The sequence below is a fragment of the Micromys minutus genome (genome assembly GCF_963924665.1).
Source record: "Micromys minutus genome assembly, chromosome: 8".
NCBI classification, from domain to species: Eukaryota; Metazoa; Chordata; class Mammalia; order Rodentia; family Muridae; genus Micromys; species Micromys minutus.
The window spans coordinates 24,584,169-24,656,257 of NC_137977.1; the positions used below are offsets into that span (position 1 = coordinate 24,584,169).

The following is a 72,089-nucleotide window of genomic DNA, read 5'->3' on the forward strand; positions in this document are numbered from 1 at the left end:
ATACAAACTCTACCAAATATTAAAATTTATTTTTTTATAAACTAGAGGGTCAAAAACTACTTACCAACTCATGAAGGCAGTAGTAGCCCCATTATGACAAAATTCAGACAAATAAAACACAAGAAAACTAAATACCAATTTTCTTAAGGAGTGTCTTCAAAACCTCTCATAGAAATGTTAGGATATCAGTCTATTGGCATTCATGGGGGTTGCATATCATGGTCAGGAATGATTACGCTATTACTAAAACATTTGCTCATATTCAAATTAAAACACTGCAGTATACCTTATTAGCAAAATAATGGATAAAACTGTACAGATATTTCAATAAATGGAGAAAAGCATTTTAGAAGATGCAACACTTTTTCATGATAACAAGCACACCAACCGCTCTCAGCCTCTCAGCTGCTGCGGCTCCTGCCATCACTGCCTCCAAGAACATAGCTGTACCTCCCATATATGCTGATCTTGGCAAGTCTGCCAGAGATGTCTTCACCTAGGGCTATGGCTTTGGCTTAATAAAACTTGATTTGAAAATGAAGTCCAAGAATAGACTGGAATCTACCAGCTCAAGTTCTGCCAATATGGAAACTGCCAAAGTAAACGGCAGTCTGGAAACCAAATCCAGATGAACTCAGTATGGATTATCACTTATAGAGAAGTAAAACACAGACAACACCCTATATGGGCACTGAGATGACTGTGGAAGACCAGCTTGCTCTTGGACTGAAGCTGACCTTTGATTGATCTGTTTCACCTAACACTGGGGGGGGGTGCTAAAATCAAGGCAGGGTACAAGAGGGAGCATATCATCCTGGACTGTGACGTGGAATTTTACATCACTGGTTCCTCAATCTAGGGCACTCTGGTAATTGGCTATGAGGGTTAGCTGACTGGCTACCAGAAGAATTTTGAGGCCTTGTAGTCCTGAGTGACCCAGAGCAACTTCGCAGTTGGGTACAAGATGGACAAATTCCAGATTCATATTAATGTGAATGATTGGACAGAGTTTGGTGGCTCCATTGACTAGAAGTGAACAAGAAGCTGGAGACTGCTGTCAATCTCGCCTGGGACTGCAGGAAACAGTAACACTCACTTTGGAATAGCAGCCAAGTATCAGGTCGACCCTGATATATTTTATGTAGCATATAACAGCATTTAATAAAACGATTAAAACACCCTTATACCTGTCTCCAGTTATTCTTAAGGCTCTTGCATACATAATACTAGAGAGGCGTTAAAGTGCCATTTAATGCCATCTCTCTTTGTATATTTACATTAAAAATATTTCAAATATCATCTCTTATTTAATCACTTGTGATATAATTGACCATAAAAATCTTTCAATGTAGCAATCAATATATCTTACCTGACTGAGAATTTTTAGGTGATTTCTCCTTATTGTCTTAGCTAGGGTTTCTAATGATGTGAGAAAATATTATGACCAAAAGCAAGTTGGGAAGGAAAAGTTTTATTCATCTCTGGATCACTGTTCATTATTGGAGGAAGTAAGAACAGGAACTCAAGCAAGGCAGGAACCTTTCAGCAGGTGGTGCTGCAGAGACCAGGGGAGGGGCTGCTTACTGCCTTGCTTCCTGGTTTGCTTGAACTGCTTTCTTATAGAGCAAAAGACCTCCAGCCCAGGGTGGATCACCCAAAATTGACTCCACCTCACCAATCACTAATTAAGCAAATATCTGACAGTCTTGTCTATAGGAAGATCTTATAGAGGCATTTTCTCAGTTGAGGATCCCTTCTCTTAGATGACTATAATTTGTATCAAGATGACAAAAAACGAACATCTGCCAACAGGAAGAACGGAGACCCAGAGACACAGACCTGGTGAGAAGGGGTTCCGACTAGCCAGTGGACAGAGAGATCTATGCAGAGCTCGAGGAAAGTGTGCCACTACCTGGCTTGATCCAGAGACCCAGGAACCCAACACTGGGCCCTCTGCTTCCAGCCGGTGGCTTTTGGGTGCACAACAGGCACTCGGACCATCCTCAACCAGGAACAGCAGATATCCAGGGACACAGGCCAGGTACAAAGGAAAGGCGAGAACCAATCACTGACAACAAGATGGTAAGAGGAAAGCAAAAGATTGTACCCCAGGGAAACCAAGACAACCTGGCAACACCAGAAACCTGCTCTCCCACCACAGCAAAGAGCAGAATGCCAAACACTCCAGAAAAAGAAGACTCAGACCCAAAATCCTACCTCAAGATGATGATAGAGATCATTAAACAAGAACGGGAAAAAAAGCATAAAGAATTAGAAGCTTTTAAAGAAGAAACAAGAAAAAACTCAAAGAACTAGAAGAAAACAGAACCAAAGAGATGAAGGAATGGAAGAAAGAATTTAAAACAGAAATGGACACAATAAAGAAAACACTAAAAAGACAATCCTATAGGTAGAAATCCTAAAAAAGAAATCAGAAGTCACAGATGCAAGCATTTCCAACAGACTACAAGAGATGGAAGAGAGAATCTCAGGGGCCGAAGACAACACTGAAAACATAGACAAAACAGTCAGAGAAGATGCAAAAACAAAAAGCTGCTAACCCAAAATGTACAGGAGATCCAGGACACAATGAGGAGACCAAACCTAAGGATAATAGGAATAGAAGAGAGTGAAGAATATCAACTAAGAGGCACAGTAAATATCTTCAACAAAATTGTAGAAGAAAACTTTCCCACCCTTAAGAATGAGATGACCATGAGCATAAAAGAAGCCTACAGAACTCCAAATAGGTTAAACCAGAAAAGAAATTCCTCCCTACACATAATACTCAAAACACCAAGTGCTCAAAGCAAAGAAAGAATACTAAAAGCAATAAGGGAAAAAAGTCATGTAACATATAAAGGCAGACCAATCAAAATTACACCTGATTTCTCAACAGAGACTATGAAAGCTAGAAGAGCCTGGACAGAGATCACTCAGACACTAAGAGAGCACAAGTGCCATCCCAAGCTGCTATACCCAGCAAAACTATCAATCACCATAGATGGAGAGACTAAGATATTCTAAGACAAAACTAAATTTACACAATATCTGACCCAAAACCCAGCATTACAACGAATTAAAGGTGGAAACCCAATACACTGAGGGGAACTACATCCTAATAAAAACATGAAAACTCTCAAGCAAGAAAACCAAAATAAGAAAGACATACAGGCACAATTCAACCACCAAAAGCAAAAATGGCATGAAACAGCAACCACTATTTCTTGATATCTGTTAACATAAATGGACTCAATTCCCCAATAAAAAGATATAGGCTATCAGACCGGATACATAAACAAAACCCAGCATTTTGCTGCATACAGGAAACTCATCTCAGAGACAAAGACAGACACTATCTTAGAGTAAAAGGTTGGGAAATAACCTTCCAGGCAAATAGCCCCAAAAAGCAAGCTGCAGTGGCAATTATAATATTTAATAAAGTAGATTTTCAAACAAAAGTTATCAAAAAGATAAGGAGGGGCACTTTTTACTCATTACAGGGGAAATTTGTCAGGAGGAATGCTCAATCCTTAACATATAGGCTCCAAATACAAAATCACCGATATCCATAAAAAAAACCCTACTAAAGTAAAAAACTACATTGCGTCCCACACAATAATAGTGGGAGACCTCAATACCCCACTCTCACCAATGGACAGATCATGGAAACAAAAACTGAAGAAGGACACTGTAAAACTAGCAGAGACTATGAACCAACTGAGATTAATAGATATCTACAGAACATATCATCCTAAAACAACAGAACACACCTTCTTCTCAGCACCTCACAGCACCTTCTTAAAAACTGACCACATAAATGGTCACAAAACCAGCCTCAATAGATATAAGAAGATTGAAATAATCCCATGAATCCTTTCAGATCACCACGGTCTAAGGCTGGTCTTTCATAACAACAAAGACAACAAAAAGTCCATATACACATGGAAACTAAACAATGCTCTATTACGATAGTTAGGTCAAAGAAGAAATAAAGAAAGAAATTAAGCATTTTATAGAATTCAATGAAAATGAAAACACAACATACCCAAATCTATGGGATGCAATGAAAGCAGTACTGAGAGAAAAACTCATAGTGTTGAGTGCTTCCAAAAAGAAACTGGAGAGAGCATACACCAGCAACTTAACAGCACAGCTGAAAGCTCTAGAACAAAAGGAAGCAGATACACTCAAGAGGAGTAGATGGCAAGAAATATTCAAACTTAGGGCAGAAATAGACCAAATAGAAACAAAAAGAACCATTCAAAGAATCAAAAAAAAAAAAAAAAAAAAACCAAGAGCTGATTCTTTGAGAAAATTAACAAGATTGATAAACCCTTAGCACACTAACTAGGGGGCAAAGAGAGAGTATCCAAATTAACAAAATCAGAAAAGAAAGTGGAGAAATAACTACTGAAACTGAGAAAATTCAAGAAATCATCTGGCAGTTCCTCAGAAAATTGAACATAGTACTACCTGAAGACCCAGTTTTTCCACTTCTGGGCATATATACCCCAGAGACCCACCAATATACAACAAAGACACATGCACCACAATGTTCATAGCAGCTCTATTTATAATAGCCAGAATCTGGAAAGAACATGGATGTCCTTCAGTAGATGAATGGATACAAAAATTGTGGTACATTTACACAATGGAGTACTACTCAGCTATCAGAAACAATGACTTAATGAAATTCTTAAGAAAATGGATGCATCTAGAGAATATCATCCTGAGTGAGATAACCCAGTCACAAAAGAACAGACATAATATGCCGTCACTGATAATGGGATACTAACCCCAGAAAGCTATGACCATCCCAGAAACAACTCACAGACTGTGTGAAGTTCATGGAAAAAAAGAAAAGAAAAGAAAAGTAAAGCATTATTCTCAATCCTTACACACCAAGAAAACTTTGACTAATTCCATGTTACATCCTCTTTTACATGTATTTTATGCTCATTGTAACCAGTAAGACCTTAATGCACACTATCAAACCTTTGAAAAAAAAAAGCCAAGCACTGACAAAAATGTATTCGTACATTTTAATGCAAAAATGCTTTAAATTTGTTCATTTATCTTTGTTTTTTAAAATAAAATTGTTCAAAATAAAAGATGACGAAAAACAGCTGCCACGAATCATATAGTAACTCTCAGAAATACATGTTTTTATGATAAATTTATAGAAATAATTCAGAGCATTAATATGTTAGAGTACCTTTCTTGATGCTGGATTTTAACTTAAAACATTTATTGGCTCTAATATCATTTAAAAATACCCACATATGAAGTTTTATATACCAAGACTGAGAATTATTAACTGTATGTGTCTTACCAACAAAATAACTGATTTCTAAGTTGATTGCTGTTCCTCCTGGCTGATGATTACTTCTGATGACAGATGTAGAATTTTAAAGGCTGTAGTAATAGTTGAAAATTTGAGTACAGATTGCAGGCCACCCATAATATGTATGTAAACAAGCACAGAAACCAAGCCTAAAATTTGGATTTACTGACAATTTTGTACAAATTATTTACTCTTCTAATTCTACTTGGGCAGGTAAGAGGTTGTGGAGCTACAATGCAACCATTCAAACTCTTCTTTTCTGTTTCACATGATGTGTGACACTGGAAAATCATTTTATTCAAATCTCATTTTTTTTATCTAATACATGGGCAATGTGAAGACAAATTTCACAGAGTTAATGGGAGAAGAAATGAATTAATATGTAAAATGTTAATAAATCTTCCCATATGGTGACATATATTGTTAATATTACTGAGATTTTATTTGCTTTTAATTGCAAAAGAAACTAGAAATAGGTGATCTCAAAAACTCTTAGTCAAAATGTAGAAACGGGAAAATACAATGGCGTAATTTTTATGTGAACCCTTTAAGCCTAACTAGAACCTGCCTACTATATTAGGAACCATTCTATTTGTTTTGCTCAGGAGACTTCCTTTCATTTTTGAAGCCACAGATCCTTTGTGCTTGTCCTCTTCAATATTTATTTTATATATTTACTTTATTTGAAGTCAGTAACCCCTCGGGTATAAATGGAATTACTTGAGTACATTTATTTGTTCATCAGATGCTGTTCAATGCTTCCAGTTCCAGAATGAGAGAGAGAAAGAGAGAGAGAGAGAGAGAGAGAGAGAGAGAGAGAGAGAGAGAGAGAGAGAGAGGAGAGAGAGAGAGAGAGAGAGAGAGAGAGAGAGAGAGAGAGAGAGAGAGAGAGAGGAGAGAGAGAGAGAGAGAGAGAGAGACAGACAGACAGACAGACAGACAGAGACAGAGAGAGAATGGTGTACTTTAGCAACAGTTTATTTAAAGTAAACAACAAACCAATACAATAACTTAATGAAATAAGGTCCAAAAGCACAGGAAACCCCTCATAAGAAAGACAAAAGATGTGTAAAAAATAGAAACATACTTAGAAAAATAATGTCTTTTTTAGGATAGTTTGGTTCAGATTACTTAAAACATTTTGCATCACTCAAAGGTTTTTACTTCAGAAAGAAACACATCTAACTATTATGAGGTGAATTCAAACTTAAGGATATAATTTACTTTATGAGATCATGCAGATACAAAAGTATTGTTGATTTCCACCAATTGGTGATGTGGGAAAATTCAATTAACTTCCTTGTTTGTCCAAAAAATTCTTCTGGCACATGCGCATCCATGAAATAACTTCCAATTATGCAACTTAAAGCAAGAACAACACTTGTAAACACAGTAAGTACAAGCATACCTAAATGTTTATTTGAAAAATTTCAAAAGGATTTAAATTTTAAAAATAATTCAGTCAAATTTTCAACATGAACGCAGGGTGGCGCTGCAGGCTAAGGTTTGTGAATAACCGCTTAAAGCTTCCTGGTCCTTTGTGTTGCAAGACAGAATCAAAAACCCACTGACCGGAGACATCTGAAGGAATACCGGGCTGTGGATAGGTTTGAGTCGGGGTATACTACATTTAAAAAAGATTCTCCTAGCCAAGAAAATAGAAATTAGCATTCAAGGCATTCAGCGGTTGCTGAGCTATTGGATGTAAGCAGTCGTGTTTCCACCACAGAGAAGCTGGAGATGACTCATCCAAACAGGCAAGTGCTTCCTTTCCTCTTTATTCTGCTTTGGGATCAGGTTCTCATGGTTCCTACTCGGTACTCTGTCTTGGAGGAAAGAGAAAGTGGCTCCTTTGTAGCCCATTTGGCCAAGGACCTGGGTCTGGGAGCTGGGGAGCTGGCTGCCAGGTCTGCACGGGTGGTGTCTGACTATGACAAGCAGCAATTGATACTGAATCCTGAGACTGGAGATTTGCTTCTGAGGGATAAACTAGACCGGGAAGAGCTGTGTGGCTCTGCGGATCCCTGTGTACTGCATTTTCAGGTGTTCCTAGAAAAACCAGTGCAGTTTTTTCAAGGAGAATTATTGGTTCAGGATATAAATGACAACTCACCAGAATTCCCAGATAAAGAATTACTCTTGAAAATACCGGAAAACAGCCAGCCAGACACACGGTTTTCATTGAATTTAGCCCAAGATTTGGATGTGGGCAGCAATGGGATTCAACAATACACAGTAAACCCCAATTCTTATTTTCATGTCCTCACTCGAAATAATAGTGAAGGCAAGAAATACCCAGAGTTGGTGCAGGACAGAGCCCTGGACAGAGAGGAGCAGGCAGAGCTGAGCTTAACCCTCATGGCTCTCGATGGTGGATCTCCACCTAGGTCAGGAACAGCCCTGGTTCGAATCCTGGTTATGGACATCAATGACAATGCTCCTGAGTTTGTGAACAGCCCCTATGAGGTGCAGGTCTTGGAGAGCAGTCCCTCAGACCACCCAGTCCTGACTGTCCTAGCACGGGATGCAGATGCTGGCAACTTTGGGAGAGTTTCCTATGGCTTCTTCCAAGCATCAGATGAAATCCAGAAAACTTTCTCAATAAATGAAGTCACAGGAGAAATACGACTGAAAAGGGAATTGGATTTTGAAAAAATTAAATCTTACCATGTGAAAATTGAGGCCACGGATGGAGGAGGGCTTTCTGGGAAGGGCTCTGTGGTGATAGAGGTGGTGGATGTGAACGACAATGCCCCAGAACTGACCATATCTTCACTGACCAGCTCAGTGCCAGAAAATGCTCCAGAAACTGTGGTTGCTATTATCAGAATACGAGATAGAGATTCTGGAGAGAATGGAAAAATGATTTGTTCTATTTCAGATCATGTGCCATTCATTTTAAAACCCTCTTACAAGAACTTTTACACTCTGGTGACAGAGAGCCCTCTGGACAGAGAGAGCAGAGCTGAATATAACATCACCATCACTGTCTCAGACCTGGGCACACCCAGGCTCACAACCCAGCACACCATAACAGTGCAGGTGTCTGACATCAACGACAACGCCCCCGCCTTCACCCAAACTTCCTACACCATATTTGTCCGAGAAAACAACAGCCCCGCCCTGCACATAGGCACCATCAGTGCCACAGACTCAGACTCGGGCTCCAATGCCCGCATCACCTACTCACTACTGCCACCCCAGGACCCACAGCTGGACCTCGACTCACTCATCTCCATCAATGCAGACAATGGGCAGCTGTTCCTGCTCAGGTCGCTGGACTATGAGGCCCTGAAGTCTTTTGAGTTCCGAGTGGCTGCCACAGATCAAGGCTCACCTGCGCTCAGCAGCCAGGCTCTGGTGCGTGTGCTTGTGATGGATGACAATGACAATTCGCCCTTTGTGCTCTACCCGCTGCAGAACGCCTCTGTACCCTGCACCGAATTACTGCCTAGAGCAGCAGAGCCCGGCTATCTGGTCACCAAGGTGGTGGCCGTGGATCACGACTCTGGCCAGAATGCCTGGCTGTCATTCCAGCTGCTCAAGGCCACGGAGCCCGGGCTGTTCAGTGTGTGGGCTCACAATGGTGAGGTGCGCACCACCAGGCTCCTGAGCGAGCGCGATGTGCCCAAGCACAGACTGCTGCTAGTTGTCAAGGACAATGGGGATCCTCCGCGCTCTGCCAGCATCACACTGCACGTGGTACTCGTGGATGGCTTCTCGCAGCCTTATATGCCACTGCCGGAGGTCGCTCGCGACCCTGCGCAGAATGATGATGACTTGATCACACTCTACCTGGTCATAGCCTTGGCTTCTGTGTCTTCTCTCTTTTTGTTGTTTCTGTTGCTGTTCGTGGGGGTGAGGCTGTGCAGAAGGGTCAGGGCACCTTCTATGGGTGGCTGCTCTGTGCCTGAGGGCCACTTTCCTGGCCACCTTGTGGATGTCAGCCATGCAGGGACCCTGTCCCAGAGCTACCAGTATGAAGTATGTCTATCAGGAGACTCTGGGACTGGTGAGTTCAAATTCCTCAAGCCCATGGTCCCCAACCTAATGGTTCAGGATACTGGGAGAGAAATGGAAAATCTTCATTGCAGGGATAGCTTTGTATTCAGCTAAGTATGTCTTTCTGCAAGTGATATACAATGTTTTCTTTTAAGAAATGATCTTGTTTCTTATGAAGTTTTCCACTAGTTTAACCTACTTATATCTTTAACAGTGTTAATAGTTTCTTTTTGAATTGGTATGAATGTGTTGGGATTTTAGTTGTACTAAATACATTTACTACTTTTCTCCACACATGAGTAACTCTTAGGGATTAACACTTCCACAAGCATATATAAAACAAATAATATTTTTAATATAAAATTATCTCAAAACCTTGATGATTGTGTATGTAATTGTGACATCTGCTCTTTCCACGCAATTTCATCTTTTCTGAAGTAGATTATTTAAAATTTATTATATTGCCTGGATTTTTCTCTGTGAATAGAAATTAGCTTTATGTCATGTTCATTTCCAGTTTAAACGCCCTGAATATCTGAGTCATAAAATTGAAAGTGTATATCAATTTACACAAAGGTTTTGACACTTTTTGTTTGTGAGCATAATGCATGCTAGCTCCATTTACTAGGTTGTTGTGTTCTAGAAATACTATTGTTATAGTTTTGAGTTTTTATTGGACAAAAATTAAAGAGAATGTGTAGTTTCTCATCCCATTTATTAAATAAAGCTGTTAAATTGCTGCTCTGACATAGTCTATTTTAATAATCCGAGAATCAGTAATATGTCCCATTCCTATGAATAGAAACATTTGGGGTTATTTGGGACATCACATTTATCCTTTTTTTTTCTTTCCCATACAAAGAAGTTCAATTACTGGACAATGTGTTTGTGCGTGTGTGTTTGTTTTGTGGGCTCATGTGTGTGTTTTCCAGACCGTTTTCCACCTTTCAAATGAGAAAATTTCTCTCAAAGTTTAGGTATTCTATTTGATTCTGTTTTGTTCATTGCATCACTATGGTGTAGTTGGGTAGAGTATATCAATCAGCAAAAATTATTTTGGTGTTGAATCATTTTGTTTTGTTCTTTAGTGTATCCTTCAATTACTTTGAATTGAACTAATGAATAACAATGAATATTATTTTGTTTGTTAATATGTTGAAGCAGCAGCATATTTATTGATTTGTAATTTTGGCATTCTGTTGGGTTAATAAGCCTGGTGAACTGGTTGATTTTTAACTCGTTATATGTATATAGGTAGGACTATATCAAAATTCCTTGAACTTTTGGCAGAAAATGAGCAATTGAAAAACATTCTTTATATTCTACTATTCATTATGAAATCTTATGGTCATCACACTGCCGATGAAGTAGTTGTACTTTACCCAAGTTACCACACTGTCACCAAAGCCAAATAACAGCTAAAAGGCAAATTACTGGCAGTTTAAGTTTTTCTTCAAATGTAGGTTTTAGTCATCAGCCAGTTTTTTTTTTGCAAAATAATACATAAACCCCAAACTCTCCTTAAACCACATACAGGGAACCTGAAAGTTAAAAGAGAACTGTTGGAACAGGGTCTTAGATCTCAGCACTAAGGAACAGAGGCAGGAAGATCACTTATTTGGCTACGCCAGCCTGATCTATGTAGTGACTGTGTCTCCATGGCCAGCTAGGGCTACATAGTGAGACCCTATCTCAAAAAGATTAGTCTTACCTTTCTTCTGAACTGTATTTCATGCTCATTTTTTATGCTTTGGTTTTCCTTTGGGGAGCCTCTTAAGATTTTCTTTTTCTTTGAAATGTCATTATACTCACAAATGTATATTACATATTTAGTTATTCTTTCCTATTTCAGTAAGTATTTTAGGGATATTTTATATAGAAATTAAGTCTCCTCTTAGAAAAAAAGGAACTGTATCTTGTTTTTCAGATCTATTGTTTCTTTCTAGAAACTTTATTTTTTGTGGTTCTCAGTCTATTCTTCAAAACCCTTGACTTTACATTTTTATCTCTCTTTTTTAAATCCTAATCGATTGTCTCTATCTATGAAACCTCGACTTACCTAAAGTCTTCCAATCAACAAAGATGTACAAGTATCTAAGAGTTGTGTCTATCAATTTTATTTCAATGATAATTTATTTCTACTTACATGAAGTCTTCCAATCAACAAACATACATAAGTATCTAAGAGTTGTGTCTATACCTTTGTTTCAATGATAATTTGTTTCTAGCTTCATATCTTTAACAAATGAAGATCTCTCATGATTTTTATACTTGTCATGGGATTGAGTTTCCTTCTCGAAGTTCTCCCTTGGTTTTTCTAAATATAAAGCACTGGATTGACTGCATCTTTATGGTGTAGAAGTCACATAAATGTAAACATCTATATAATGAACAAGTACAAACATCTTATCAGGTAGATAAGTTACACTTCATATATTTCATCTACTTTCTGGTTATTGTATGCTTAATGTACAATTAAAATGTTCTCTCCTGTTCTTTGTTGTTGTCAGTGCAAGGAGCAAAAATTTATGGGAGATCACTTCTTTCCAATGACATTTTATGCAATGGCTTCTTTGACAACCTTTATTTTTCTCCCTTCCTCCTTTGCTCTCACTCTTGCTCTTTCTTGCTTCCCCATTCCTCCATTTCTAGTTCATTTGTACCAATTATTAAGAGTTAAGAGATACACCACATAAGATTTGTTTAATGTGTTTGGACTATTTGGGAAAAAATTTGAATATACTCTGGTAATTAAAGCATGTCAACTAGTGAGCCATGGCTTCCTTGATTAGATTATCATGCTTGTCACACGCCATGCATTTATTTTGGGTTTTTCTTATAAACCAAACTGTCAAAGATTTGTGAGGAACAATGTTATTGCATTTGGCAATTTATATCAATATTATTTAAAATTCAAAACTGAGGAAAATATAAAATCTTATTAATCATACCTATTAGATAAAGGTACTATAAAAGTCTGTTTTTCATGTTGAATTATTAAAATTGTTCACATGAGAACTAACACAAACATATAAACTTTTAGATGAGTGAGCACATCAAAAATTATCTGGGTGCCAGTAGTTTGAATATATAATCTAAACTTCAAAAAGGACATTGTAAGGAAGAAATGACAAAACTTTTTCATAGATATACATGGAAATTGGCAATATACAGTCAATCAGTAGCCAATAGCAAACTAAATGGAGAGAAACTTGAAGCAATCACATTGAAATCAGGGACAAGGCTGTCCACTTGCAATCTACGTATTTAATATAGTACTTGAAGTTCTAGCCAGAGAAATTAGACAACAAAAGGAAGTCAAAGGGACACAAATTGGAAAGGAAGAAGCCAAAATATCACTATTTGCAGATGAAATGATAGTATACTTAACTGACCCCAAAAATTCCATCAGAGAACTCCTACATCTGGTAACTTTAGCAAACTGGATGAATATAAAATTACCCCAAACAAATCAGCATCCTTCTCTACTCAAAGGATAAGCAAGCTGAGAAAGAAATTAGGGAAACAACACCATTCACAATAGTCACAAACAATATAAAATGTATTGGTATGACCCTAACTAAGCAAGTGAAAAACCTATATGACAAGATCTTCAAGTCTCTGAAGAAGGAAATCAAAGATCTCACAAGATGAAAAGATATCCCATGCTCATGGATTGGCAGGATTAATATAGTAAAAATGGCCATCTTGCCAAAAGCAATCTATAGATTCGATGTAATCCTGATCAAAATTCCAATTCAATTTTTCATAGAGTTGGAAAGAGCAATTTGCAAATTCATTTGGAATAATAAAAAGAACAGGGTAGTGAAAACCATTCTCAACAATAAAAGAACTTCTGGGAGAATCATGACTCCTAACCTCAAGCTTTATTACAGACTAATCACAATAAAAACTGTATGCTATTGGTACACAGACAGACAGGCATTTCGATGGAACAAAATTGAAGGCCCCAAAATGAATCCACACACCTATGATTGCTTAATCTTTGACAAAAGAGCTAAAACTATTCAGTGGAAAAATGACTGCATTTTCAACAAGTGGTGCTGGTCCAACTGGTGGTCAGCATGAAGAAGACGGCAAATTGATCCATTCTTATCACCTTGAACAAAGCTCAAGTCCAAGTGGATCAAGGACCTTCATATAAAACCCAATACCCTGAAGCTAATAGAAAAGAAAGTGGGGAAGAGCCTTTAGCACTTAGGAAATTTCCTGAACAGAAAAGATCAATGGCATATGTTCTATGATCAAGAATCAACAATTGGGACCTCATAAGATTGCAAAGCTTTTTTAGGTCAAAGGACATTGTCAAAAGGACCCAATGGCAACCAACAGATTTGAAAGGGATATTTACCAATTCTACATCTGATAGAGGGCTAATATCAAATATGTACAAAGAACTCAAAAGTTAGACTCTAGAGAATCAAATAACCCTACTGAAAATGGGGGAGAGAGCTAAACAACAAATTCTAAATTGTTGAATTTCCAATGGGCTATAACACCTAAAGAAATGTTCAACATCCTTAGTCATTAAAAATGCAAATCAAAACGACCCTGAGATTCCACCTCACACCACTCAGAATGACTAAGATTAAAAACAGAGGTGACAGCAGACACTGGTAAAGATGTGAAGTAAGAGCAATACTTTTGCAATATTGGCAGGACTGCAAGATGGTACAATTACTCTGGAAATCAGTCTAGTAGTCCTTAGAAATTTGGACCCACCTATACCACTCCTGAGACTATAACCAAAAGATACTTTAGCTTAACAAGGACACATAATCCAATATGTTCATAACAGCCTACTTATTATAATAGCCAGAAGCCAGAAAGAACCCAGATGTCCTACAACAGAAAAATGCATTCAGAAAATGTGGTACATTTACACAATGGAATACTACTCTCAGCTATTAAAAACAATGATTTCATAAAATTCTTAAGCAAGGTTCTGGCCCAGAGTCAGATTTAGAGATGGCCCAACAGCATCGAAACTCACAGCCTACCCACAGAGAGCTTAACACCCAGAAACAATCTAACTTCTGAGCCCACAGGCCCACAGATCCACAGGAGAGACAAACTTCAGTCTCAGAGACAAGATAATCTAGCATCTCAGATAACAAGATGGCAAGAGGCAATCACAAGAACCTAAGCAACAAAAACCAAGTCAACATGGCAACATCAGAACCCAGTTTTTGTACCACAGCAATTAGTGGCTATCCCAACATACCAGAAAAACAAGAATTTGATTTAAATCATACTTCATGTTGATAATGAAGGGCCTTGAGAAGCACATGAGTAACTTTCTTAAAGAACTGCAGGAGAACACAGGTAAACAAGTACAAGAGGCCCTTAGAGAGGAAACAAAAATCACTTAAAGAGTTACAGAAAAACACAACTAAACAAGTGAAGGAATTGAAAATAAAAATAGAAACAATGAAGAAATCACAAAAGGAGACAACCCTAGAGATAGAAATCCTAAGAAAAAGATCAGGAGTCATAAATGCAAGCATTACCAACAGAATACAAGAGATGGAAGAGAGAATCTGAGCAGGCAGAAGATACCATAGAAAACATTGACACAACAGTCAGAGAAAATGTGAAAGTAAAAATGTTCCTAACCTAAAACATCCAGGAAATTCAGGACACAATGAGAATAACAAACCTAAGGATAATAGCTATAGAATAGAGTAAAGACTCTCAACTAAAAGGCTCACTAAATATCTTCAAAAATTATAGAAGAAAACTTCCATAACATAAAGAAAATGATAGCCACGAACATACAAGAAGCCTACAAAACTCAAAGTAAATTGGGCCATAATGGTCAAAGCACCAAATATTCAAAACAAATAATATTGAAAGTAGTGAGGGGAAAAGGGTCAAGTAATATATAAAGGCAGACTAATCAGAATTACACCAGACAACTCAACAGAGACTATGAAAGCTAGAAGATCCTGTACAGGCAGAATATAGACTCTAAGAGAAACAAATGCTAGTCCAGTTTACTATATCCATTAAAACTCTTAATCACCATAAATTGAATAACTAAGATATTGCAGGAAAAAAACCAAATTTACACAATATCTGTCCACAAACCCAGCCATACAAAGGATAATAGATGGAAAACTAAAACACAAGGAGAGAAACTACCTTAAATAACTAAGAAAATAAGCCTCTTGCAACAAACCCAAAAAAAGAGAACCACACAAATATAATTCTACCTCTAATAAAAAAATAACAGGAAACAACAATCACTATACCTAAAGATCTTTTAACATCAATAGACTCAATTCCCCAATAAAAAGACATAGATTATCAAACTGGATACATAAACAAGATCTAGCCTTGTACTGCAAAAGACACTCATCTCAGAGACAAAGACAGATACTACCCCAAATTAACAAGCTGGGAAAAAAAACTTTTGAGCAAGTGGTCCCAAGAAACAAGTGGGAGCAGCCATTCTAATATGGAAAACAAATAGATTTTCAACCAAAAGTTATCAAAAAAGATGAGGAAAAACACATTTTACACATCAAAGAAAAATGTATGAAGATGTACACTCAATCCTGAACATCTATGCTCAAACTACAAGAGCACCCACATTCATAAAAGAAACTCTACTAAAGATTAAAGCTTATATTTCACCATACACAATAATAGTGAGAGACTTCAACACAATACTCTCATCAATGGACAGATCATGAGAGAGAAAAATGAACAGAGACACAGTGAAACTAACAGAAATTATGAACCAAATGGATTTAACAGACATCTATAGAACATTTTATCATAAAGCAAAAGAATATAACTTCTTCTCAGCATCACATAGTACATTCTCCAAAACTGACCATATAGTTGACCATGCAGTTGGTCACAAAACAGGCCTCAACGGATACAAGAAGATTGAAATAGTCCCATGCATCCTATCAGATCACCATGGATGAAGGCTGATATTCAATAATAATAAAAAGAAACCTCAACAACAACAGAAAGGCCACATACACATGGAAGCTGAGCAATGATATACTCAATGATAATTTGTTCATGGAAGAAATAAAGAAATTAAAGATTTTTTTTTAGAATTTAAGGAAAATGAAGGTACCACATACCCAAACATATGGAATACAATGAGAGCAGTACTAAGAGAAAAACTCATAGTGCTGAGATCGTCCTAAAAGAAACTGGAGAGAGTATACATTAACAACATGACAGCACACATGAAAGCTCTAGAAAAAAAGAAGCAGATACACCCAAGAGAAGTAGACAGCAGGAAATAATCAAACTCAGAGCCAAAATCAACCAAGTAGAAATAAAAAGAACTATACAAAAAAAAAATCAACAAAACCAGGAGCTGATTCTTTGCAAAAATCAATAAGATTGATAAACCCTTAGCCATACTTAATAGAGGGTGCAGAGAGAATATACAAATTAACAAAAACATAAATGAAAGAGAACACATCACAACAGAAACTGAGGAAATTCAAGACATGATCAGATCCTACTATAAAAGTCAATACTAAACAAAACTGGAAAATCTGAAGAAAATGGACAATTTTCTAGACAGAAACAAGGTACCAAAGTTGAATCACGATCAGATAAACCATCTAAACAGTCCCATAACCTCTAAAGAAATTGAAGCTGTCATCAAAAGCCTCCCAACCCAAAAAAGCCCAAGACGAGATAGGTTCCATGCAGAATTTTATCAGACTTTTATAGAAGACCTAATACCAATAATCGCCAAACTATTTCACAAAATAGAAACACAAGAACACTACTAGACTCATTCTTTGAAGCCACAATTATGGTCATACCTCAACCACACAAAGACCCTTTGAAAAAAGAGAAACTCAGACCAATTTCCCTCATGAACATTTATGCAAAAATACTCAATAAGATTTTTGCCAAATGAATCCAAGAAAACATCGAAAAGATAAATCACTGTGACCATGTAGGCTTCATCCCAGGGATGCAGGAATTATTCAATACATGGAAAATTATCAACTTAATTCACTATATAAACAACTCATTAGATGATCATCTCATTAGTTTCTAAGAAAGCATTTGACAAAATTAAAACTCTTTCATGTCAAAAATTGTGGAAAGATCTGAAACTCAAGGCCTATACATAAACATAATAAAAGCAATATACAGCAAACAAGTAGCCAACAGCAAACTAAATTGAGAGAAACTTGAAGTAATCCCATTAAAATCAAAATAGAAAATGCTGCCCACTCTGTTCCTACCTATTCAAAATAGTACTTGAAATTCTAGCCAAAGTAGTTAAACAACAAAAGGAAGTCAAAGGGATACAAATAGGAAAATAAGAAGCCAAAATATCACTATTTGCAGATGAAATGATAGTATATTTAAATGACCCCAAAATTGCACCAAAGAACTTCTACAACTGATAAACAATTTTAGCAAAGTGACTGGATACAAAATTATTTCAAACAACTCAGTGGCCTTCCTCAACTCAAAGGATAAACAGGCTGAGAAATAATTTAGGAAATCAATGCCATTCACAGTACTCACAAATAATATTAAATAACCTGCTGTGACTTTAACCAAACAAGTAAAATATTTCTATGATAAGAACTTCAAGTGTCTTAAGAAAGAATTGAAGAAGATCTCAGACGATGAAAAGATCTCCCATGCTCATGAATTGAAGGATCAACATGGTAAAAATAGCCATCTTGCCAAAAGAAATCTATAGATTCAATGCAATCCCCACCAAAATTCCAACTTAATTCTTCATAGAGTTAGAAAGATAAAATTTCAAATTCATTCAGAATAACAAAACCCCAGGATATCTAAAGCTATTCTCAACATAAAAGAATTTCCAGGGAATTTACCATCTCTGACCTCAAGCTGTAGTACAGATCAATTGTGATAAAGAAAAAAACTGCATGGTATTGGTACAGAAAAAGGCAGGTAGATCAATAGAACAGAATTGAAGACCCAGAAATGAACCCACACAAGTATGATCACTTGATCTTTGACAAATGAGGTAAAAACATTCAATGGAAAAAAGGACAGCCTCTTCAGCAAATGTTGCTGGTTCAACTGGTAGTCAGCATGCAGAGGGATGCAAATTGATCCATTCTTATCTCCTTGTACAAAGTTCAGTTCCAAGTGTATTAAACACCTCCATATAAAACCAGACACACTGAAACTAGTAGAAGAGAAAGTGGGGAAGAGCTTAGAACACATAGGCACAGGGAAATTTTTCCTGAACATAACACCAATGGAATATGCTCTAAGATCAAAAATCAACAAGTGAGACCTCATGAAACTGCAAAGTTTCTGTAAGGCTAAGAACACTCTCAAGAGGACAAAACAGCAGCCAACAGATTGGGAAAGGATCTTTACCAATTCCACATTTGATAGAGGTCTAATATCCAATATGTACGAAGAACTCAAGAAGTTAGACTCCAGAGAATCAAACAATCCTATTTAAAATGGGGTACAGAGCTAAACAAAGAATTCTCAATTGAGGAATATCAAATGGCTGAGAAGCATCTAAGGAAATGCTCAACATCCTTAGTCACCAGGGAAATGCAAATCAAAACAACCCTGAGATTCCACCTCACACCAGTCAGAATGGCTAAGATAAAAAACACAGATGACAGCAGATGCTGGCGAGGATGTAGAGAAAGTGAAACACTTCTCCACTGTTTGGTCCAGTGAAGGCACATTTTTTCCAGAGTAGGGGAATGCCAAGGTGCTGATGTTGAAAATGTGGTTGGAAGAGAGAGCACCTTCATGGAAGTAAGGGGATGGGAGGGGGAAAAGGAGTGGGGCAAAAGGGGATAACACCCAAAACGTAAATATAAATAATATCCAATAAAAAAGAAATTCTTAGGCAAATGAATGGAACTAGAAAATATCATGAATGAAGTAACCCAATCACAAAATAACACACATGATATGCACTCACCATGTATGATAAGTGGACATTAGCTCAAAACTCAGAATACGCAAGATACAATCCACAGAGCATATGAAGCTCAAGAAGTTTGAAGACCAATGAGTGGATGCTTCTGTCCTTCTTAGAAGAGGGGACAAAATCTTTACAGGAAAAAATATGAAGACAAGTTTAAAACAGAGACTGAAGAAAAGGCCATCCAGAGACTGTCCTATCTGGTGATCCAGCCCATATACAGCCACCAAACCCAGACATTATTGCTGATGCCTAGAAGTGCATGCTGACAGGAGCCTGATATAGCTGTCTCCTGAGAGGCTCTGCCAGAGCCTTAGAAATACAGAGTCAGATGCTCTCAACTAATTATTGGACTGAAAATGGCATCCCCAATTGAGGAGTTTAAAAAATGACTGAAGCTGAAGGGGTTTCCAACTCCATAGGAAGAACAACAATATCAACCAACTCGACACTCCTTACCCCCATAAGCTCACAAGGACTAAACCACCAACTGCTGCAGATGATCCACCAACTGATCCACCAACTGTTGCAGATGACATGGAGAACCAAGAATGTTCACACATGGATCATGGGAATGAAAAGAATATGGTCATTTTAGATGATAGCTTGGCAGCAAAACCAAATGCACTCTTACATGTCATCAAGCAATCGGTTTTCTTGGTATATATTTAAACTGGCTAGAAACTGCTGTTTACACAAAATCTGGGACAGACATATTTATTGAAACTGTTAACATCACTTATCAAAGCCTGGTAGAGACCAAGATCCTTCAGAAAGTGAAACAGAGAAAGTCTAATGCAATTTCAAAATGGAATATTAGTCAATAGCAAACTGAAATGAGCTATCAATCCATAAAAAGATGTTGAGTGTAGACTTATATTTTTCAAAACCTACTTTAAGAAGTGGAAGTAAATGTTTTAGCCTCCCTTCTATCTCACCACATACCAGAAGTGGTGAAAAGAAAGGCTAACAGGAGGCTGTGGACCTGTTTAAAATAGTTCTTTAGAATAAATTCAATCTGTGTTGCCAGAATATCAGTAGTTCAGTTCACACCAATCAACAACATCAGCTTGATCCACTTGACATAATTCATGAACCAGCAACATGGTTTGATCCAAAAGAAACCCCAAGGCTTTACCAATCTTCCCCAGTCCAAGAAGTGGCAAGAGGCCATACGAAGTTCTTTGATGTGTTTCTCTCTAACAAGTCATGACAAACAAAGATCAGCAAAAAGTGGCAAGGTGAACCAATTCCAGACAGCACTGTCCACTGTTTGTTGGATTATATTTACATTCTTTCCTAACATCATGTGTTCTCTCAAACATCCACTCTAGCAAAACATCACATACCCATTTTCTTTCTTTTATTAGAAACTCTGTATTTACATTTGAGATGTTATCCTTTTGCTCCTGCCCTGCTCCCCTCCCCCTCCACTTGTCTTCACAAAGGTGCATTTCCTCCTAATCACCCTCTCCACCCCATTGCCTTGGCATTCCCCTACACTGGGAAAATGTGCCCTCCCTGGATCAAATGCCTCTTCTCACATTGATTCCAGACTGCTATCTTCAGCTGCATATGCAATTGGATCAATAGGTCTCTCAGTGTGTGCTCAATGGTTGGTGTTTTAGTCCAGGTAAGTTTTGGAGGGTTTGGTTGGTTGATAATGTTTTTCTTCCTATGAGGTTGCATCCCCTTCCAGTTCCTTCAGTCCTTTAGCACCTTCATTAGGGTCCATGTGTTCAGTCCAATGGTTAGCTGCAAGCATGCTCAGCTGTATCTGTATGACTCTGGTAGAGCCCCCAAGGAGACATCTCTGTCTGGGTCTTGCCAGTAAGTACTTCTTGGTATCAGTAATACTGCTTGGATTTGGCACATGCCCCTTTTCTAAGCTGCTTCCAGAAAATACTGACATATGTGCATCAGCACAATCATCCTCTCATAAGACAATTCCCAGAAACTCATCAGATGCCACAAGTGAATCACTTAAGAAACCAGAAAATTCCACTTCAACCGAGAAAACTTCAGAACAAATTCATCACAGAAGACAAACTGAAAAACTCTTACTATGTAACATTTTGAAAAGAAGGCCAAATCATGCAGACAGTAAAAGTGGTCAGTGACTTCAAGATACTCAGAAAGGGATAGGAGGATAAGGAAATAGATTTTGAAGAGTTGGTATCAGAGGAACTACTTAGTTGTATGATCAAATAGATGAATGTCATAATAAATTAATTCAAGCTTATATAATGTAGAGTATATATAGGTAATGGACTCAGTAAAAGGGAATTCATTAATATTGAAGATCAATTAGTTAAAATAAATCAAACAATCATAGGGGATTGCAGTGAAGATTGTTGTACACAGATGTAGAAGTTCTCCATGCCGTTAATATTTTCCCTGTGGATTTAAAATTACTTAAAACTAATATTTGCATAGAAAAAATACCCTGAAAAATCTGTTTCAGTGTTATGAGAACAGAGCATAGTATTATTTGATATTTGATGACAAATGAATCTTTGAGTTGATTCATGTCCATTATGACTTGACAATTGTGACTATTCAGGAGTGGATCATCTTTGCAGTACAGAATGCAAAGTAAAGAAACATATGGCCCTTAGTCTTCTTCACTTTAAAATTTACATTGATCACAATTTTAAATATGAAAAATAAAACATTCAAAATATGTAATAAGACTTGCTATACCTTGGAGATCAAAAATTTTAAACAGAAGAAAAATGCTACCCAAAATAATAGAAAATATTGACAGATCAGGGTAACTTAAAATTAGTAACTTTTTTCTCACAAAGACACCATAATAAGGTTAAAGTAGAAGGGATGGGGTGAGAAAATTTACAATATGCATATGTAAACAGGTATCATAATAAGAATATATGTCTTTTGCAGACCAAGCCACAGGCAAATACCTCAGAGAGACAAATTTATGCAATACCTCAACATCTGAGTGGTCAACAAGCATGAGAAAGTTTACATAATTTTATTAACCACCAGAGAAGTGCTAATAAATGGGCACCATGATATCCTCACTCAGTAAAGTGGTTAAAACTGAAAAGACAGCATCAAATGTTGACAAGATTATGGAGCAACTGGAATCAGCATGTGTTTCTGGAACAACTTTTTCACATTGTTGGGAATGGATCTAAATCCACTGAGTGCAACAGGCAAGCATTCTACAATTGAACTGTACTTATATCCACAGATTTTAAAGAAGCGTCTATGAGACAATGACCCACTATATATTCTATACTGTTCTTGAGCTTGTGATAACTGGTGTATCTTCCCAGAGATGAAAAAACTACAGGGATGAACCACCATGGGCATCTCAGTACATCATCTAATTTTGGAAACCATTTCACAGTGTTTGCTAAAGCTAAATGTATTTTCACACTTGGACATACACCAAGAAACTCTGAAACATGTGTGTGTGTGTGTGTGTGTGTGTGTGTGTGTGTGTGTGTGTGTGTGTGTGTGTTTATACATAGGACATGTGAATAACTGTTTATAGGAGTTCTAGTCAAAATTCAAGCCTGGGCCTCAATGTAGTGGTGCATGACTTAAATTACAGCACTCAGGAGGCAGATGCAGGCAGGTCTTTGTGAGCTACAGGTCAGCCTGCTCTACAGAGTGAGTTCCAGGACATCCAGCACTATGTGGAGAGACCTTGTTTCAAAAACAAACAAATAAAACTCAAGCATGGAAACATCAAATGTTTCTTATGTGGAGTATATGCAGACAAATAATAACACAAGCACATGGGGGAATGATACAAACACGGAAAACACATGGGTGCGCTTACCATGGAAAATGCTAGTGAAGGAAAATACTACAGCAGAGAAACACAATATTTATTCATCTAGAGTTTGTTTATTGGACTATATTAACTTGGTGACTGTTGTTCTGAACACTTAATATTGTTCTCCTTTTTATACATGTTACACTTCGATCAAAAGGTATTTGGGAATATTGAAATATTTTGTAGATATACATTGCATTAAATTAATGTATTCAAAAAGTCTTTACGATCAATGTGCTATTCCTTTCGTCTAAAAAGTTAGATTCACTGAAAATTAATGCAGCAAATGTGTTGGAACTTATGTTTTCGAAGAAATGAACAATAAGAGAGGGATACTCCTGTATCTTAAAAGATGTTTAAACACAGCAAGGCTGAACTGAGAACAGGGTGGAGAACTATGTGCAACCCTAAAATAGTACACACGGTGGCGCTGCGGTCTAAGGATTTGTATAAAGAGATTCCCAAGGTGTCCAAGACGCCATTCCTGGGATTCAGAATGCTGAATGTTCCCCGAAAATAAAGGCATTTACGTAAGATCTGTATGAAAGGACTCCTGAAAGCAATCCAGTAAGGTTTATCAGAGATTAATTCACTAAAACATCTGTGTGATTGAAATTGACAAGATTTAGAAGCACTGCCCTTTGGATCGTATTTCAACAATGGAGAGAGCTCTAGCAAAAATTCCGGAGGAAAGGCAAGTGGTTTTTCTTGCTACATTGTTGCTATTGTGGGTGGCTTGCTCTGAGGCAATTAGCTATTCCATGCCAGAAGAAACGGAGAGTGGCTACTTAGTAGCTAACCTGGCAAAAGATCTGGGGTTCAGGGTTGGGGAAATGGCCACTAGAGGGGCACGAATCCATCACAGAGGAAACAGGGACCTCTTGCAGCTGGATTTACAAACAGGAAATTTGCTCCTGAAGGAAAAACCAGATCGCGAGGCACTGTGCGGGGTGACAGAACCCTGTGTGCTGCACTTCCAAATTATACTGGAAAACCCCGTGCAGTTCTTTCAAACCGACCTGCAGCTTACAGATATAAATGATCATTCTCCAGAGTTCCCTGACACAGAAATGCTCCTAAAAATTCAAGAAAGCGCCCAGCCAGGGACTGTGTTTCCTCTGAAGGCAGCTCAGGACTCTGACATAGGGAGCAACGCTGTTCAGAACTACACAGTCAGTCCGAACCTGCATTTCCATGTGGTTACTCACAGCCGCTCAGATGGCAGGAAATACCCAGAGCTGGTGCTGGACAGAGCCCTGGACAGGGAGGAGCAGCCTGAGCTCACTTTAATCCTCACTGCTCTGGATGGGGGTGCTCCGCCCAAGTCTGGAACTACCACGGTTCGAATTGAAGTCCTGGACATCAATGATAATGCTCCTCAATTTTTACAGTCACTCTATGCGGTGGAGGTCCCTGAGAACACCCCACTCAATGCCTTAGTTGTCACAGTCTCTGCCAGAGATTTAGATGCTGGGATACATGGCAATGTAGCCTACTCTCTGTTTCAAGATGGTGGAGGTTCTCAACCATTTGTAATAGATGAAATCACAGGAGAAATTCGTCTTAAAGGGGTGTTGGATTTTGAAGCAACTCCTTATTATAACATGGAAATTGTAGCCACAGACAGTGGAGGTCTTTCAGGAAAATGCAGTGTGTCCATACAGGTGGTGGATGTGAATGACAATGCCCCTAAACTCACCATATCATCGCTCACTAGTTCCATCCCAGAAAATGCTCCTGAAGCTGTAGTTGCTGTTTTTAGTGTTTCTGACCCAGACTCTGGAGACAATGGAAGGATGGTTTGTTCTATTCAGAATGAACTTCCATTTCTTTTGAAACCCACATATGAGAATTACTACACTTTAGTGACAGAGGGGCCACTGGACAGAGAGAGCAGAAGAGATTACAACATCACCATCACAGTCTCCGACCTGGGCACACCCAGGCTCACAACCCAGCACACCATAACAGTGCAGGTGTCTGACATCAATGACAACGCCCCTGCCTTCACCCAAACCTCCTACACCCTGTTGGTCCACGAGAACAACAGCCCTGCCCTGCACATAGGCACCATCAGCGCCACAGACTTAGACTCGGGCTCCAATGCGCACATCACATACTCGCTGCTGCCATCGAAAAACCTACAACTGTCTCTTGCTTCACTGGTCTCCATCAATGCAGACAATGGGCAGCTGTTCATCATCAGGGCACTGGACTACGAGGTCCTGCAGGCTTTCGATTTCTACGTGGGTGCCACAGACCATGGATCTCCTCCGCTCAGCAGCCAGGCTCTGGTGCGCGTGGTTGTGCTGGATGACAATGACAACGCGCCCTTCGTGCTCTACCCATTGCAGAATTCCTCTGCACCCTGCACTGAGCTGCTGCCCAGGGCTGCAGAGCCTGGATATCTGGTCACCAAGGTGGTGGCTGTGGATCGCGACTCTGGCCAGAATGCCTGGCTGTCTTTCCAGCTGCTCAAGGCCACGGAGCCCGGGCTGTTCAGTGTGTGGGCTCACAATGGCGAGGTGCGCACCACCAGGCTGCTGAGCGAGCGCGATGTGCCCAAGCACAGACTGCTGCTGTTGGTCAAGGACAATGGGGATCCTCCACGCTCTGCCAGTGTCACTCTGCATGTGTTACTTGTGGATGGCTTCTCTCAGCCCTACCTGCCTCTGCCTGAGGTGGCGCGTGACCCCTCACAAGAGGAAGACTTGCTCACTATGTATCTGGTTGTTGCCTTGGCTTCTGTGTCTTCCCTGTTCCTCCTGTCTGTGCTATTTTTCGTGGGGGTGAGGTTGTGCAGGAGGGCCAGAGAGGTCTCTCTGGGTGCCTGCTCTGTGCCCGAGGAACGCTTTCCTAGCCACTTGGTGGACGTCAGTGGTATGGGGACATTGTCCCAGAGTTACCAATATGAGGTGTGTCTGACAGGAGATTCTGGGACAACAGATTTCAAATTCTTGAACCATCATTCCCAATAATGTTCTTCAGGAATCCTAGCCAAATTTCAATTTTAGGGTCATCTAGGATTTGGTACTGAAGTAAGAAGTAGTTTCTTGGTTATTAACATTTTCCTTTTCATTTAATAATTTTTCCTTGTGACAGTATATTTCTATGTTGATTTTTTCATAATTTCTAATGGTGTATTTTTTTTCTTTCATTACTTTAATTTCTTATTTTTATTTCTGTGTGTCATATTTTATTAATCCAATTTTATTGCATGCTTTCCTTCACCAATTTGTTAAGGAAATGAGTAATTTTGCTGTTTCTATGGTCATTTCAAATACTGTTTATAGGAGTCATTTCTTCCTTTGCATTTATGGTTATATTGTGAAATCTACCCACTTCGAATTGTATCATGTTGAAGCTATGCATATATTGTGCTACACGGTATTCATTTTGTTTTTAACTTTCACTGCTGTGCACTAACTGTGCTAAGTACAATGTTCATTGGGACATTTTCAGAGTTTCGCGTACCACACCATGATAACATTCACCTGATTACCACCTCCTATGATTCCACTGTCTTCTCCCCATCCGTCTCCTAAAAACCCCACTTTGCTTTCATGTGCTTCTCATGTTAGAGTGCGATGATTGAGCCCAAGTGATCTGCACTTTCATTTATTTCTGAAAAAGCCAATTTCATTCTTCTTGGTGCCAGAGCAAAGTAACTCCATCGTGCATGTGTGTCCCCCCCCCCCGCCCCCGGGCCTATTATCTATAACGAGAAAACAGCTCTGTCTACCGCTGATGAAGTCTGAACAAACACAGTCATTATCATATTTTACAGGTTTCGTACACAAACTGCAGTACCTTCTAATTTGTCACTTTTGGTGACTATTACAATTATTATTTCAAGGCTTTATTTGCTTATATACCATCATATATTGCTACTAAAATGTACCAGAAATGGCCTTTCTTTATTTACTTAAGCCACTGCAAGTCAAGTAGTGTGCTTTCATTTTGTATGAGCAGACATTTAACGAGGCGTGTGTTTGTTTGAAAAGTAGAATTGTAAATTGTGAATGTAAATGAGCACACGTTAAACTATCAACAGCATGTGCAGGTGAATGGCTTTCAAGTGTTTTAGTCATTTTATTATTAACACTTACTAGCTATAAATACAGTGCCTCAGGGCAAATAATTTTCTTGATTCCTATGAAGTTTCCTCTCATCCTGTTTCATTCTGTCATGATGTAGGATTATTTGGGGATGAAAACTGTCAATCCACAGCAGTATTCTACCTACAACTTTGTAATTAAGTGGCATGAAAATATAAACTATATTGTGGGGAAAAGATTATTGTTTGGAATATTTGAATTTTATACATCAAAAAATAACATATGGAAGCAGCCAAAACCACAGAAAGAAAATTTAATTTTGTTTTCATTAATTAAGACCTTTATTAACAAGGTGCTTGCAGTTTGTTGACAGTTTTTTTAAAAATCAAGTTGTAAATTTTATTACAAATTAAAAATGAATTTCTTAAAAATCTCAACTTGAACACACATGAAACAATTTAAAAAACCATCAAAGGTGTACTAAGAAAATCCAGGCCTTTTTTTTTTTCTTAAAAACACGATTGTCATTACCACAAAGAGACATCTTTAGGTAAAAATAATAAAAACTCTATGCTGCATAGATAATGCAGATAGTTCTAGCTTAGCTGGTCAATGGGCAAAAAGCAAGCACTTAAGGTCTTCATCTCCAATCTTCATTCATTTCTTATTGCTGGAATTTTATATTCATTTCTCCTTGTTGAATGACCAAACCCAGATGATGTTAGAAATGGTAAACCAGCATTTCCTCAGCCCCACCCTGCCCAGCCTCGGGAGCTGACACATTTTGTCTCTTTGCCATTGTGTGGTTTAGGATTCTCTGGGTGTCTGCGTTGGTAATTCAAGTTGTGGCCATACCGATGTTGAGGTGGATGCTGACCTTGGTTCTCCTTGTTTTTTTTTTTTTTTTTTTTTTTTTTGGTCCTCTTCATTGCCATCCTCTTTAGGCTGACTTTGGCAAGCAGGCTCCCCTGTGGAATTGTGGTCTGTATCCCCGATACATTTTCTGTCTCACTGGTCTACCCTGCTCTCCTGCACCCTGATTGTCAGAACCCTCCACCACTTCTTGCACAGGGGGGTTGGAATGCTGTGGTCGGCGCTCATAGGGTCTTCACATGTAGTAAGGTGGGAACCTTCGCCTGCGATAGGGCCGGCGTTGTTGGGTTTGGCCTTCGGGAGCACTTTCCGATCCCTCGTTCTTTTCCCCACTCTCACTATTCTGGTAATTTTGCTGGTAATTGTGTGGAGGACCCCTACGATGTGGATAGCGTCTCTAATGGTTACGATCTATCGCTTATTTACTGCCTTGAACTGGAACTCCACCAAGACCTGGAACATTTGCTGCCTCTGCACCCTTTTCTCCTTCAACAACATCGAAGTCCACAGTCTCCCCATCTCCTACACTGTGAAGGTACTTCCTGGGGTTATCTTTATGGCAGTCTGGTGTACAAATATGTCTTCCTTGGTGTCATTCCTGTTGATGAAACTGTATCCGTTCCTTACATAGAACCATTTTACTGTTCCCAAAACCTTCATTGCAATGACCTTCTTGTTCTCACCAGTGGGTACCACCATGTGGGGCCACCCAGGGCCACCACTTCCCACGCCATTGCCTGGGAAGATGGACTCGATGTCTGCGTTCCTCAGGGCAGCGGTGGGGATGGCAGGCAGCTGCTGGTTCCCAGCCTTGCTGCTCCTGGTTGTTGTAATGGTGATTGTGGCCTGCCGCGATGGCTAAGGTGTGGCCTGTGGGCCGCGGTTCCTTCCAGGTGTGATAGTGAATAGGCAGGTGGTGGCGGTGGGGACTCTCAGGGTTCTCTGGGGGTCCACTCTTCGCTCCTGCTACCGATCAAACTCTAAATTTTTAAATTGTTACATGACAAATTATTTTTTGGTTAAATTTATTTAAAATTTTTTGTTTTCATGTTTTGTTGTCCGGATGTATCTATCTAGTATTAAAATGTTACTGTCTACAAGAAAATAATTGAATCTGTAGATATTTGAATAGTTTGGGAAACTCTGGAAAGACAACACTTTAGGATTAACGTGCTCCCTAACATCAGTAAGTTCAGCTGTATAGTTATAACCACATTTAAGTTCTCTCGGGAGTGGGAAAAGCACCTTCCATCCTGAACCTCCCTCGCACCAAACATTTATCTAAATGAGCAAGAGTGAAATCTGAATAATCAGAAGAAAACCTTTCTGTTCAGCCCAAATGCTTTGTATAAAAATTTTATTTGAATTCTTCAACTTTTTATACTTATCTTCATTTTCATGGACATTATGTGATTCATATATAATAATTATTGTTGGGAGGCACTATACCATATGATATCAGACTGAAGATGGAAGAGCTATATGATAGTGATCCATTTACAACTTGAAAAACAAGTGATGAGATTACTATGAGTAGGAGAGAGAGGGGACAGGGAGAGGGGGAGGGGGAGGGAGGAAGAGGGAGGGGGCAGAGAGAGAAAGGGGTCAGGGGAGAGGGAGAGAGGAGAAGGAAGGAGAAGGGGAGGGGAAAGGGGAGGGAGGAATAGGGAGAGGAAGGAGAGAGAGAAAGGGGGAGGGGGAGAGGGAGAGGGAGAGAGGAGGGAGAGGGAGGGAGGAAGAGAGAGGGAGGAAGAGCATTCAGGACCTGGGGTATGCATTTTATCACTAATATAAGTCCCCAGCTCCAGATCCAAAGAGTAATTTAATTTGTGGATGGTTTATATTCATATGTTGATAAAATGTGCAGAAAATTTCCAAGCCAGAGAGATAAGCTTAAATTTGTAGACAAAGGAGTCTCTGCTCAAATTAATTTTTCCCCTGCAATTAGAAATCATTTATCCATTTATTTGCCTTGCTTTTTAAAACCATTGCTATTACTTATTTTGGAGATAAGTTTTTTATTCAGTTCTCTCTGTGTAGCCTAGGCTGGCCTCCAGGTCTGCTCCTGAGGTCTGGGATCATGGCTGTACCACACCTGCTTCCCAAGACCTCTTTATATGGATATTTTATTGAGTGCAGGACTCAGGGGCAGTACTGTACATACAAAACTAACTATTCTTGCACTTTAGAGCACTTTACAAACTGCAAGTCTGATATCAGTAAAAGAGATGACTATGTCTATCAGTTCTCTAGTGATAAGGTCACTAATGTATAAGTTGCTATTACTGATATTACAGTATTTAAAGAGAAAGCTAAAACAAAATTTGGATTCCCTTACTGCTAAGTAACTTCAGTAAATGCTACATAATCTCATGATGCTGTTTTGTTTTTATTCATAGTTGAGCAGAATGCACGTAATGCAATGCTTCATTCAAGACAGGTGTTCACTCTGTACTCATTGAATAATTAACTTGTGCTCTTCTAGAGGTCCTGAGTTCAAATCCCAGCAACCACATAGTGGCTCACAGCCATCTGTAATGGGATCTGATGCCCTCTTCTGAATGCAGCTACAGTGTATTCATATAAATAAAACAATAAATAAATTTAAAAACAGAAACATCAAGGAGATCAATGAATTTTCTGGGGACTAAAGATTTATCTCAAAATTGTCTGCACATCAAACTTCAAAAGAACTATCTATACTCAGAAAGGAACAAAATTTAATTTTGTCAGAATAACACCAATCTCTATAGACCTATTGTTTTATTTAAATCTCCAAGAGTCAAGAAATACATTAATCGGCCTTCTGGAGTGGCGCTGCTTGGTCGGGCGGCTGGGTGAGGGTTGCTGGTGTCGCGTTTGAAGAGAACTGCGAGTCTCTTTGGCATATCCCATCGCTGGGATACCAGCTACAATGAGTACTGCCCAGGAGCCTCATCCGTAGGGGTGAAACGTTCAGCTTTCCCCGACGACGATCTTGTATCCACCAATTGGGAGGCAGCAGACTTGGACAATGAAGAAAGCAAAAGTTCTTGAGACTTATGGGTGCAGGAAAGAAAGAACACACTGATCATCTTGCTATAGGAGATCACAAATCAACATCTCACTTCCGAACAGGGGAAGAAGACAGTAGAATTAATGAAGAGCTGGAGTCTCAGTACCAGCAGAGCATGGACAGTAAACTGTCAGGACTGTACCGGCGGCACTGCGGGCTCGGCTTCAGTGAGGTAGAAGATCATGATGGAGAAGGTGACATGGCTGGAGATGACAATGAGGACGACTCTCCTGATGCTGAGAATCCAGATGACTCAGACAGTGATTCTGAGTCTGAGGAGTCTGCAGAAGAGCTTCATGCTGCTGAGCGTCCTGATGACACAGAAGACCCGAAGAGAAAAAAAAAAAAAAGATGGGAAGAGCAACTATAAGATGATGTTTTTCAAGTCCAGTGGCTCATAACTCCCAAACACTTAGTCTTTGCATTAAAAGTAAATCTTATTGTTATAATGCACAGTGGAGGACTGCCTATAGAGCACAGACCTTTGTATTATATTTTTTTAAAAAGGCTTTTTTATATAACCACAAAGAGTGCTTGCTTTCAAATGCCACGGGTTACATTTCTCCGGGCATGACAATAACCATTTTTGTAAAGAGTCAGAGTTGTATAAAATGAGAGATAAATACTGTACTCAGCTTCCTTTCATATTAGCACCATCAGCCCTCTCTCCACCGTTTGCCCTGTAGGTACATTGTGGGGGACACTTGCTTTGTCTGTGGTAGCTCTTTCAGGTTCATCTTTTGGGTTGTTCCTATCTTCCTCTTATGTGACTCATTTGATACTGTGACGTGCTCCCTCGATTCTGCTGTGTTGAAGTGGACCTGTCCATCGTGGAGTGGCTGCTGCCAGCCATGCTGCAGACCATGGTTGACAGTCCTGGTGCAGGTTTTTCAGGTAGTAGGGAATCTCTGTGTTTGAGGGGAAGCCCTGCACCCATCTCATCTGTTTCCCATGGCCTTAGTCTTCCTCGGTGATGATGTTTTGTCAGCTGTTTGCCTTCTTTCGGATGCTCCTTCGTACTGTCCTGGCCTTAATAGTCTTTAAAAGAGAGGTTGGTGGTCTCATGGTAGTTTCTACTCAGATCTCAGGGGATCCGAGCCTTAATCAAGAAGGTTGGCTCACACACGGGTTCGATTCCACTCTTAAAGTTGCATTTGAGCTGGGTCCAAAGGCTTTGTGGCTTAAAGTTCTGCATTTGATTTATGAAGTCAATACCTTAGATGTTGTCTCCTTCATAGCTGTTATGGTGTCTGTTATGACATGAGGCCTGTGAGAATATTTTTTTAAGTAATTGATAAGTGAAGACCACATGGTAATGCATGACTTCAATCTCAGCACTTTGAAGACAGAAAGTGGTGAGGCTCTGTCAGTTTGAAGCCAGCTTGACTTATATAGCGAGTTCCAGAACAGCTAGAGCTACACAGAGAAACCCTGTCTCAAAACAAGAAAACAACACACAGGGAAAGTCGTGAAGCCTTCATATTGGCAAAAATGTGCAAATTTGATGATGACCACCAACAGTAATATACAATCCCAAATTTCCATTCTGAATGAGTGCTTGATACTTTTAGACTCTAGACATGAAGGAAATTAACTTGGTATCTCAAATATAATTCCCACCTCCTAAAACCATATATCTACCATTACTGTTCTAATAACAGATCAGAGCAGCAACTACTTATCAAAACATTCTGTGACAGTGAACTGTGACCAAACCAGGCAAATATAATGAAGGGAAAGAAAATTATACAGCCATTTGGTTTTTTACTGTTGATGAGAAAATTCTCAAGAACATCTTAGCAAACTGACAGCAATAACAGATGAAATTGCGCATCATGTCTACAAAGGATTTATTGAGAAACAAAATTGTTTCAACACACAGAAATCAATACTGACATATTACTTCTATAGAAAAAAAAATGAATGGCAAAGCCACAGAACTTCTTAATAAATGTAGAAAAGCATTTTAGTAAAATCTAATATTTAGAAAAATAAAACACAGAACTATTGATACTTAGAGATGATGAAGGCTTTGCATATTCAAAATCATAAGTAATCTACAAGAGTGCCAGCACTAATGAGCAAATCTGGCAGCTAGGAAGAATACAAGATCGTCCCAAATCAGTTAAATCTGTATGTTACCACTGGGCATATCTAAAATGAAATAAATGTCCCTTGGAGTAAAGGGTGCAAGAGGCTTAGAAAAGAAGCAGATGGGGAAATAGATTAACTTCATACAGAATATTAGACAACATTAAAGGAAATTATGGAAGGCCTATATAAAGAGGAAGTGTGTGGGTGGTGAAAGACTCTGTGTTGTAAAGGTTTCCCTCTAACTAGTTTATGACTTAATGGAATCCTTACCAGGCTACCAGCTTGCTTTTCTCTTAGAAGGTACCAAGATGTCTCTAAATTTTTCATGTGAAAATGAAAGAACTCCCGAATAGCCAAAACAATATTGAAAAAAAAGGAAGAAATTTGAAGAAATAAATTTCCTGGTTTTAAGGAATACTCTAAGTTTGAAAGCAGATATTTGGATGATTTATGCACTAAATAAATAAAGAAAATTCTATTTAAATAGACCCGGGAGAGAGTTGTTAGCTATTGTCTTAAATTGCATCAAAATTCATAATGTCACAGTACTTTGAAATATTTTAGTCTTGAAAGGTTTGTCAATCTTAAACCTTAGCTTGTTTTCAAGAGCATAAACCATTTGGTTTGTATCTGTTTCAATCAGGCAGTCAGCTAATGAATTAGATTACGCAACTGTATATGTGCATAGAGTGTTCGAAAAGGTAATTCCCTCTGTAATAATTTACAATAAATTCCATAAATTCTTGATATTAACTGTAAATCTTTAATATTTTCTCACTGTGGAGAAAGTACTTTTAAAATGCTATCTTGTTTTGTTTAACTAATTATTCAGATCTTACATTTATGCGAAGACTAGCTTTTCCAGCTTTGTTTTCTCGATTTCTCTCTGCATCATATTAGATAACTATATTGATTATGTAATTTTAAGCAATAATGACATTGATAAGAACATTTGCATATACTTTTTAAAGGACAATTTGAAAATTTTGAAGAAGTGTTTGGGTGTTTGACTTGAAAATAGAACTGTGTGAACTTATCAAAGTGGACGCAGGGTGGCGCTGCAGGCTAACATTATGAATTAAAGTGCTAAAATACCCGGAATCGCTTGTTGAAATACAGAACAAAAGACACAGGCAAGAGCTTGGCAGACATTACTGAGCTAAGAAAGGGACTGGGCAAAGATATACTGTATTAATGTAAGATTAAGAATATAAAGATTCCTCCAAAGAAGACATCAGAGATCAGTTTTTCAAGGCTTTGGGAATTCTAAAGGATTGGTTTGCAAGCACTCACTTCATCCTCATGGAGAAGCTGGAGAAAGTTGACCCAAACAGGCAAGTAATTGCTTTTATTTTTATGGTGGTTATGGTTCAGGTTTGCAGTGAGCCAACAGCTCGGTACTCTATCTTAGAGGAAGCAGAAAGTGGCTCCTTTGTAGCCCATCTGGCCAAGGACCTGGGTCTGGGAGCTGGGGAGCTGGCTGCCAGGGCTGCACGGGTGGTGTCTGATGATTACAAGCAGAGATTGATGCTGGATCCTGATACTGGAGATTTGCTTCTGAGGGAGAAAGTAGACCGGGAGGAGCTGTGTGGCTCTGTGGATCCCTGTGTACTACCTTTCCAGGTGACTCTTGAAAAGCCAGTGCAATATTTTCAAAGAGAATTATTGATCCAGGATATAAATGATCATGCTCCAGAGTTCCCAGAAGGGGAAATGCTCTTGAATATACTAGAAAACAGCCAGCCAGGCACCCTGTTACCACTGAATTTAGCCCAAGATTTGGATGTGGGCAACAATGGGATTCAACAATACACAGTCAACTCCAACTCTCATTTTCATGTCCTCACTCGAAATAATAGTGAAGGCAAGAAATACCCAGAGTTGGTGCAGGACAGAGCCCTGGACAGAGAGGAGCAGGCAGAACTGAGCCTAACCCTCACAGCTCTCGATGGTGGATCTCCACCTAGGTCAGGAACAGCCCTGGTTCGAATCCTGGTTATGGACATCAATGACAATGCTCCTGAGTTTGTGAACAGCCCCTATGAGGTGCAGGTCTTGGAGAGCAGTCCCCCAAACCACCCAGTCCTGACTGTCTTAGCACGGGATGCAGATGCTGGCAACTTTGGGAGAGTTTCTTATGGCTTCTTCCAAGCATCAGATGAAATCCAGAAAACTTTCTCAATAAACAAAGTCACAGGAGAAATACGACTGAAAAGGGAATTGGATTTTGAAAAAATTAAATCTTACCATGTGAAAATTGAGGCCACGGATGGAGGAGGGCTTTCTGGGAAGGGCTCCGTGGTGATAGAGGTGGTGGATGTGAATGACAATGCCCCAGAACTGACTATATCTTCACTGACCAGCTCAGTGCCAGAAAACGCTCCTGAGACGATAATCAGCATCTTCAGAGTTGGAGACAGAGATTCTGGGGAGAATGGAAAGGTGGTTTGTTCTATTCCAGAAAACCTGCCATTTGTTCTAAAATCCACTTTCAAGAATTTCTACACTCTGGTGACAGAGAGCCCTCTGGACAGAGAGAGCAGAGCTGAATATAACATCACCATCACTGTCTCAGACATGGGCACACCCAGGCTCACAACCCAGCACACCATAACAGTGCAGGTGTCTGACATCAACGACAACGCCCCCACCTTCACCCAAACCTCCTACACCATATTTGTTCGAGAAAACAACAGCCCCGCCCTGCACATAGGCACCATCAGTGCCACAGATGCAGACTCAGGTTCCAATGCCCACATCACCTACTCGCTGCTGCCGCCCCAGGACCCACAGCTGGCCCTTGCCTCGTTAATCTCCATTAACCCTGACAATGGGCAGCTGTTCGCGCTCAGGGCGCTGGACTATGAGGCCGTGAAGACCTTCGAGTTCCAAGTGGGAGCCACAGACCAAGGCTCACCTGTGCTCAGCAGCCAGGCTTTGGTACACGTGGTGGTGCTGGATGACAATGACAATGCGCCCTTTGTGCTCTACCCACTGCAGAACGCCTCTGCACCTTATACCGAACTGCTCCCCAGGGTGGCAGAGCCCGGCTACCTGGTCACCAAGGTGGTTGCAGTGGACCATGACTCTGGCCAGAATGCCTGGCTGTCATACCAGCTGCTCAAGGCCACGGAGCCCGGGCTGTTCAGCGTGTGGGCTCACAATGGCGAAGTGCGCACCACTAGGCTAGTGAGTGAGAGAGATGCACCCAAGCATAAGCTGCTGCTGCTGGTCAAGGACAATGGGGATCCTCCGCGCTCTGCCACTGTTACACTGCATGTGCTGCTGGTGGATGGCTTCTCTCAGCCATACCTGCCTCTGCCTGAGGTAGTGCCTGACCCCACCCAGGAAGCTGAGGATGTGCTCACAGTGTACCTGGTCATTGCCTTGGCATCTGTGTCTTCTCTCTTCCTCTTGTCTGTGGTGCTCTTCGTGGGGGTAAAGCTGTGTAGGAGGGCCAGGGCAGCCTCTCTACCTGGTTGCTCTGTGCCTGAAGAACTCTTTCCTGGCCACATTGTGGATGTCAGTGGCACAGGGACTTTGTCCCACAACTACCAATATGAGGTATGTCTGACAGGGGACTCTGGGACTGGTGAGTTCAAATTTCTTAAACCCATGATCCCCAACCTGTTGGTTCAGGACGCTGGGAGAGAACTTAAGGAAAACTTTCACCGCAGGGATAGCATTGTGTTCAGTTAAGAAAGAAGTTCCCAACCTGCGATTTACAACGTCTTGATGGTCGAAGAACACCCTCACTGCAGTTACCTAAGACCCTCAGAAATGTAGTTAAATTACATTTACAAAGTAGCAAGGAGAGTAATTTCATGGTTGGGGGTCATCACGGCACTATGAGCTGTGATGTCTGAAAGAATTCCAACATTGGGAAGATTGAGAACCAGTGAGCTACGTGATGTGATACCCTAAGAGCTGTAAACTTCTTTTCTCTTAAGAAATTATCTTGTTCCTATGAAGTTCTCCACTAGTCTAATCTAGTATATCATTAATAATGCTCACAGTTTCTTTTTTATTGGTATGAAAGTTCTAGCATTTGGTTGTACTTAGCATAGTTCATATTTTTCTCCACATATGAATGGCTATAGTGATTAGTACTTCGATAAGCATAGTCTTTTTCTCCACACATGGATGACTTTGGTGATTAGCACTCTGATAAGCAGTCTTTGAATGAAATTTTTAGTGATCTCACAAGACATCCACTTATCTCAAAAACGCTTGTGTTTCTGTATTTGTGGCACCTGCCATTTTCCATGCAAACTCATCTTTTCAAAGTTAGCATGTTTAAAATTTCGCATGTTGTCTGTATCTTTCTGCATGAAGAGAGCAGCACCCTGTCATGTTCACTACCAGTTTAAGTGCACCGACTAGCCAAGTCATAAAATTAAGCTGCATATGAACATATGCAAGGATTGTGACACTTTTTTGTGAGCATCATGCTTGGTAGTAGTTCTGTTTACTTGGTTGTGTATGTTCTGGATGTACAGTGGCTAAAGTCTTGGATTTTTATTTGACAAAAATTAAAGAGAACATATGTAGTTTGTCATTCCATTTATTTAATAAAGTTCCTAAATCACTGCTTTGATACAATCTCTTCTAATTATTAACCTTGGAATTGGAATTATGTCCTATCATTCTAAAAGGAAAATTTGGGATTATTGAGGGCATCACATTTTCTTTTTCTTCCTCATGCAAAGAAGTTCAAGCATGGTGCAGTGTGAGTGTGTGTGTGTGTGTGTGTGTGTGTGTGTGTGTGTGTGTGTGTGTGTTCCAGAGCTTGTCCAGCCTTTCAAATGAGGAAATTTCTCTAGAAGTTTGGCATTCTCTTTAATTATATTTATTAGTAGGCTTTAAATTTTTTCCTTTGCATTATTTGGTGTCTTTGGGTAGAGTATATCAATCAACAAAAAGTATTATTGTTATTACATCGGTTTTTGTTGCTGTTGTTCAGTTGATTTGAATTAAACTCGTGAACAGTAATGAATATTACTGTGTTTGTTGATATACTGGAACAGTAGCGTATCGATTGATTTATAATTGTGGCATCCTACTGTGTTCCAATATCCCAGTGAATTGGTTGGTTTCTAACTCATTACATGCATGTGGATAAGACTATATCAAAATTTCTTGAACTTTTGTCAGAAAATTGGCAATTGAAAAGCATTCTTTATATTCTACTATTCATTTTTACACATTAACTTTTTTGTCTACATGCAGTGAAGTAGTTTTACTTTAACCCAAATTACTCCCATCACCAAAACTAAGAAACAGTAAAAAGGCAACTTATTGGCACTTTAAGGTCTTGAAATGTAGAGTTTACTCTTCATTCAGTTTTTTGAAAGGTAATAAATGAACCTGAAAATCAGTAAGCCACATATAGAAGACCTAAAAGTAGATTAGAGACCTGTTGGAAGAGGGGCTTAGGCAGGAGAGGGAGAGGATGAGAGAGAGAAGATTTAGGGGTGTAGGAAGCAGCTAACAGATCTGAAGAGAAGATGACTGACACTTGGTGCCACTGGTGAGTTTTTGAATGTGGGAAATATTCATAAAAACCTAATCAGAGTCTGTGAGAAGCATCACATTTACACTTATCATAGGAAAGGATCAGGAAAGAAAGAATATTAAAGCAACTCTGTGAAATGTTGCATTTCTTTTAAAGGAGCACCAGTAAAACAAAGAGCTGACTTTTAAACTTCAACCATGTAATAAAAAACAATGTCTTTAAGTCCTCCCCCACAAAATGTATTCCAGAGTATGACCTCCAAAGATAAATTTTTTTTGAGCAAAGACTGAGAGAATAAATCCAGTTATATAGAAACCAAGAGAAATACTTTTAGGGGAGTTCTAGACAGAATGAAAACAATCCCAAAAGTTTTGCAGAATTGTGTGAAGAAGCAAAAAATAACTGTAAAGGTTACAAGTGAATATTGACCAGCTGCTGACTATGGAAGGTGAGAATGGTGGATTCTTAAGATTAAAAAAAACAAAAACCAATAATGCAAAGGCTCAGAAATAGTCATAAGGAAAATGGAGATAATGTGTGAAACCTTTTAAAAATGAAAGGATTTGGGCTTGGTGGCACACTCTTTGGATCTCAGCACTAAGAAGCAGAGGCAGGAGGATCCCTGATTTGGTTAGGTCAGCCTGGTCTATGTGGTGACTGTGTCTACATGGCCAGCTAGGGCTACATAGAGAGACCATGTTGCCCTGGCCCATGGGGTCTTCAATGTAGACCTGAGGAGGGGACAGACCAATGAAGGGACAAGAGACGCAAAGAAGAGCAAGTCCAGGACTCTAATCAAACTCTTGTTTATTATGCATCAAAACCATTTCTTTTAAAGACAGAGAGAATTACATGGAGTGGGGGACTTCCCAGGGGCAACAGAATGCTCTGCCAAGCAGGATCTGTTGCCTGAGCAACCATTCTAATCTGCTAACTACCTACCTCAGACAGATCACCTGATTTCCGGGAAAATGCCTCTTTCATGGGAAACAGAAACCCAGGACTAGATCTTACGCAAAATGGTGTTACTCAGGCTGAGGGAATTTCTTATTTATGTCAGCTCCTGGCACCTTGTCTCAAAAAATGGTTTTCTAAATCAACCATCTAATATTCTTACAAATTCATCTTCTAATCATTAATTCATGGTCATATTTCTATGATAGTTTGTGGTTTGGCAAGAAGCCTTTTAAGATTTTCTTTCTCTTTGAAATACCATTCTGTTTACACAACTATAGTAATGATTTCCTCATACTGTTTCAGTAGGCATGCATTAAGGATATTTTATGTGGAAATTAGGTCTATTTATAGAAAACAATCAAGTTTTCTATTTGAATATTGTGTTCTCTTCCTTATGTCTAATATTTTCTTCTGAAAATTTTATTTTTTGAGATTCCTGTTCTATTCCCCATGCCCCCTGACTTTACATTTTTATTTCTCCTCATTGTGCCTGCAGATTGTCTTTATCTATGACAATGACTCACTGTATTTCCCAGTCAGGCCTTGAGCTTGTAATAATTGGTGTGTCTTCACAGAGATGGAAATATGGGGGTGAACCACCAGGGGCAGCTCAGTACATCATCTACATTTGAAAACTATCTCACGGTGCTTGCTATAAACATGATTTCATGTGTTGACTCACAGTGAACAATTCTAAAATATATTGAAACTGACAAGATTTAGAAGAAGCAACTCCCTCTGGATAGCATCCACACAATGGAGAGACAGGAAGTGTGAAAGATTTTTCATAGTAGTACTCAAACTTCAAAGTGTTAGCACACACCTTTAATCCCAGTACTCCTGAGGTAGAGGCAAGGCAGATCTCTGGATGTTAGGGTCAGTGTGGTCTATATTGTGAGTTTCAGGACAACCAGAGCTGTGAAGAGAGACCATGTCTCAAACCTGGAAAAACCCCAATGTTCCTCATATGGAGTGTATGCAAACAAATGATAACACAAACCTACAGAGCAATGAAACAAAACAATGGAAACTGGATACCATACCTGAAACTTACCAAAAAGAGGCCAGCAAAGGAAATGCTATTGCAGAGGAATATGCTACTGCATTTTACTTTATAAAAATTCTAAGGCAAAATATTGTAAGGAAATAAAAGATAATGTAGTTCCTAAGAAGAGAGTAAAAACTACTAAACAGCAGGGGTGACGTGTTTGTTTAGGTGCACGGTATTTATTTATTTAGATTCTGCTTATTGGACTATGTAACTTGATGACTCTTGTACTGTACACAAGATGTGTGCCCTTCATGGATATTTATGACAGAATTTATGTATTCAGAAGTTCTCTTCAAAACCAATATGCCATTTTGATCACTTAAAAATTTACCTTTCATTGAAATTAACGCAGCAAATGTTAAAATTTCCAGTTAATTAGAACTTGACATAAACTTACAGAGATACTTCACTGCAGGGCTGGAACCAAGAACAAAGTGGATTGCAACACCAGAGTAGTACACACGGTGGCGCTGCAGGCTAAGGATTTGTATAACAAGGGACTCCCAGGATGCCCAGGACGCCATTCCTGGGAATCAGAAGGAGGAAACTTAGATAAGAAATAGGGAAAAGGACTCCTGAAGCAATTCAGTAAAATTTATGCGAGGTTATTTCACCAAAGCATCCGTGTGATTGAAACCGACAAGATTTAGAAGAAGCAACTCCCTCTGGATAGCATCTACACAATGGAGACAGCGCTAGCAAAAACTCCAGAGAAAAGGCAAGTCATTTTCCTTGCTATATCATTGCTTTTGTGGGAGTCTGGTTCTGGGGCAATTAGATATCCTATGCCAGAAGAAACGGAGAGTGGCTACTTGATAGCTAACCTGGAAAATGATCTTGGGCTCAAGATTGGGGAACTGGCCACTAGAGGGGCACGAATCCATCACAATGGTAACAAAGACCTCTTGCAGCTAGATTTGGAAACAGGAAATTTGCTCCTGAAGGAAAAACCAGATCGCGAGGCACTGTGCGGGGTGACAGAACCCTGTGTGCTGCACTTCCAAATCATACTGGAAAACCCCGTGCAGTTCTTTCAAACCGACCTGCAGCTCACAGATATAAATGATCATTCTCCAGAGTTCCCTGACACAGAAATGCTCCTAAAAATTCAAGAAATTGCCCAGCCAGGGACTGTGTTTCCTCTGAAGGCAGCCCAGGACTCTGACATAGGGAGCAACGCTGTTCAGAACTACACAGTCAGTCCGAACCTGCATTTCCATGTGGTTACTCACAGCCGCTCAGATGGCAGGAAATACCCAGAGCTGGTGCTGGACAGAGCCCTGGACAGGGAGGAGCAGTCTGAGCTCACTTTAATCCTCACTGCTCTGGATGGGGGTGCTCCGCCCAAGTCTGGAACTACCACGGTTCGAATTGAAGTCCTGGACATCAATGATAATGCTCCTCAATTTGTACAGTCACTCTATGCGGTGGAGGTCCCTGAGAACACCCCACCTAATGCCCTAGTTGTCACAGTCTCTGCCAGAGATTTAGATGCTGGGATACATGGCAATGTAGCCTACTCTCTGTTTCAAGATGGTGGAGGTTCTCAACCATTTGTAATAGATGAGATCACAGGAGAAATTCGTCTTAAAGGGGTGTTGGATTTTGAAGCAACTCCTTATTATAACATGGAAATTGTAGCCACAGACAGTGGAGGTCTTTCAGGAAAATGCAGTGTGTCCATACAGGTGGTGGATGTGAACGACAATGCCCCTAAACTCACCATATCATCGCTCACTAGTTCCATCCCAGAAAATGCTCCTGAAGCTGTAGTTGCTGTTTTTAGTGTTTCTGACCCAGACTCTGGAGACAATGGAAGGATGGTTTGTTCTATTCAGAATGAACTCCCATTTATTTTAAAACCCACATTCAAGAACTTTTACACTCTAGTGACGGAGAGCCCCCTGGACAGAGAGAGAAGAGCTGAGTACAACATCACCATCATGGTCTCCGACCTGGGCACACCCCAGCTCACAACACAGCACACCATAACAGTGCATGTGTCCGACATCAACGACAATGCTCCCGTCTTCACTCAAACCTTTTATACCTTGTTTGTTCATGAGAACAACAACCCTGCTCTGCACATAGGCACAATCAGCGCCACAGACCCAGATTCTGGTTCCAATGGTCTTATTATCTACTCGCTACTGCCGCACCATGACCAGCAGCTGGCTCTTGCCTCACTCATATCCATCAACTCAGACAATGGGCAGCTGTTCGCTCTCAGGGCGCTGGACTATGAGGCCCTGCAGGCCTTTGAGTTTCGCGTGGGCGCTACAGATGGAGGCTCACCTGCGCTCAGCAGCCAGGCTCTGGTGCGCGTGGTGGTGCTGGATGACAATGACAATGCGCCCTTCGTGCTCTACCCGCTGCAGAACGCCTCTGCGCCCTGCACTGAGCTGCTGCCTAGGGCTGCGGAGCCTGGTTACCTGGTTACCAAGGTAGTGGCTGTTGATGCTGACTCTGGCCAGAATGCCTGGCTGTCATTCCAGCTGCTCAAGGCCACAGAGCCCGGGCTGTTCACCGTGTGGGCTCACAATGGCGAGGTGCGCACCACTAGACTGCTGAGTGAGCGCGATGTGCCCAAGCACAGGCTCCTGCTGCTGGTCAAGGACAATGGGGATCCTCCAAGCTCAACCAGTGTCACACTGCATGTGCTGCTGGTAGATGGCTTCTCTCAGCCATACCTGCCTCTGCCAGAGGTGGCGCTCAACCCCACACAGCAAGAAGACATGCTCACACTCTATCTGGTTATTGCCTTGGCTTCTGTGTCTTCACTTTTCCTCTTGTCTGTGCTGCTCTTTGTGGGTGTGAAGCTGTGCAAGAAAACCAGGGGGGCTTCTCTGGGTGACTGTTCTATTCCCGAGGGACACTTTCCTGGCCACTTGGTGGATGTCAGTGGTGCCGGGACCCTGTCCCAGAGTTACCATTATGAGGTCTGTCTGACTGAAGATTCTGGGACCTCAGATTTTAAGTTCATGAACCCCATTATTCCTACCAGTCTTCTTCAGGACTCCTAGATAAACCTCAGTATCAGGAAGATCTATTATTCTATAACTGAATCAGAATTAGTGTCTTGGTTATTAGTTATCTTTCTGCATTCAGTAATCTTTCCTTGAGACAATATATTTCTATGTGGATTTTAGCTTCTTATTTTATCAATTCAACCTTAATGCATCCTTTTAAAATCTCTAATTTGAGAGGAGAATAAGCAACTTTGCATGTTTGTATGGTCATCTAATATACTGTTCTTAGGAATAATTTCTTCCTCTGCTTTTATAACTATATTCGAAATCTACCCCCTTCAAATTGTACCATATTGAAGACATGCATATATCTTGCTACATAGTATTTACTTTGTTTTTAACTTTCACTGCTGTGCACTAACTGTGCTAAGTACAATGTTCATTAGGACATTTTCAGAGATGCGCGTACCACACCATGATAACGTTCACCTGATTACCACCTCCTATGGTCCCACTGTCTTCTCCCCATCCGTCTCCTAAAAATCCCACTTTGCTTTCATGTGCTTCTCATGTTAGAGTGTGATGATTGACCCTGAATGATCTGCAGTTTCATTTATTCCTGAAACACCACTTTCATTAAATCAACTCCATTGTGCATGTGTATCTGTATCCCCCCAACCTGTATCTATTATCTATAATGGGAAAGCAGCTCTGTATACATCTAATAAAGTGCAAACATAAGATACAGTCATGTCATATTTCACTTGTTTTGTACACAAACTGCAGTATTGTTTAAATTATCACTTGTACTATTATAATTACTATTTTAAGACTTTATCTGCTTGCAAACAATCCTATATTGCTACAAAATTGTACCAAATATGACCTTTCCTGTCCTAAGGCATTGTAAGTCACTGAGAATGTTTTCATTTTGCATGAGCAGACATTTAATGAGACATGTGTTTTAATAATAATTTGAATTGTAAAACCTGGATGTCAATGAAAGCCATTAAAATTTCAACAGAATGTGTGGGTGAATGGTTTTCAAGTATTTTACTCATTTTATCATTCATATTTACTTGTCATAAATAGAATGACTTAGGGTAAATATTTTTGTTGCTTCCTATCAATAGGTTTTTTTCGTTCCTATGTTAATGTTATAATGTACAGATATTTGGAGATGAAAACTGTTAATTCACAGGAGTATTTTACCTACAATATTGTAATTAAATAGTGTACAAATATAGGAATTTATAATGGAGGAAAACAATAACAGTAGGGAAGTATAAATTTGATTTTTTATTGAATATTTTCTTTATTTACATTTCACATGTTAACTTTTTCCAGTTTCCCTATCATAATCCCCCTATTCTATTCCCCCTCACCCTGCCCCTATGAGGGTGCTTCCCCACCCACCCATCCACCCACCCATTCCCTTCTGCCTCCCTGTCCTGGCATTCCCCTACAGTGGGGCATCAAGCCTTCAGAGGACCAAGAGCCTCTCCTCCCATTGAAGGCCTGATAAGACCTTTCTCTGCTACATATATGTCTCTCCGTGTGTACTCTTTGGTTAGTAGTTTAGTCCTTTTGAGCTCTGGGGGGGTTCTTGATGGTTGATATTGTTGTTCTTCCTGTGGGGTTGCAAAATCCTTCAGCTCCTTCAGTCCTTTCTCTTACTCTTCCATTGGGGACCCCATTCTCAGTCCAATGGTTGGCTGCAAGCATCCACCTCTGTATTTGTCAGTCTCTAGCAAAGCCTCTCAGGAGACAGCTATTTGAGGATCCTTTCTGCATGCACTTTTTGGCATCAGCAATATTGTCTGTGTTTGGTGACTGTATATGCTATGGTTCCCCAGGTGGGACAGTCTTTGTATGGCCTTTCCTTCAGTCTCTACTCCACACTTTGTCTTCGTATTTTCTCTTGTGAGTTTTTCCCGCTTCTAAGAAGGACTGAAGCAACCACACTTTGGTCTTTCTTCTTCTTGAGGTTCATGTGGTCTTTAAATTGTACCTTGGGTGTTCCAAGCTTTTGGGCTAATACTTATCAATGAGTACATACCATGTGTGTTCTTTTGTAATTGGGTTACCTCACCCAGGATGATATTTTCTAGTCCCATCCATTTGTCTAAGAATTTCATGAAGTCATTGATTTTAATACCTGAGTAGTATTCCATTGTGTAAACACACCACACATTCTGTATCCATTCCTCTGTTGAAAAGCATCTGGGTTGTTTCCAGCTTCTGGCTATTATAAATAAGGCTTCTCTAAACATAGTGAAGCATGTGTCCTTGTTATATGCTAGAGGATCTTTGGAGTCTATGCTCAAAAGTGGTATAGCTGTGTCATCAGGCAGCACTATGTCCAATTTTCTGAAGAACTACCAGATTGATTTCCAGAATGGGTGTACCAGCTTGCAATCCCACCACCAATGGAGGAGTGTTGCTCTTTCTTCACTTCCTTACCAGCATCTGCTGTTACCTGTGGGTTTTTTTTTTAATCTTAGCCATTCTTAACTGGTGTGAGGTGGAATTTCGGGGTTGTTCTGATTTGCATTTTCCTGATGACTGAGGATGTTGAACATTTCTTTAGATACTTCTCAGCCATTCAGTTTTTCTCAGTTGAGAATTCATTGTTTAGCTCTGTCCCTCATTTTGACTAAAGTTATTTGATTCTCTGGAGTCTAACTTATTGAGTTTCTAGTACATTTTGGATATTAGATCTCTATTAGATGTAGGGTTGGTATATAATAGTATACATAAGCAACCTCAAACTATCCATGAGAGAACTCCAACAGCTAATAAACAGCATCAGCAATGTGGCTGGATATAAAATTAACCCAAACAAATGGATAGCCTTCCTCTATTCAAAGAATAAACAGGCTAAGAAAGAAATAAGAAAAACAACACCCTTAACAGTAGTCACAAAAAGTATCAAATAACTTGGTGTGACCTTAACCAAGCAAGTAAAATATCTGTATGATAAGAGTTTCAAGTCTCTGAAGAAAGAAATCAAAGACCTCAGAAGATGGAATTATCTCCCATGTTCATGGTTCAGCAGGATTAACATAGTAAAATGGTTATCTCACCAAAACCAATCTACAGATTCAATGTAATCCTCATGAAAATCCCAACTCAATTTTTCACATAGATAGAAAGAGCAATTTTCAAATTCATCTTGAATAACAATAAAACCCAGAATAGTGAAAACTATTCTCAACAATAAAAAAAAACCTAGAGGGACACAGGCCTGGTAAGAAGGCGTTTTGAGTAGCCAGGGGGCAGAGAGACTTCTGCCAAGTGCATAGAAAGTGCGCCCCTGCCCAGCTTGATTCAAGGAACCAAGAACCCAGGATTGGGCTCTCTGTACTTTACCAGCAGCTTTTGGGTGCAGAGCAGGAGCTCGAACCAACTGCCACCAGGAACAGAAGAGATCCAGGGACACAGGCCAGGAAGAAGGGAAAGGCGAGAACCAATCACTGACAACAAGATGGCAAAAGGAAAGTAAAAGAACATACCCCAGGGAAAGCAAGACAACCTGGAAACACTAGAATCCAGCTCTCTCATTGCAGCAAACAGTGGAATGCCAAACACTCCAGAAAAAGAAGACTCAGACAGGAAATCCTACCTCAAGATGATGATAGAGATCCTTAAACAAGAACGGGAGAAAAAGCATAAAGAATTGGAAGCTTATAAAGAAGAAACAAGAAAAAGACTCAAAGAACTCAAAGAACTAAAGGAAAACAGAACCAAAGAGATGAAGGAATGGAAGAAGGAATTTAAAACCAAAATTGACACAATAAAGAAAACACTAAAAGAGACAACCATAGAGGTAGAAAAGCTAAAGAAATCAGGACTCACAGATGCAAGCATTTCCAACAGACTACAAGAGATGGAAGAGAGAATCTCAGGGGCCAAAGACAACATTGAAAACATAGACAAAACAGTCAGAGAAGATGCAATAACCAAAAATCTCCTAGCCCAAAATGTCCAGGAGATCCAGGACACAATGAAAAGACCAAACTTAAGGATAGTAGGAATAGAAGAGGGCAAAGAATATAGAGACTAAGGTATTCCAAGAAAAACTAAACTTACATAATATCTGACCCAAACCCCAGCACTACAATGAATTTTAAGTGGAAAACCAAATACAATGAGGGAAACCACCTCATAGTAAAAACAAGAAAACTCTTAGCAAGAAAACCAAAAGAAGAAAGACACACAGGAACAATTCAACCTACAAAAGCAATAATAGCAGGAAAAAGCAACCACTATTCCTTAATATCTGTTAACATAAATGGACTCAACTCCCCCAATAAAAAGATATAGGCTATCAAACTGGATACATAAACAAAATTCAGTAATTTGCTGCATACAGGAAACTCATCTCAGAGATAAAGACAGACACTATCTCAGAGTGAAAGGTTGGGAAAAAAAACTTCCAAGCAAACGGCCCAAAGAAGCAGGCTGGAGTGGCCATTCTAATATCGAATAAAGAAAATTTTCAACCAAAAGTTATCAAAAAAGATCAAGAAGGACACTATTTACTCATTACAGGGGAAATCTGCCAGGAGAAAAACTCAATCCTTAACATATATGCTCCAAATACAAAAGCACTCATATTCATAAAAGAAACCCTACTAAGCTCAAAAAAATACATTTCACCCTACACAACAAGAGTGGGAGACCTTAATACCCCACTCTAACCAATGGACAGATCATGGAAACAGAAACTAAACAAGGACACTGTAAAACTAGTGGAGGTTATGAACCAACTGGAATTAATAGATATCTACAGAACATATCATCCCAAAACTAAAGAAAACTTCTTCTCAGCACCTCACAGAAACTTCCTGAAAACTGACCACATAATTGGACACAGAACGAGCCTCAATCGATATAAGAAGATTGAAATACTCCCATACATTCTTTCAGATCACCATGGTCTAAGGCTGGTCTTTAATAACAACAAAGACAACAAAAAGCCCATATACACATGGAAACTAAACAATGTTCTATTAAACGACAGCAGGGTCAAAGAAGAAATAAAAAAAGAAATTAAGGATTTTTCTAGAATTCAATGAAAATGAAAACATGACATACCCAAACCTATGGGATGCAATGAAAGCAGTACTGAGAGGAAAACTCATAGATCTGAGTGCTTCCAAAAAGAAACTGGAGAGAGCATACACTAGCAACCTGACAGCACAGTTGAAAGCTCTATTACAAAAGGAAGCAGATACACCCAAGAGGAGTAGATGGCAAGAAATAATCAAACTTAGGGCAGAAATATACCAAATATAAACAAAAAAACCATTCAAAGAATCAACAAAACCAAGACCTGGTTTTTTGAGAAAATTAACAAGATTGATAAACCCTTAGCCAAACTAACTAGAGGGCAAAGAGAGAGTATCTAAATTAACAACATCAGAAATGAATGTGGAGACATAATTCCTGAAACTGAGGAAATTCAAGAAGTCATCAGATCCTACTATAAAAGCCTATACTCAACAAGACTGGAAGATCTGAAGAAAATGGATGAATTCCTAGACAGATACCAGATACTAAAGTTAAACCAGGACCAAGTAAACCATCTAAATAATTCCATAACACCTAAAGGAATAGAAGCTGGTATCAAAAGCCTCCCAACCAGAAAAAGCCCAGGTCCAGATGGGTTCAGTGCAGAGTTTTATCAAACATTTATTAATGACCTAAGACCAATACTCTCCAAAGTATTCCACAAAATAGAATCACATGGAACACAACCTAACTCATTTTTTGAGGCTACAATAACTCTCATTGCTAAACCACAGAAAGACCCTATAAGGAAAGAGAACTTCAGACCAATCTCACTTATGAACAATGATGCAAAAATACTCAAAAAAAAAAAAAAATCCTTGCAAACCGAATCCAAGAACACATCAAAAAATCATTCACCATGATCTAGTAGGCTTCATCCCTGAGATGCAGGGATGGTTTAATATAGGGAAATCCAAAATATAATCCACCATATAAACAAACTCAAAGAAAAAAAACCACATGGTCATCTAACTAGATGCTGAGAAAGCATTTGACAAAATTCAACACCTCTTCATGTTAAAAGTCTTGGGAAGGACAGGAATCCAAGGCTCATACCTAAATATAATAAAAGCAATACATAGCAAACCAACAGCCAATATCAAACTTAATGGTGGGAAACTTGAAGCAATCCCACTATAATCAGCGATTCGACAAGGCTGCCAACTCTCCCCCTACCTATTCAACATAGTACTGGAAGTCCCGGACTGAGCAATTAGACAGCAAAAGGAAATCAAAAGGATACAAATTGGAAAGGAAGAAGTAAAACATCACTATTTGCAGATGGCATGAGAGTGTACATAAGAGACTCCACAAATTCTGCCAGAAAACTCCTACAGCTGATAAACAAGTTCAGCAAACTAGCTGGATATAAAGTTAACCCAAACAAATCAGTAGCCTTCCTAGACTCAAAGGACAAATATGTGGAGAAAGAAATTAGGGAAAAGATACCATTCACAAAAGTCACAAAAAGTATGAAATACCTTGGTGTGACTCTAACTAAGCAAGTGAAGGACCTGTATGACAAGAACTTCAAATATCTAAAGAAGGAAATCGAGGAAGATCTCAGAAAATGGAAAAATCTCCCATGCTCATGGATTGGAAGGATCAACATTTTAAAAATGGCCATCTTACCCAAAGCAATCTACAGATTCAATGCAATCCCTATGAAAATACCAACCCAATTCTTCATTGAGATGGGAAGAGCAATGTGCAATTTCATCTAGAATGACAAAAGACCTAAAATAGCGTAATCCATCCACAACAACAAGAAAACATCTGCGGGAATCACTATCCCTGACCTCAAGCTATATTATAAGGCAAATGTGCTAAAAACTGCATGGTACTGGTACAGAAATAGGCACATGGATCAATGGAATAGAATAGAAGATCCAGAAATGAGCCTCACATATATGGTCACCTGGTTTTTTACAAAGGAGCAGTAAACATTCAATGGAAAAACGCCATCCTATTCAACAAATGGTGTTGGTCCAACAGGTACTCAGCATGCAGAAGAATGAAAATAGACCCTTTCTTATCTCCTTGAACAAAGCTCAAGTGCAAGTGGATCAAAGATCTCCACATTAAACAAGGTACACTGAATCTATTAGATGAGAAAGTAGGGAAAACCTTAGAACACATAGGCACAGGAGAAAATTTCCTGAACAGAACACCAATGGCTCATGCTCTAAGGTCAAAGATTGCCAAATGGGACTTAATGAGATTGCAAAGTTTTTGTAAGTCTAAGGACACTGTAAAGAACACAAAACGTCAGCCAACACAGTAGGAAAAGATCTTTACCAACCCCACATCAAATAGAGGCCTAATATCCAAGGTATACAAAGAACTCAAAAACTAGACACCAGAGAATCAAACAACCCTATTAAAAAATGGGGTACAGAGATAAACAAAAAGTTCTCAATTGAGGAATATCAAATGGCTGAGAAGCTTCTAAGGAAGTGCTCAACATCCTTAGCCATCAGGGAAATGAAAATCAAAACAACCCTGAGATTCCACCTCACACCAGTCAAATTGGTCAAGATCCAAAACTCAGATGACAGCAGATGCTAGCGAGGATGTGGAGAAAGAGGAATACTTCTCCACTGTTGGTGGGGTTGTAAACTGGCCCAACCACTCTGGAAATCAGTTTGGCAATTCCTCAGAAATTTGGACATAGTACTACATGAAGACCCAGTTATTCCAGTTCTGGGCATATACCCCAGAGACATGCCAATATACTACAAAGACACATGCACCACAATGTTCATAGCAGCTCTATTTATAATAGCCAGAAGCTGGAAAGAACCCAGATGTCCTTCAATAGAGGAATGGACACAAAAATTGTGGTACATTTACACAATGGAATACTACTCAGCTATCAGAAACAATGACTTAATGAAATTCTTAAGAAAATGGGTGCATCTAGAGAATATTATCCTGAGTGAGATAACCCAGTCACAAAAGAACAGACATAATATGCAGTCACTGATAATGGGATACTAACCCCAGGAAGCTTGAACATCCCAAAAACAACTCACAGATTGTGTGAAGTTCAAGAAAAAAAAAAGAAAACGAAAAAAAATATTATGCTCAATCCTTACACACCAAGAGAACTTTGACTAATTTTGGGTTACATCCTGTTTTACATGTACTTTATGCTCATTGTAACTAGTAAGTCCTTAATGCACACTATCAAACCGTATACTTTTATGCAAAAATGCTTAAAATTTATCTTTGTTTTTTTTAAAATAAAGCTGTAAAAACAATAATAAATAAAAATAAATAAACAAATATCAATTCATCTAAAAAGATTTTCTGGGGAAATCACCATCCCTGACTTCAAACTGTATTACAGATAAATCATGATAAAAACTGCATGGTATTGGTACAGAGACCGTCAGGTAGATCAATGGAATAGAACTGAAGACAAATGAACACACACACACACACACACACACACACACACACACACACACACACCTATGGTCACTTGATCTTTGACAAAGAAGCCAAAATCATCTAGTTGAAAAAAATACAGCATTTTCAACAAATAGTCCTGACATGTAGAAGAATGCAAATTGATTCAGTCTTATCACCTTCTACAAAGCTCATGTTCAAGTGAATTAAGAACCTGCACACAAAACTAGATCCACTAAATCTAATAGAAGAGAAAGTGGAAAAAAACCTCGAACACATTGGTATGGGGGAAAATTAAAAATTTCAACAGTTTATAAATGGAACCTTATAAAATTTAATAGCCTCTGAAAGGCAAAAGATACTGTCAATATGACAAATCAGAAACTCACAAATTAGGAAAAGATCTTCACAGTCCAATTTTAATGCTCATACAATAATGTCATTGTGTTTAAAGAATCGATCTCTTACAGTAGGCTCAAAACAAACTCAGACACCATATTCTCAGCACACAGGAGATTTATTACCCCAAAGGGGAAAACCAGGGCAGGGCTGCCTCTGGGTTGGTTAAAGGCATACAGCAATCAGCAGGTGTTTCTGTTGATGTAGATTTTTGCAGGGAAAAGTGAAGAAGTATATATCCAAATGAGTTGGTATACCCTGATTGTACTTACTTTCCAAATAATGAATTTTGATTATTAGACCCTGGTATTTTTGTTTCAGGAATGAGTCAGTAGCCAGATAACAGAATAGACCTTGAGGGCTAGCTTTAAGTATGTAATCCAATGGTTTGGCAAGGGAGAGGGAATGGGAGAGGTTAAGACATGCCAGTACCATGTGTGTTATGCTCAAGCCTTTTAGATAACATGTAGAGAGAATATTTTGTATATTGTATGGATGCATTACCTGATAATTAAAAAGCCTATAGCCTATGGCTTATACAGGAAATGGAAGATGTGATATCCAGGAGGTGTAGGACAAGGACAGTTGGGGGATCAGTCATGAAGCTATAAGGAGACAGATGCATAGTATCTGAGCATGTGACAGAAGATAGGTTAGAATAAATGTGTCATTTTAAGTTATAATTCTAGTCAGAGAAGAGCCTAGATATATAGCCAAGGTATTTGTAAATATAGTTTGAGTCTAAGTTTTATTTCTAGAAACATGGTACTGGGAGATAGAACTGGTAGTAACTACAATACCTTTCATTATTCATAGACTTAGGAACCACTTCTCTTCTGTCATGTTACAAATACTGTTAATAGTAAGTGTAGTATAAGTCAATGTCTCTGTCTTTGATATAAAACTCCCTCTTTTCTAAACTTGATTTCCCCCAAAACAAAGAAGTGATAAATCTCATTTTTTAGAGTATTTCATTTATTCATAACATTTTATATTTGCTTTGCAAGACCTGGTATAGGCTTAGATTTTTTACAAACCTATTTTAAATAAGGAGTTTTAAATGCTTTGACCCTCCCTTTTATCCTGCTATCCAAAGGTGGGGGAGAAAAGATAGAAAATGAAACAATTTAGAAGTAGTCCTGTGGAGCAATTCCAATCTCCATTCATTGGGACACTAGCAGTCCAGTTCAGTAGTGTCAGGATACTGAATATAAATCAGCAGTGGTGGCACAATCCAGCAGAAAGAGCCAGGCCTCACCAAATCATCACAAGTAAGTAGGAGTGGACCAGAATCAGCCAGGACATGGGAGAAGTTCTCTGCTGTGCTTCTTTCAACAGAAGCCAAGATTAGCAAAGACACAAGACCAACGGAGTATTGTAAAAGCTACCTATGCAAGGTCCCCATCTCTGCCAGCCGAGTCCTGTTTATACTCTCTGCAAACATTATGTGTCCTACCACAGGTCTTGCCTCAGCAAAACACCACATGAGTCTGCATCACATGACTATCTAGAAACTTTCACTCTAATCTGCATTCATGTAACACTCTGCACTTTCTTGTTCTTGTTCTTCTTGTTCTTGTTGTTGTTCTTCTTCTTGTCCTTCTTGCTCTCAACATTCTTGTTCTTGTTCTTCTTCTTTTTCATGTGCTTATTGTTCTTGTTCTTCTCGCTCTTCTTTTTCTTCTTCTTGTTGTTCTCCTCCTCCTCCTCCTTGTCCCTCTTGTTCTTTTCCCTCTTGTTCTTTTCCTTCTTGTTCGTGTTCTTGTTTTTGATCTTCTTGTTGTTGTTTTTCTTGTTCTTTTTCTTTCTTTCTTTCTTTCTTTCTCTTTTTCTTTTTCAAAAATTTCACTTAGCATATTGTCATAACAACTTGTACCTACTTAATAATTGTCATTTCCATCTTCTAATTTCTCCTCACTTGCATTTGTTCCAGATAGCTATGAATCTCTATGTCCTCGGGGAGAGAACAAACACTTAACCTGTCTATTCTATTTTTCCATGGCCCTTGTCATTCTCATTGATGATCATTCGTCAGCTATTTGCCTTCTTTTGGAAACTCTTTATACTGTCCAGTCTTTAAAAGAGAGATTGGAGGTCTCATGGCAATCAGTTCGCAGGTTTCAGCAGATCCAAGTCTTAATCAAGGTTAAGTCACTCATTCAGCTTCAATACTACTGCAAGTCCCCTGCCTTACTGTAACTTTGATATGCCAAAGTTGATTAATATCCATGGGAAGACTGTCCTTTTCTGAAGAGAAATGGAAGAGTGTATGAGATGCAGATGGAAGTGGTGAGGGACTGGGAAAAGAATTGGGATGGGAAATTTTGGTCGAGATATTAAGAAGGAAGGAGAGAAAGAACAAACAAAAAGAAAGAAAAATGAGTAGATGGATGTAAAAGAAGGTTGGATAAACTTTGTCACATGTAGCTAGAAATTCTATAGTAAGCCTAAATATGTGCTTGAACTAGGTTCAACTTGCCTTAAGGGAACAATTTTGCATTTGCTTTATGAAGCCAAAATTTCAGATAATCTCACCTTCTTCATACATTTTATGGTGTCTTTTAAGATGTTAGACATAAGAACCAGTGAGACTCTTTTTATAAAGTAATTGAGCGAAAAATCACATGGATATCCAGGTGTAGTGATACATGCCTTTAATTTCAACACTCAGGAGTTAGACGCAGGAGATTCTTTGTGAGTTAGTGGCTCTTCTAGTCAACAGAGTGAGTTCCAGGACAGCCAGAGCTACACAGAAAAACCCTGTCTCAAAAGAAAACAATGCAAAGCAAACAAAACACACACACATTGAAAAATGCATTGCATCAGTTTAGGCAATAAATATGAAAGTTTGATAATGGTCAGCAACTATAAGATACAACCCAAAAATCCTATTCTCAATGAGCATAAACTACATTTGGCTTTAGTGAAAACATAAAATCAAGGTGATCCTTCAAAGCAATGTATATGTATGTATATGTGTATATGTACAATATATATGATATGTATAATACTATGATACATATATGCTATCCTGGTTGTCAGAATGACTATGTCTGGAATGAAATTACAACCTAGAATTAGAAGGTTTACCTGTGATACAGATCTAGAGCCCAGAAGACACAAGTTTCTTACATGGATCTTGGTATGGAAATCTTGATTCATAGTGGTCATGAAAAGTTTAGACCCAGGCAAAGTAGTGAATGATTTTAATCCCAGAAGACTAAGGCAAGAAGAACTCTGAGTTTAAGGTCAGCCTGGGACAAAACACTTCCCAGATTCAGGCATGGTGGTACATACCTTTAATCTGGGCCACACCTTCTGCTGGAGACCTACTGAAGGAAATTGGAAGAAGGAAGATTTGCTCTTTTTGACCTGCTTGCATTTGCTTTCCAGCACATCTGTTGGAATCTACTTCTATAGACGACCACCTGAAACAAATATACTTGTGGAACTGAGACTAGATTCTTGGACTTCCCATTCACAGCTGACCATTGCTGGGGTAATTGGGCTATAGACTGTAAGTCATCATAATAAATTCCCTCAATATAGACATTCCATAAGTTCTGTGACTCTAGAGAACCCTAACTAAGACAATATCCATGTATCAAACATTATTGTTGTAATAACAAAGATCAAAGAAGCAGCTACTAATCAACTCACTCTATGGCAGCAAAATATTACAAAACTATGAAAATACAATAACAGGAAAAAACTATATACCTATTTGCCATAATATCAATGATTTAAAACAACACACACACACACACACACACACACACACACACACACACACACACACAAACCACTGACAAACAAACACCAATTAAAATGAGACTATATTCCACAACTGTAAAGGATTTGCCCAGAAAATATTGGCTCAGTGTACAACAATTAATAATTAAGTATGCCTTATAAACAAAATGTCACAATTGTCTCAATTAATATAGAAAAGCATTTCAGAAAATCTGATAATTGAAAGAGGAAAACACAAAATGTCTATATGTATAGATAGTGTGGCCTTGCATGTATAAAATTATAGGTAATCTGAAAAAAATGTTAACATTAATGAACAAATTCAGCAAGTGTATACAATAGAATATCATTACCCAAAGATTAACTATCTCTGCATGTTAGCATTGGACAAACTGGAAATAAAGAAAAAGTCCCTTGGGATCAAAAGGAGCAGGATGCTTAGAAAGAAAGTAAACAAATGGGTTGACAAATTTCACACAGAACACTAGAAAACACAGAAGATATTAAAGAAGCCTTATCTAAGGAGGAAGTGGATGTGGACTTAAAGACTGGATATTAAAGATTACCCTCAACCTACTTTACAACTTAAGGGAATTCTTATCAAAATGCCAGTTTGCCTTTTTCCCAGAAGAAAAAATTGAAAAACCAAACAGAAGAAGAAATTGAAAATGGAAACAGAAAAAATAAATAAGTCACAGAAAGAGACAACCCTGGAGATAGAAAGCCTAAGAAAGATATCAGAAGTCATAGATGCAAGCATCACAAAGAGAATAGAAGAGATGGAAGAGAGGATCTCAGGGTCGGAAGACAACATAAAAAACATTGACACAACAGTCAAAAAATGCAAAACCCAAAGAGCTCCTAACCCCAAACATCCAGGAGATCCAGGACACAATGAAAAGAACAAACCTAAAGATAATAGGTGTAAAAGAGGGTGAAGACACCCAACTAAAAGGCCCAGTAAATATATTCAACAAAATCATAGAAGAAAACTTCCCTACCCTTAAGAATGAGATGATCATGAACATACAAGAAACCTACAGAACTCCAAATAGATTGGACCAGAAAAGAAACACCTTGTGACACTTAATAGTCAAAACACCAAATGTTCAAAACAAAGAATCCCAAAAGCAGTAAGAAAAAAAGGTAAAGTCCCGTATAAAGGCAAACCAATCAGAAATACAGCAGACTTCTCAACAGAGACTGTGAAAGCTAGAAGATCCTGGACAGACATCATAGAGACCCTAGAGAACACAAATGCCAGGCCAGGTTACTGTAGCCAGCAAATTCTCAATTACCATAGATGGAATAACCAATATATTCCAGGACAAAACCAGATTTACACAATATCTGTCCACAAATTCAGTCCTACAAAGGATAATACATGGAAAATCCAACAAAAAGAAAATATTAGGCCCAAGGAAAATCAGGAAAATAATCATACAAGAGAACTAAAAGAAGAAAAGCACAGAAACATAATTCTCCCTATGACAAAAATATGACAGGAAACAACAATAGCTTTTCCTTAATATCTCTTAACATCAATGGACTCAATTCCCCAATTAAAAATTAACATATCAGACTGGATATATAAACAGAATCCAGCATTTTGCTGCATACAAGAAACTCATCTCAGAGCAAAGATAGACACTACCTCAGAGTAAAAGGCTGGGGAAAAAAAAAACTTCCAAGCAAATGGTTCCAGGAAAGAAGCTGGAGTAGCAATTCTAATATCTAATAAAGTAGATTTTCAACCAAAAATTATGAAAAAAGATAAGAAAGGACACTTTTTTCTTCTCATAGGAAAAATCCATCAAAATGAATTCCCAAACCTGAACATCTATGCTCCAAATACAATGGCACCCACATTCATAAAAGAAACTCTATTAAAGCTCGAAGAATATATTTCATCACACACAATAATAGTGGGAGACTTCACACCCCACTCTTATGAATGGTCAGATGGTGGAAGCAGAAACTGAACTGAGACACAGGGAAACTAGCATAGGTTATGAACCAATTGGAATTAAGAGACATCTACAGAACATACACCCTAAAACAAAAGAATATACCTTTTTCTCAGCAACTTACGGTACCTTCTCCAAAAGGTAGGAAGGAAGGAAGGAAGGAAGCAAGAAAGGAAGGAAGGAAGGAAGGAAGGAAGGAAGAAAAGAAAGAAAGAAAGAAAGAAAGAAAGAAAGAAAGAAAGAAAGAATAAAAGAAAGAAAGAAGCCAAAGACTTATTAGAATTTGACAAAAATGAAGGCACAATATACCCAAACTTATGGGATACAATGAAAGCAGTGCTAAGAGGAAAACTCATAGCGCTAAGTACCTCTGAAAACAAACTGGAGAGAGCTTACACTAACAACTTGTCAGCACACTTGAAATCTCTAGAACAAAAAGAAGTAGGTGCAGCCAAGAGGAGTAGACAGCAGAAAATAATCAAACTCAGAGCTGAAACAAACCAAATAGAAACAAAACCAACTATACAAATCATCATCAAAACCAAGAGCTGGTTCTTTGAGAAAATAAAAAAAAATTAATAAACTCTTAGCCAGACTAATGAGAGAGTGCAGAGAGATTATCCAAATTGACAAAATCAGAAAAGAAAGAGGAGACATAACAACAGAAACTGAGGAAATTAAGGAAATCATCAGATCCTACTACAAAAGCCTATACTCAACAAAACTGATAAATCTAGATGAAATGGACAATTTTCTAAACAGATACCAGGTGCCAAAGTTAAATCAGGATCAGATAAACCATCTTAACAGCCGCATAACACCTAAAGAAATAAAAGCAGACTTCAAAAACCTCCCAACCAAAAAAAAGCCCAGGACCTGATGGGTTTACTGCAGAATTCTATCAGACATTCCTAGAAGACCTAATACCAATACTTTCAAAACTATTCCACAAAATAGAAAGAGGAAATACTACCCAACTCATTCTTCAAAGCCACGTTCATTCCTAAACCAAATGGAGACCCTACAAAGAAAGAGAACTTTAAACCAATTTCTCTTATTAACATTAATGTAAAAATACTCAAAATTTTTGCAAACCAAATCCAAGAACACATCAAAACAATCGTTCACCATAATCAAGTAGGCTTCATCCCAGGGAAGCAAGGATATTTCAATATATAAATATCCATCAAAGTCATCCACTATATAAACAAACTCAAATAAATAAACCTCATGATTATCTCTCTAGATGCTCAGAAATCATTTGACAAAATTTAGTACCCCTTTTGTTAAAAGTCTTGGAAAATTTAGGAATTCAAGGCCCATACTTAAACATAGTAAAAGCAATATACAGCAAACCAGTAGCCAACATCAAATTAAATGGTGAGAAACTTGAAGCAATCTCACTAAAATCAGGGACTAGACAAGGCTGTCCACTCTCTCCCTACCTATTCAATATAGTACTGGAAATACTAGCCTGAGCAATAAGACAACAAAAACAGTTCAAAAGGATACAAATTTGAAATAAAAAGTCAAAATATCACTATTTGTAGATTATATGATAGTATACTTAGGTGACGCCAAAAATTCCACCAGAGAACTTTTACAGCTGATAAACACCTTCAGCAAAGTGGATGGATATAAAATTAACTCAAACAAATCAGTAACCTTCTCACATTCAAAGGACAAACAGGCTGAGAAAGAAATTGGAGAATTGACACCCTTCACAATAGTCACAGATCATATAAAATACCTTGGTGTGACCCTAACAAAGCAAGTGAAGAATCTGTATGAAAAGAACTTCAAGTCTCTGGAGAAGAAAATTGAAGAGCACCTCAGAAGATGAAAAGATCTTTCATGCTCATGGATTGGAAGGATCAACATAGTAAATATGGCCATCTTGCCTAAGGCAATTTAAGAATTCAATGCAATTCTTATTAAAAAATTCCAACTCAATTCTTCATAGAGTTAGAAAAAAATTGCAAATTCATTTAGAATTTTAAAAAAAACCCAGGATAGGAATAACCATTCTCAACGATAAAACAAAAACAAAAACAAAAACAACAACAACAACAACAACAACAAACTTCTAGGGAAATTACCATCCCTGAACTCAAGCTGTATTGCAGATCAATTGTGATAAAAACTTCATGGTATTGGTACAGAGACGAGCAGGTAGATCAATGGAATAGAACTGAAGACCCAGAAATGAACCCAAACACCTCTGGTCACTTGATCTTTGACAAAGGAGCTAAAACCATTTGATGGAAAACTGACAGCCTCTTCAACAAATAGTGCTGGTCCAACTGGCAGTCAGCATGCAGAGGAATGCAAATTGATTTTTTCTCATCTCCTTGTGCAAAGTTCAGTTCCAAGTGTATCAAATACCTTTACATAAAACCAGTCACACTGAAGCTAGAGAAGAGAAAGTGGGGAAGATCTTAGAACACATAGGCACAGGGGAAATTTTCCTGAACAGAACACCAATGGCTTATGTTATAAAATCAAAAATTGACAGATGGGACTTCATGAAATTGCTAAATTTCTGTAAGGCTAAAGACACTGTCAAGGAGACAAACCGGCAGCCAACAGATTGGGAAAGAATCTTTTCCAATCCTATATCTGATAAAGGATTAATATCCAATATGTACAAACAACTCAAGAAATTAGACTCCAGAGAATCAAACAATCCTATTAAAATGGTGTACAGAGCTAAACAAAAAGTTCTTAATTGAGGAATATCAAATGGCTGAGAAGCATCTAAGGAAGTGCTTGACATCCTTAGTCATCAGGAAAACACAAATCAAAACAACCCTCAGATTCTACCTCACACCAGTCAGAATGGCTAAGATCAAAGCCTCAAATGACAGCCAGTGCTGGCGAGGATGTGGAAAAAGAGGAACACTTCTCCACTCTTGGTGGGGTTGTAAACTGGCACAACCACTCCGGAAATCAGTTTGGCAGTTCCTCAGAAAATTAGACATGGTACTACATGAAGACGCATCTATCCTACTCCTGGGCATATACCCCAAATATTCTCCAACATTTAACAAGGACACATGCTCCACCATGTTTATAGCAGCTTTATTTATAATAACCAGAAGCTGGAAAGAACCCAAATGCTTTTCAACAGAGGAATGGATACAGAAAGTGTGGTACATTTACACAATGCTTTAGAAACAATGACTACATGAAATTTGTAGGCAAATGAATGGAACTAGAAACTATCATCCTGAGTGAGGTAACTCAATCACAAAAGAGCACACATGGTATGCACTCACTGATATGCAGATAATCCTCTCAGAAAGTTCTAAATACCCAGAAAATAATCTGCAAACCTTATGAAGCTTATGAAGGAAGCCAAAAATTAGGATGGTTCAGTCTTTCTTAGAAGAGAGAATAAAACACAAGAGGAAATACAAAGTCAAATAATGGAACAGGGATTGAAAAAAATGATTGTTCAGAGGCTGTGCTCACCCAGGTATCAACCCCATATGCAGGTACCAAACCCAAGCACTACTGTTGATGCCAAGAAATACTTACAGGCAGAAATCAGATAGATAGGCCCTCTTAGGGGCTTTGCCAGAGTCACACAGATACACCTGAGCATGCTTGCAGCTAACCATCGAATTGAACACAGGGACCCCAATGAAGGTGCTAAAGAAAGGACTGAAGGAGTTGGAAGGGGTTGCAACCTCATGGGAAAAACAACATTAACAACCAACCAAATCCTCCACAACTCCAGGGACTAAAACATCAACCAGCACACATTGAGAGACCTATGGCTTCAGTTGCCTATGTAGCTGAAGATAGCAGTGTCTGGCATCAATGGGAGACCTTTGTTCCAGGAAGGGCACATTTTTCCAATGTAGGGAAATGCCTAAGCAATGGGGTGTAGAGGATGATTAGGAGCAAGTGCACCTTCATGAAGACAAGTGGAGGGGCAAGGGGGATGTGATGGGGGTGGGGGAATGAGATAACATTTCAAATGTAAATACAGAGAGTGTCTAATAAAAAATGAAAAAAATCCAAGTACTACTGAACAGTCAAAAAAAGAGAGACATAGAAAGAGAGAGAGAGAGAGAGAGAGAGAGAGAGAGAGAGAGAGAGAGAGAGAGAAATAGACAAATTTTTAAAAATCATGTTTCCTGACTTTAGAGAAATGTTCTAAATTGAAATTAAATTCTCTGAGTGTTTTCTCTGCATTAAATACATAGATACTATTTTCTATTTAAATTCACACAAGAAAGATTTGTTAGTTGTCTGAAATTGCATCAAAAATTTGTAATATCAAACTACTTCCAAGTGCTTTGGAATTATGTCAGCCAATATTAAATTTTGATTTTGCAGTATTTGGTTTGCAGCTATTTCACTCAGGTGGTGAGTTGCTGAATCTGATCTATGCGTCTGTATCTGTACATTGGAATATTTCAAATGACAATTCCATCTGCAATGGTTTATACTAATGACATGAACTGTTGATATTAAGCATGCAACTTTTGTTCTTAAAATGCACTGTGAGAAAGCACTTTGGAAATAGGATTTCCTGGGGTTGGTTTTCTTTTTAACCCAATAATTCAAAATATAAAAGTAATGTGGGAAAATGATCTGTCTTCTAAATTGTGTACATGATTTTTCTTATACACAGTAGTGGATGGCCTACCAAATTATGCAATGTAAGATGATAACAATGGTACCAAAAAAAGCACTATACACAATTTCAACATGGCAGTAGGCTGGACCTTAAGACCGTGTTTTGACACTAAAGTGTTGACTTAAAACTAAAACTGTGTCAATTATCCCATAAAGACACAGGGTGGCGCTGCAGGATAAGATTGTGATTAAAAAGCACTAAAATACCCGGAATCTCTGTTGCAGTACAGAACAAAAGACTCAGGCAAGAGATTTGCCAGAACTATGAACGTGTAGAGGGCTTTGGGCGAGAATATAATGAATTAATATGAGATTAAGAGCAACACTGTGAAGATTGCCTCAGAGAGGAAACCAGAATTCAGTGTTCCAAAGCATTTGGATTGGATGCAAGTATATCATGGAGAAGCTGGGGGGAGTTCACCTAAACAGGCAAGTAACGGCGTTTATTTTTATGATGATTTTGGTTCAGGTTTGCAGTGAGCCAACAGCTCAATACTCTGTCTTAGAGGAAACAGAAAGTGGCTCCTTTGTAGCCCATCTGGCCAAGGATCTGGGCCTGGGAGCTGGGGAGCTGGCTGCCAGGGCTGCACGGGTGGTGTCTGATGATTACAAGCAGAGACTGATGCTGGATCCTGAGACTGGAAATTTGCTTCTGAGGGAGAAAGTAGACCGGGAGGAGCTGTGTGGCTCTGTGGATCCCTGTGTACTACCTTTCCAGGTGACTCTTGAAAAGCCAGTGCAATATTTTCAAGGAGAACTATTGATCCAAGATATAAATGATTATGCTCCAGAGTTCCCAGATAGAGAATTGCTCTTGAAAATACCGGAAAACAGCCAGCCAGGCACAAGGTTTTCATTGAAATTGGCCCAGGATTTGGATGTGGGCAGCAATGGGATTCAACAATACACAGTCAACCCCAACTCTCATTTTTATGTCCTCACTCGAAATAATAGTGAAAGCAAGAAATACCCAGAGTTGGTGCAGGACAGAGCCCTGGACAGAGAGGAGCAGGCAGAGCTGAGCCTAACTCTCACAGCTCTCGATGGTGGGTCTCCACCTAGGTCAGGAACAGCCCTGGTTCGAATCCTGGTTATGGACATCAATGACAATGCTCCTGAGTTTGTGAACAGCCCCTATGAGGTGCAGGTCCTGGAGAGCAGTCCCCCAGACCACCCAGTCCTGACTGTCTTAGCACGGGATGCAGATGCTGGCAACTTTGGGAGAGTTTCTTATGGCTTCTTCCAAGCATCAGATGAAATTCAACAAACATTCTCAATAAACGAAACTACTGGAGACGTGCGATTGAAAAAGAAATTGGATTTTGAGAAAATTAAATCTTACCATGTGGAAGTCGAAGCCATAGATGGAGGGGGGCTTTCTGGAAAAGGCTCTGTAATGATAGAGGTGATGGATGTAAATGATAACTCTCCAGAACTGACTATATCTTCACTGACCAGCTCAGTGCCAGAAAACGCTCCTGAGATGATAATCAGCATCTTCAGAGTTGGAGACAGAGATTCTGGGGAGAATGGAAAGGTGGTTTGTTCTATTCCAGAGAACCTGCCATTCATTCTAAAATCCACTTTCAAGAATTTCTACTCTCTGGTGACAGAGAGCCCTCTGGACAGAGAGAGCAGAGCTAACTACAACATCACCATCACTGTCTCAGACCTGGGCACACCCAGGCTCACAACCCAGCACACCATAACAGTGCAGGTGTCTGACATCAACGACAACGCCCCCGCCTTCACCCAAACTTCCTATACCATGTTTGTCCAGGAGAACAACAGCCCCGCTCTGCACATAGGCACCATCAGTGCCACAGACTCAGACTCAGGCTCCAATGCCCACATCACCTACTCACTGCTGCCACCCCACGATCCACAGCTGGCCCTCACCTCTCTGGTTTCTATCAACGCAGACAATGGGCAGCTGTTCCTGCTCAGGGCGATAGACTATGAGGCTCTGAATGCCTTCGAGTTCGGTGTGACTGCCACAGACCGAGGTTCACCTGCGCTCAGCAGCCAGGCTCTGGTGCGCGTGGTCGTGCTGGATGACAATGACAATGCGCCCTTCGTGCTCTACCCACTTCAGAATTCCTCTGAGCCCTGCACTGAGCTGCTACCCAGAGTTGCGGAGACAGGCTATTTGGTCACCAAGGTGGTGGCAGTGGACCACGACTCTGGTCAAAATGCCTGGCTATCATTTCAGTTGCTCAAGGCTACGGAGCCCGGGCTGTTCAGTGTGTGGGCTCACAATGGTGAGGTGCGCACCACTAGGCTGCTGAGTGAGCGTGATGTGCCCAAGCACCGGCTGCTGCTTCTGGTCAAGGACAATGGGGATCCTCAGCGCTCTGTCACAGTCACACTGCAAGTGCTCCTTGTGGATGGCTTCTCTCAGCCCTACCTACCTCTGCCAGAGGTGGCACGGGATCCTGTGCAAGATGAGGATGTGCTTACACTATATCTGGTCATTGCCTTGGCAACTGTGTCTTCTCTCTTCCTCTTGTCTGTGCTGCTGTTTGTGGGGATAAGGTGGTGCAGGAGGGCCAGAGAGGTCTCTTTGGGTGGCTGCTCTATTCCTGATGGACACATTCCTGGCCACCTGGTGGATGTCAGTGGGACAGAGACTCTGTCCCAAAGCTACCAGTATGAGGTGTGTCTAAGAGGAGACTCTGGGACTGGTGAGTTCAAGTTCCTGAAACCCATGATACCTAATGCTGGAATAGAAATTATGGAAAGTTCCCACTGCAGGGATAGCTTTGTATTCAACTAAGTATTCTAAATGTTCTAATTAATCTTAAAAATACTAGCTTTTAAAAACAACTACCTTGTGTATATGTCTCCAACAGCTCTCATTTTTTCTATAAATAGCAAGCATGCTTAGGTTTTCATTATAACACATGTTCAGTATGAGTTTCCTACATATTCGATATCTTTGGTGACTAGTATCTTACAACTACAAATCATTCAAGTAGAATGGAATATCTTTAAATGACTTTAATGCTTATAAGAAAATTTGAATTTCTGTATAATTATGACACCTGTTTTAACTGTATCTTTTATCTTTAAGGCTAGAATGCTTAGAATTTTTTAGCCTAAGCATACTTACTTTTTTCTGAGCCATGCCATGATGCACTTCAATGGATCACTCAGTTGTGACACTTGTTATGAGCATCATAAACTTTAGTGTTTGTTTTACTGTGTTCCTGCAACTCTTTAAAAAAAATAGTAAGGCTAAAATTTTTCATTAAATTTATTTGAATGAAAATGAAAGCAATCATATTTTATAATTTGTCATCGTTTTTATAAAATAAAATATCAATCCCTTGCTAAGCATGATTATTTTCAAAAAGCAAAATCCAAATTCAATCATTCCTAAATAATGAAGCACCAGACTTACCCTTTCTTACCTCACATCTGGCAGAAATTACAGCATAAAGTTATGCTGCATTTTCCTGTAGCTTACCCTATCTTCCAACAGAAAAAAATGTCTGCATTCTGACAGTCTTGCTCAGATCATATTATTGTGACATAATAGTCTTGTGGTTTGCCATCTGGTAGCTATGAGTTCTTTTAAAAATCAACAATAGAATCCCCTTTACTATTTTCATTTATTCTTTGATGTTTAACATGACTTCAGTTATTTTCAACTTAAATTTTCAATCAAATAAATTTGCCTTTCTAGAAAATAAATATTGTTCTTCTCATGATTGAGCAGAACATTTACTGAATTATAATTGTTTTATGCTATTGTTGAGTAGAGCATTGTCCAGCTTCCATGTGTATATGGGTCTTTTGTTGTTGTTAAAGACCAGCCTTAGTCTATGGTGACCTGATAGGATGCATGGAAATATTTCAATCTTCTTATATTTGTTGAGGCCTGTTTTGTGACTGACTATATGGTCAATTTTGGAAAAGGTGCAATGAGGTGCTGAGAAGAAGTTGTGTTCTTTTGCTTTAAGATGAAATGTTCTGTAGATGTCTGTTAATTCAAATTGGTTCATAACCTCTGCTAGTTTCGCTGTGTCTCTGTTCAGTTTCTGCTTCCATGATCTGTCCATTGATGAGAGTGGGGTGTTGTAGTCTCCCACTATTATTGTGTGTGGTGCAACATATGTTTTGAGCTTTAGTAGGGTTTCTTTTATGAATATGGGTACTCTTGAATTTGGAGCATATATGTCTAAGATTGAGAATTTATCCTGATAAATTTTTGCTGTAATGAATAAAAAGTGTCCTTCCTTATCTTTTTGACAACTTTTGGTTGAAAATCTACCTTATTCGATATTAGAATGGATACTCCAGCTTGTTTCTTGGGGCCATTTCCTTCGAAGGTTTTTTTTCCCAGCCTTTTACTCTGCCTCAACTGAACATTAAGTAGTGTTTTTTGCTTATCAGGCCTGAAACTAACCTCAATTAAGCACAATGCCTGTTTGGATCAGAGTAACTTTGATTAGACATGGCTCTACCAGGCAAATCTCCAAAGGATTTCTCTAGAGAAAAAAATAATGGGAGCTTGTTCCTTGGTTAAGTTTTCACACAAACAGCCAATCTTCAGTAGATAGATTTGATATAAGTCCTACTACTCGGTAACAAGAATAAACCAAGAGGAAAAAATATAACACAATTGAATTAGAAGGATAAGATCTTAGGCTAAAAGATAATATTAAAATAAAGTTTAATAATTAGTTAAATTAATGAGTAGGGACATCAAGTTGGTTTAGTGGGATAAAGGGCTTGCTACCACCAAGCCCAAAAACTGAGTTTGTTCTCTGGAACCCAAAATGTGGAAGGAAAGAATTAGCATGTGAAATTGTCCTTTTGACTTGTGTACACACACACACACACACACACACACACACACACACACACACACACACACACATGATTCTAAAACTGGTAAACAACTGTTCAAGATGTTTTGAAAAATTCTATCTAGACAAATGGTGTGAGAATTTTTAGGCCTTTTTTTTTGAGACTCAGTTATGTCACATGATGTTTTTCTGGAAACTGTCTTCTGAGATGTTTTGTGGAGAGCAGATTCACAGTGTTTTTGTAAAAGCTGTGTGTTGAAAGTGAATGTGACATTTTGCTGGGGCCAACAGTTGAGAAGACACATGATATATGGAAAGTGTATAAACATAAATACAATCCAACAGTGAACAACACTCTTGCATTGTTTCACCTTGCCACTCTTTGCTGGTCATGGTTGGACTTTGCTGAGCCTAGTCTTTGCTGATGACATTGGACTGGTTTGCCTTGCTTTTGTCACTGATCTTCACTTGTCATGTTATCATAGAGAACAATATACCAAAAAACTTCTGGTGATATTCTTGTCAATGCTTATCAACATAGCCTTTCAATTTCTTCTGCATCAAGCCACTCCTGCTGAATCATGTTTGGTGTTTGCTGAGTAGACTGGACTGCTGACAATGAAGACTGAAATTTCCTCAAAGAATATTTCAAAGCAGGTCTACAATCCCTGTTTCCTATAAAACATTTTTCCCCCTACTTCTCGTGGTGGTAGGCTAGAGTGGAGGCTGAAGCATTAAAGAACCATAATTAAAGGAGTTTTTGAAAAAACTAAGCCTACGAAAATAAGTCAAAGACACCTTAGAAGAAAATAAGAAAGGTCAATATCAAAGTCAAATAGTGAAGTAAGACATCTTCTAGCCATCACATGAAATAATCAACTACTTTTAAAGAAACACCAGAGAAATGAAGTAACAACTTCTCAATATAAATCTTGAGACCAACAAGAAGTTTTGCCTGGTTTCAGAAAATGGCTGGTTCAGGCTCTGTAGCCCTCATTGCTCAGATTCTTAGCTAGTGTTACTCTCATAGATTCCTGGGAGTTTCCACTGTACTAGGTTTGTGTCTCACCTCTGAAATGCCAATGCCATTCCAGTTTTCTCTCCCAGAACTCTTCCCCCACCTTAGCCCCCTGTTCCTCTCCCTACCCACCTCTAGTCTACCTTCCATACCTCTCCTATTTCCTCTTCCTAGGGAGATTCATATACCCCCCCTTGAGCCTCTTTGGGTCTGTGGATTGTAGCATGGTTATACTTTACATTACATCTAATGTCCACTATAAGTGGGTGTGTACCATGTTTGTGTTTTTGGGTCTAGGTTTCCTCACTCAGGATATTTTTTTCTAGTTCTCATCCATTTGCCTACAAATTTTATATTATTTTTAACAGTAGTGTAATACTCCATTTTGTAAAAGTATCACATTTCTTTATCCATAGTTGAGGGACATCTAGGTTGTTTACATACTATAACAACTAAAGCTGCTATGAACATAGTTGAGCTAGTGTCCTTCTAGTATATTATCACATTTTAATCCACAACTGAAGTAGAAATTTCTGGTTTCTTTGGAGACTCCATTATGTCATGTGGTATTTTCCTGGAAACAACCTTATGAGATGTTTTTGCTAGAGCAGACACTAGAGGACACATGGAAAGGGTATAAATATAATCCAACAGTGTACCATGATGTATGGTATTTCTTGCCTTCCTTTGCTGGTTGCTTCACAGAGAGAACTGCATCAAAGCATATCTGGTTGTGTTGTAGTGGCTTCTTGACACTTCCTCAAACTGGGGCCAATTGGCAAAGCTTTAAAGTTTTCTCCAGAGCAAACTGCCATTCCTGATTCAAGAGTAGTATTTGGGAGTGGATTGAGCTACCACTGCTGATTTGTGTGAGCTGAACTGCTGATATCCTGGCAATCCAGATTGGATTCACTTCAAAGAACTGTTTCTAAACAGGTGTACACCCTCCTTTGACCTATTTAACCTTTCTTTCCACTACCTCTGGTGGGTGGTGGGCTAGAAGCATGTAAGTGCCCTTGTTAAAAGTAGATTGTAAAAACTCAAAGCCTACACACAATAATCCAATTCCTAGAAGTAAGTTCAAAATAAATACATAATGTTACTGAAAATGGTAAATGTTATAATAATCATAGCATTACTCTTTAACAAGGTTCTAATCTGAAAAATAACATAGTTCACAAACTGGAGTAGCCAGAATGAATCAAGTCATATTTCTACAGAGGAATAACAAAAAATATTGGTGAGAAAAGTAGTTAGAAAAACTTGTCACATATAACTTCGTAAATTCAATGTCTATTAACTAGCACAAGAGAGAAATAATCTATAAGCCCATTTCATAAAACTCCTAACAAAGACAAGTAACGTGTAATGGTAGCAGACAATGTGTTGCTTTTGTAGAGTTGATCGCCAAATAATATCCACAGAGAGCATAGTGGATTTGGTATATTTTAGGTTTCCTTTATGTTCTGCTTGTCCAAACATATTAACCATGGGCTATATTCCTGTTGTGTGATGTCTGAATATATCTCCTATATCACAAAAAATCTGTATACAATTCAATTATTTCTGGGTAAAATTAATAAGAAACATTCAGCTTAATAATTTATAAGCCCATTAAAAGGTTTTTTTATATTTTCAAAAGAATCTTGTTAGAATTAGTATACAATATTAACATATTATATTATAAAAATATTTTCACATAGTTTCTCTCAGCAGAGATATACTTAACACTACTGATATTTAGGAGGTGACATGAATAAACTACAGGTTACATCTATAACTCAAAACTATGGTAAGAATCCGTGATGACTAACCTGTATGCAATCATGAAAAAAGACACTTGGTGGCGCTGTGGACTAAGGAAGAAAATTGTGGGTTCTGCATACACCCTGAAAGACAGGAAAGCTGAAAAACAGAATGTTATCCGCTCCAAGAAGAAGATGAAGGAATTTGAGCGTGATTAAGGGGAGAAAAAAATGCGCAGGTAGTAAGGTATTAAAGATTAAATTCAAGGATATTTTACCAAACGATTTTTGTGGACTGAAACTGACTAGAAGAAGCAGTGCCCTCTGGACTAAAGCTGAACAATGGAGACCGCACCAGAGAAAAGGCAAGTCGTTTTCCTTACTATGTTATTGCTGTTGTGGCAGTCTGATGCTGAGACAATTAGATATTCTGTGCCAGAAGAAACAGAGAGTGGCTACTTGGTGGGTCATTTGGCAAAAGATCTAGGGCTCCGGGTTGGAGAACTGGCCATGAGGTTACCACGAATTCATTACAGAGGAAACAAAGAGCTCTTGCAGCTGGATTCAGAGACAGGGAATTTGCTCCTAAAGGAAAAACCAGACCGAGAGATGCTGTGCAGGGTGACAGAACCTTGTGTGCTGCAGTTCCAGATCATACTGGAAAATCCTGTGCAGTTCTTCCAAACAGAACTACAACTCACAGATATAAATGACCACTCTCCAGAGTTCCCTGAGAGAAAAATGTTCCTAAAACTCCCTGAGAGCGCCCAGCCAGGGACTGTGTTTCCTCTGAAGGCAGCTCAGGACTCTGACATAGGGAGCAACGCTGTTCAGAACTACACAGTCAGTCCGAACCTGCATTTCCATGTGGTTACTCACAGCCGCTCAGATGGCAGGAAATACCCAGATCTGGTGCTGGACAGAGCCCTGGACAGGGAGGAGCAGCCTGAGCTCACTTTAATCCTCACTGCTCTGGATGGAGGAGTTCCGCCCCGGTCAGGAACCACCACAGTTCACATTGAAGTTGTAGACATCAATGATAACGCTCCCCAGTTTATACAGTCACTCTATGAGGTGCAGATTCTCGAAAATAGCCCCATTGATGCCTTAGTTGTCACGGTCTCTGCCAAGGATTTAGATGCTGGGATATATGGAAATATAGCCTATTCTCTGTTTCAAGGTGGTGGAGTATCTCAACCATTTGTAATAGATGAAATCACAGGAGAAATCCGTCTTAAAGGAGCATTGGACTTTGAGGCAACTCCATATTATGACATGGAAATTGTAGCTACAGACCCAGGGGGGTTTTCAGGAAAATGCACTGTAGCTATACAGGTGGTGGATGTGAACGACAATGCCCCTAAACTCACCATATCTTCGCTCAATAGTTCCATCCCAGAAAATGCTCCTGAAGCTGTAGTTGCTGTTTTTAGTGTTTCTGACCCAGATTCTGGAGAAAATGGAAGGATGGTTTGTTCTATTCAGAATGAACTTCCATTTCTTTTGAAGCCCACATTTGAGAACTATTATACTTTAGTGACAGAGGGGCCACTTGATAGAGAGAGC

General features: G+C 39.1%; 4 protein-coding genes and 2 pseudogenes across 9 annotated transcripts in view; 5 read left to right on the forward strand and 1 right to left on the reverse strand.

Moving 5' to 3' along the window:
• The window catches only part of LOC308423776 (protocadherin beta-4-like), a gene marked incomplete at both ends in the record, with an annotated part of 15,891 nt that extends 6,428 nt beyond the window's left edge, over positions 1–9,463 (forward strand). Inside the window, one exon of the mRNA XM_080920537.1 lies at positions 7,077–9,463. Coding sequence (XP_080776663.1) covers positions 7,077–9,463 — 2,387 coding nt within the window. The remainder of the gene's footprint in view (positions 1–7,076) is intronic.
• Positions 9,464–23,774: 14,311 nt separating this feature from the next.
• On the forward strand, positions 23,775–26,093 carry LOC308423134 (protocadherin beta-6; the record flags this gene model as incomplete). Its single annotated transcript, XM_080919777.1, has 1 exon — positions 23,775–26,093. One exon carries the CDS (start codon positions 23,775–23,777, stop codon positions 26,091–26,093), a length of 2,319 nt encoding a protein of 772 aa, XP_080775903.1.
• Positions 26,094–27,919: 1,826 nt separating this feature from the next.
• LOC308423777 (Y-box-binding protein 1-like) lies at positions 27,920–28,745 on the reverse strand (annotated as a pseudogene). The gene has a single exon. The product of its transcript is annotated as a Y-box-binding protein 1-like (transcript).
• Positions 28,746–30,960: 2,215 nt separating this feature from the next.
• On the forward strand, positions 30,961–31,502 carry LOC308423136 (small acidic protein-like; annotated as a pseudogene). Its single transcript has one exon. The product of its transcript is annotated as a small acidic protein-like (transcript).
• A 2,995-nt stretch (positions 31,503–34,497) lies between these two features.
• LOC308423778 (protocadherin beta-4-like) lies at positions 34,498–43,880 on the forward strand (the record flags this gene model as incomplete). The annotated part of the gene is made up of 2 exons (XM_080920538.1): positions 34,498–36,884; positions 41,392–43,880. 2 exons carry the CDS (start codon positions 34,498–34,500, stop codon positions 43,739–43,741), a joined length of 4,737 nt encoding a protein of 1,578 aa, XP_080776664.1. The 3' UTR covers positions 43,742–43,880.
• Positions 43,881–63,421: 19,541 nt separating this feature from the next.
• The window catches only part of LOC308423130 (protocadherin beta-6-like), a gene marked incomplete at both ends in the record, with an annotated part of 17,918 nt that continues 9,250 nt past the window's right edge, over positions 63,422–72,089 (forward strand). Inside the window, one exon of one of the 4 annotated variants that reach the window (XM_080919771.1) lies at positions 63,422–63,647. Coding sequence is in view for 3 of the 4 variants with exons in the window: in XM_080919770.1 (XP_080775896.1) it covers positions 70,866–72,089 (1,224 nt within the window). Of the gene's footprint in view, positions 63,648–70,865 lie in introns of those variants that run through there. The other 3 variants (XM_080919773.1, XM_080919770.1, XM_080919772.1) reach the window with 3 other exon arrangements.